This window comes from Homarus americanus, unplaced genomic scaffold (assembly GCF_018991925.1).
Source record: "Homarus americanus isolate GMGI-L3 unplaced genomic scaffold, GMGI_Hamer_2.0 scaffold3500, whole genome shotgun sequence".
Taxonomy (NCBI): Eukaryota; Metazoa; Arthropoda; class Malacostraca; order Decapoda; family Nephropidae; genus Homarus; species Homarus americanus.
The window spans coordinates 1-59,084 of record NW_024749747.1 but is presented as its reverse complement, the minus strand read 5'-3'; the positions used below and the strand labels follow the sequence as shown (position 1 = coordinate 59,084).

Sequence of the window (59,084 nt, the reverse complement as noted above, 5' to 3'; positions counted from 1 at the left end):
TTTATGTAGATGATAAACGCAAGAATTCAACTTCGGATGATAACTGTTCAAACGTTAAAGAATGAGAAAGAGAGAGAGAGAGAGAATGATAGAAGTATATAAAGAAGAAGAGATAAAGAAAAGAATAAATAAGGTAGTAAGAGAGATGAGAGGAAAGAGTAATGGAAGTGAAGATGGAAGGGGAGTTTGTTGCTGTTTCCTGATGATTACCTTTCCTCCCTCCTTCTCGTTAACTCTCTCTACTCTTCCTTGTTTACTCTCCTCCTTCTTGTTTTCCATCTCCTCCTCCTCTTCTTTCTCTTCCTCCCTCTTTTCTTCTTCACTCCCCTCTTCCTGCTTTCTTCCTCTTCAGTTTCTTCCTCCTCCTCCTCCTCTTTACCCTTATCTTCCCCCACCACCATCACCACCTCCTCCTCTTCCTTCTCCACCACCATCTCATCCCCTCCTATTCTTTCTCCACCATCTCCACCACCACCACCCCTCCTCCCCCTCTTCTTCCTCCAACACCACCACCACCCTCCTCCCCCCTCTTCTTCCTCCAACACCACCACCACCCCTCCTCCCCCTCTTCTTCCTCCAACACCACTTCATCCCCTCCTCCCCCCTCTTCTTCCTCCAACACCACCACCACCCCTCCTCCCCCTCTTCTTCCTCCAACACCACCACCACCCCTCCTTTCCCTCTTCTTCCTCCAACACCACCACCCCTCCTCCCCTCTTCTTCCTCGACACCACCCTCCTCCCCTCCAACACCACCACCACCCCTCCTCCTCTTCTTCCTCCAACACCACCACCACCCTCCTCCCCCTCTTCTTCCTCCAACACCACCACCACCCCTCCTCCCCCCTCTTCTTCCTCCACCACCACCCCTCCCTCCCCCTCTTCTTCCTCCAACACCACCACCACCCCTCCTCCCCCTCTTCTTCCTCCAACACCACCACCACCCCTCCTCCCCCCTCTTCTTCCTCCACCACCACCCCTCCTCCCCCTCTTCTTCCTCCAACACCACCACCACCCCTCCTCCCCCTCTTCTTCCTCCAACACCACCACCACCACCACCTCCTCCTTCAGACCACCACTCTGGCCTTTTACCAATAACAGAAAAAGCCCAGACACCCCTCAACACGCCATCTGGCGGGCCTCTCACGACAGCCTACCGATTACGTCACGCTTACGTCATCCTTACGTCACCATGTTGTGCGTCTTTTGTTTATGTCGTTATCTTGTACACGTGAAGATTAGACACACTCCCTTATTTGACCTGATGATTAAACACCCTAACGCTGCCTGGAGGGGTTACGTTAGGTTAGGTTAGGCCACTATGTATACATCACGGTTGAGGTTGAAGTCTCGACATCTCTATTCAGGTTGTTACAGTTTATGCTTCATCATGTCCCGTACGGCTCGTTGTTATTGTAGTTACGACTGAATCGTAAATATTGCTGACGGATAATACGGCTATGCTGTGACGTCATACACATGTCACAGCTGTGCCTCAACTATGAACTATTGACATGACAGTCGTGTGTCTGTGATGACCACCAATAGTATTTAAATGTTTAACTACAACAATTATTCCGGGAGACGGTGCACGACCACCGTCTACTGTCTTTGAAACTGTAGAAATTATATATATAATATATATATATATATATATATATATATATATATATATATATATATATATATATATATACGTTATGAGGTCGGTTTCAACAGTCAGGTCCACGTAGTTCACCCCAAAGTGTGATGCCCCTTCTCTCTACTGCCTCTTCAAACTATCTCTTCCACCCTCGTGCTCACATGTTCCCCTAGCAGTTTAAAGACTTCGACATCTTTTGAACTGCCCTTTCGAGAGTCCCAGCAGCGTTAAATATCATTTCGTCTACCTCCCTTAGAATTAACATTTTAAAGAAAAGAAAAATGTTACTTGACTTTAGACAGAAGAGAATGAATATTACATTCCTTAAAATTGATAAGTTTTGGGTAGTGCTCAAAATGTGTCCAAGTCAGTGGCCAAATCATACAAATGAATGAATGGTTTAGAATTTGCTTTAATTAAATAAGTGTCTAGTTCTAAATCAGCATTATTTTGGCTCAAACTTTATGTCCAAGGAAAACTTAGGGTGCATTTTTCTTCAGAGTAAGATAAGGATTATTATATTTATGATTCAACCAACCCACCGATGAAAACAAGAATCTTAAAAAATCTAATATATATTTACAATAAAACACATAGCCACACTTTGAAGATCATATAATAAAACAGGAAAATTACTTGACAGTTTACAAACTAGAAAGAAATATATCCTGTATCTATAATTAATTGGTTTAAAATTGTTTTAAGCATGACATAAAAGACAAGCATTAAACTCTGTACAGCATGAATTATATTGTCATTGGATTAATGGTATGAGTAGGCCAGATGGCTGCCTTACTAGGTTAGGTTAGGTAAAGTTGAGAGAATTGTTTTTCCATTTCCTTTATGTACTACAGCAAAAAAAAGAAGTGCTTCATGACAAATTAGATCATTTTATTGCTTACTGCTAATTTTTCATCAAGTGAAGATATCCAGTAATATATATATATATATATATATATATATATATATATATATATATATATATATATATATATATATATATATATATATATATATATATATATATATATATATATATATATATATATATATATATATATATATATATATATATATATATATAAGAATATATATATTCCATGTAAATCCACAATGAAAACGTGGATAAGATAAATCTTGATAAAATCACACGGGAAAATGGAAACAACGGAGCACCTTAGCTTTCGTCTTTATTCAAGACATCTTCAGAGGCTCTGAGATGTTTGAACAAAGTATATATATATATATATATATATATATATATATATATATATATATATATATGCTGATAACCACAAGGAAAGAAGAAAACACGAAGTTCCCAAGCGCTTTCGTGTAATTCACATCTTCAGGGATGAGTACAGACTAAGGAAAAGTACAAAACAAGGTGGATATATACAGAGGAGGGTGAGATCAGGTCCATAGTGGTCAGGTATTAGGTAAAAACCCTACTAATCTTTAAATAGCAGAGGGTAAGGTGACCCAACCTTCTCACCTGGTTATAAATTTTCTAAATTACAAATTGTCCAGTTTGTACATGCCATTACTCAAATTCATGTTGAATGCTTCTGTATGTTTAATGAGACTAGATTCTATGATGTTCCTACTGTCAATTGAATTACAAGGTAATATTGAGGAGGCATTATCCCAGTCAATGCAATGCTTGTTATCCCTCAAATGAACAAACAGAGCATTGGAATCCTGTCCTGTCCAAACACTATATTTATGTTGTTTAAGTCTAGTTACAAGATCTTTGCCTGTCTGGCCTAAGTAAAACATATTACATTCCTTGCAAGGAACTTTATAAATGCAACCAATTGTGTTGTTGGTAGGTGTAGATATATGAGACGAATATGCTGTAATATGTAACTGTACTATTTACCATTATTGATTCAGGTCTCTGTATTATATGTTATAATCATACTCCCTTTTGTCACTGAGTGTAGTTCATGTTTTAGGCACATGCGCGCTGTACGCGCATGCGCAGACAGAGATACCCGGAGAGATTCCAAGACAGGACGCTGTTTTCCCTGTCTTAACTCCTTTTGTGTGTTTGTCCCAGAAATAGAACTTACGAACTTGACACCAGTGTGTTTCCTTCACCCCTGATTGGAAGTGTCACCTGGGTCTCCCACATGGCGCAGTGTTTAGCTGGGACATCACATTATTCAGAATTGGAGTGGACACAGAATCTCTCTCTCGGAGCCGCCATCTTGTCAACTCCTCCTGTCGAGTGGATCGGCGCGTACCTCTCAAGATATTCCTGGATTTACAGTGCAGTGTTGTGAAGTGCTTTTTCAGTGTTGTGTGTGCCCTTTAGTGTCTTTAAAGTGTTTCCCGGTGTTCCTGCACTTTTTACAAAAGAGGGAAGCCTATTTAAGACCTATGGGAGAGCTCAAGTTTTGACATCCGCCTTCGTTCGTGTTCCGACCGGCACTGGGCGTCTGAGCCGCGAGGGGAGTTGCTGTAGCCGCCAGCGCGCTCCCGAGCCAGCCCGACCCGAGTACACGCACGAACGAACGCACACACACACACACACTCACAGACGCTCGCAGATATCTTCCATTTAAAGACAATTGCTTTTCTGCTCACTTATTAATTACAGTAATTGTGAGAGAAATAAACCAGGCCATATGGAAGATCAGGAATTTATTGGGTTTTCTTCAGATACCCAACAAGACCAACTTCAGACTGATGTCGGTGCAGTAAGTGGACTCCAAGTGGAGCGGAAAGTGGATCAAGCGGCCCCACCCACCCTTAGCCCCCACTACACACGTCCGCAACCTGCCACAGGTGTCGACTTCCTTCATTTAATTCAGTTTTTGGAAGAAAACCGACGACAAGACGACATCAGGAGGCGACAGGAAGACGATGAACGAAGACGTGAAGAGGATCACAGGCGTCAACAAGAAAATGCCAGATTCAGTGCCATTATCGAGTTGTTGGCACCTGTTACCCTTCAAGCAGCTACTACACCTGCCTCTTCGTCCACAGGTGCGCCTGCAGGGTCCTCTCCAACTTCTTTGCCCCCCCCACAGAAAGCACTCGCTCAGAGTCCACCGCCACTCCAAGCTGATGCCTCGTTCCAGGTATTCCGTGAATGGCGTCGGAGGTGGGACGATTATTCGATGATGGTCGATTTATCGAGGTTGCCTAGGGAGAAACAGCTGATCCAGATGAGGATGTGTCTCACCCTAGAGACGCAACGTATCCTGGAGCACACCCTGCAAATTCCCCACAACACAGACAAGACTGTGAAGGACGTCTTGGATGCTTTACAGACGCATATCAAGGGTTTCCGCAACGAAGCTCTGCGTAGGAGAGAGCTACTCAGTTGTAAGCAGCTGGAGGGTGAGTCATTTGCAGATTTTTACGTACGACTCAGACGCATCGCTGAGGAGGTTGACGTTTGTCCTGGGAACTCGTCGACTTGTGAGGAAACACAGCTGAAGATGATTATCCTCATGGGCGTGCGGGACGAAGAGCTTATTCAGAAGCTTATCTCCCTCGACACTGCCTCCTCTCTACAGGATGTTGTCACCACCTGCCGCTCTTACGAAGCCACCAGAAGTGCGACTTCTGCTATTCGTGCTCCATCTAACCAGCTGTGTGCCATCTCCGCATATAAGAAGAGCAAAGGACGTGACGGGACTTCAGCCTCACATCCGACTTCAGCTTCACATCCGACTTCAGCTTCGCATCACTCTTCAGCATCACTTCAGACTTCGACGCCAGGTCATTCATGCCAATATTGTGCTCGTCGGCATGGTTCTGAATGCCCTGCCGCTGACAGCACCTGCAATAACTGTGGCCTTCGTGGTCATTGGGCTAGGACACTGAAGTGCCCTGCCAACAACGTTCAGTGCCGCTCCTGTAGCCGCATTGGACATTATGACAAATTCTGTCAGTCACGGAAGAAAAATGATACTACTTGCAATTCTCAGGCGGCGAAGAACAAGCGCTGTTGTCGCGTGGGATCCTCTTCTTCTCCTGTCAGCAAGACACCTCAGCCCATCTGTGTTCACCTGTCATACGGCGACATTACTTCCCGTATCCAGATGCTTCCTGACACAGGTGCGGACGTCACAGTCATCGGCACAAGACACCTCGACATTCTGGGGATCCCTAGGAGCAGTTTGCAGCCACCGTCAACTTCTACAACGCTCACCGCAGACGGTTCTACAATGGCACCTGCTCTGGGTACATTTCAGGCTACCCTCACCCTAGGTAAGCAGTCATGTTCTGCCAGGATTCAGGTCCACAAAGGTGTTCAGATGCCCCTACTGTCTTATGGCCACTGTCAAGAGTTGGCCATAATATCTCCAGATTTACCCAAGCCAATTCTGGAAATTAAACATGTCAACAGGTGCAAGGAGCTGCCCCTCCCACCCAATACGTCACCTTCTGCAGCCAGGGAGTTCTTCCTACTGCAATTCAAGGACGTACTGGGTTCCAAGGAGGACCTCAAGACGGCTCCACTCAGCAGTCAGCAGCAGGAACCCCTCATGAACAACGACAACCCTACGAGGCCCTTTGAGTCCGTCTCTGCGGATTTCTTCGTTGTGGCGGGAAAGTCCGTTCTCGTCATCGCCGACCGGCTCTCAGGGTGGCCTGTTGTCGTTCCCTGCGGAGGCAACACTACTGCCTCTCATACAGTACGTATGTTCTGTTGCTACTTCCGGGAAGTTGGTGTCCCTCTCCGCCTGAGGACTGACGGCGGGCCCCAGTTCACCAGCAACGACTTTCGGGACTGCATGGAGCGATGGGGAGTTCATCATGTGGTGTCCTCGCCACATTACCCCCAGTCCAATGGACATGCCGAGGCTGCCGTAAAGTCCGTCAAGCATCTCATCCTCAAGACGGCACCCTCAGGCAACATTGACTGTGAGAAGTTTGACCGGGGCTTATTGGAATTGCGGAATAACCCCAACTTCACAGGTCGCTCCCCAGCACAGATGTTATACGGCCACCCACTACGGTCATGTGTCCCTGCCCATCCTGAGTCCTTCTCGAGGGAGTGGCAGGCCAAGACCGAGGACTGCGATCGTCGTGCAGCCGCCCGTGCTGACCACGTAAAGGCACAGTACGATCAGCACGCCCGACCCCTTCCCAGGTTGAGTATCGGGCAAACAGTTCGGGTTCAAGACCCGACGTCTCACCGCTGGGACAAGGTCGGGGTTGTCATGGGCTGCGGCAAGACCAGGGATTACGAGGTCCGTCTCCCTAGTGGTCGGGTATGGTGGCGGAATCGCCGCTTCCTTCGTTCAGTACCGTCCCCTAGTGGTGAACCCCTCCCCCACATCCCTGTGAACCCTTGCTTGGACGAGAAAAGTAAGTCCTCATTCAGTGACCCCCCAGTCTTCCCAAGTCACTCTCAAAGGCTCCTGGAAAAAGAGTCCGCTCGAGATTGCACTACGAGCGTGAGGTGGAGGGAGGTGTAGATATATGAGACGAATATGCTGTAATATGTAACTGTACTATTTACCATTATTGATTCAGGTCTCTGTATTATATGTTATAATCATACCCCCTTTTGTCACTGAGTGTAGTTCATGTTTTAGGCACATGCGCGCTGTACGCGCATGCGCAGACAGAGATACCCGGAGAGATTCCAAGACAGGACGCTGTTTTCCCTGTCTTAACTCCTTTTGGGTGTTTGTCCCAGAAATAGAACTTACGAACTTGACACCAGTGTGTTTCCTTCACCCCTGATTGGAAGTGTCACCTGGGTCTCCCACAGTAGGTAGTAAGCAGCTACCAAACAGGGAGGTACTACCACCTGGGAAGATATTGGAAGCATAATATGTTGTCTAATGGTAGACCCTGCTGCCATATTGCATGGCAAAAATTGTGACCAATTCACTCTTACTATAAATAGCATTTGTCACTCTTGATCTGTTCTATTCTCTATTCTCCTATGAAATCACTTGATAATAATATTAATGGGGGCCTTCTCGGATGGGTCCCATTAGTCGGAAAGGTTGTGGACCCTATGGCCGACTGACGTCACCGCGGTTGCTAGAGGATCGACATTTTTTCACACTTAATTTTTCTAACATTCGCGGCCTGAGATCCAATTTTCCTTTTGTGGAGCACAATCTATTAACGGTACTCTGAAAAAAATGGCACTGAAAAATTGGCACAATTTTCATACCAGGGATAAAATGGCACAAAACAAATTTCAGTTCGAGCTCACGAACCACAAACGAGCTAATGAACGTTCATAAAGCAACGCTCAAGGATGAATCACGCACTAATAACCTTTGTGAGGGGTGGAACAACCGATGCAGCAGGTTGGTTGGGCATCATAATCATCAGCCATTGTTAGTCCATGCATAATGGTTTATTAAATTTAGAAGATTTTTCCATAACTTAATTGATGGTGTGGTTGTGATCAGGTGTGGAGTATCTTGGCTGGTTGGAGTCGAGTACAGCATTTATTCTATTTGTAATTATTTTTATAAAGAGCTTGTAAACTACAGAGAGCAGTCTTACTGGTCGATGGTTCTTTAGATCTTTGGTGCATTCTTCCAGGCTTTTGGTACAGTATGGGTCTGTAAACAATTTGTATAGAGTGTTACGAGTTTACCTAATAAAATCTCCTGCTTTTTTGATCAGGTCAGTGGTTAAGCCATTTTCCCCTCCTCCTTTGCCCTTACTCATTCCTTTCAAAGGTTGATTTTCTTCCTCTACTAACAGGTTGGTTGGGCACAGCCACCAGTGGATCCAACCCGACCATGCTTATTCCAACTCTACCCCTCCTACTCCTGCTGAACCTACTGTATGTCCTTTCCTATAATCTCCACTCTCATAGGGTTGCTGGTCTGTTATCCAGGTTAGATGTGAGTAAGGCACATGGACCGGACGGAATACCCCCTCGTGTTCTGAGGGAGTGTGCTGAAATTCTAGCCCCTGTGCTTGCTCGCCTTTGACTCAAAACTCAAACTTTTCCTTCTTCTTGGAAGCATGCTTTAGTTCAGTCCATCCCGAAGAAGGGTTACCATTCCAATCCCTCTAACTAACGCCTCATTGCCCTAACTTCATCCCCCTCTAAGATTTTCGAAACTAACCCAAACTCTCATTTTCTCCGTCACCTTAACCGCTTTTCTGTTTTGTCGGATCACCAGTATGGCTTTCGCCAGGCAAGATCTACTGGTGATCTGCTCTCCTATTGCACCCATCTTTGGTCATCCTCTCTTAGGGATTATGGGGAAACTTTTGTCGTGGCCCTCGACATCTCCAAAGCATTTGACAGGGTATGGCACAAGTCTTTGCCATCTAAACTTCCCTCTTTTGGTTTCTCTCCCCCACTTTGTTCTCTCATCTCTAGCTTCCTTGAGAATCGATCCATGGCAGTTGTTGTCGAGGGATCGATTTCTCGCTCTTTCTCTACCAATAGTGGCGTCCCACAGGGTTCTGTTCTTTCACCAACTCTCTTTCTTCTTTTTATCAATGATTTACTTCACACTACAACTAATTCTATCCATTCTTACGCCGATGATTCTACTCTTCACTCTTCCTCACATTTTCCCCTTCCTCCTAACTCTCAAACTAGATCTGTTTCTAGAACTGATATCATTACTTCTATCAACGCGGATCTGTGCAGCATCTCTGAATGGGGAGATACAAAACTCAATATTTACCAATTACACTTTGTAAAGTAGACGATCTCCCACTAATTACATTTCAGGACGCTATCATCCCCCCAAATTCTGAAATAAATATGTTAGGCCTCACCATTTCCTCCAATATGTCCTGGAAATCACACACCCTTAGTATAACTAAAGCTGCCTCCCGAAAGTTGGGAATGCTGTACAGATGCCGCAGCTACTTCACTCCTGAGCAGTTGCTCCAAGTATATAAGGGATTCATTCGTCCTAACTTGGAGTACTGCTCTCATATCTGGGGTGGCTCTTCTTCTGTCCAACTATTAGATAGGGTGGAATCAAAGGCATTTCGTCTTATTAACTCTCCTCCTTTAGTCGACAATCTCTCTCCCTTTTCTCTTCGCCGCAATGTTGCTTCACTCTCTCTCTTTTACAGGTACTTTAACGGGCAATGTTCAGGGGATTTGGCATCTTGTGTACCGCCGGAAAGGCCGTGGGTTCGTAACACACGTCTTGCCCGCGGTGCCCACCATTTCTCTGTGGATATCGATCACACGAGAATAGCCCGTTATAGTACCTCCTTCTTTCCTCACACAGCCAAACTGTGGAATGCTTTGCCTTCTTCTGTGTTTCCATGCTCTTACAATCTGTCTCACTTTAAAAAGCTGGTTTTCCGGCATCTTCGTGGTGTAGATTAATACAGTATAACCTTTTTTTCTATGTTTTCAATTTCTTTCCGTTCTTTTTTTTCGCCCCCCAGGCTCCGTTGTGGGTCGTTTGACCTGTGCCTGCTTACACCCCTGCCGATGGTGCAGTGTGCTGGCGTGGACTATGCCGTATATGTACAACATAAACAGTACAGGACCGAGAATGGAACTCTGGGCGACTCCATACAAGATTGGCGAGGAGTCAGGTTGGTGATTATAATAGCAGACATACTGCATCCTGTTGGATAGAGAGATGAGGTAAACCAATTGTGGGAGAGGCCCCTAACGCCGTAATGTTCAAGCTTTGAAAGTAGGAAGGTATGGTTTGACAATATCGAAGGCTTTAGAGAGGTCCAAGAATATTTCCGACTGTGAACTGAGTGTCATCAAAGGAATTTAAGATGTCATTAGTAAAGGATAGCAGAGCACTTCCTGAAGACCTTCTAGCCTCTAAATCCAAACTGGGAGACTGTAAAGATGTTACTGGCATTGCAGAAGCTGAATTTAGTCTACTAAGCATGTTTACATTTGTCCAGTATCTTACTCAAGGCCATAGACTGATAGGGGGCGGTAATTCTGAAAGATACCTTGGCAACCTATAGGAAGTTTATATGGTGGGTGAACTTTAGCAATTTTCTAGTTTATCCGAAAGACACCACGAGGAAGGAGGAGAGTTACAAATGTGTAGGTGAACAAGGTAGTAATAAGTGGGCTACTTAATGATGCTCATTGGTATATTGTCCTCGCCTGCTGCCGCATCTTTGGACATTCATGACAGCCAGTAATTCATCTGCTGGAGACGGATAAAAATCTCATTTTGCTGTTCGTTTTGCAGGTAGTTCTAAATTCTCATGGTGATCAGGGATTTTGGCAAAGATTTTTGCCAGATATCAAAATATTCATTGACGTGGTTGGCAATGAGAGGGTTCTGTTACAACTGAATCATTTATCATAAAAGCTGAGTGGGGGCCGAAGGCTAAGTGTTCCTGTTCTGAATAGAATTCTGCTATTAGCCCAGGTTTCTAATATCGCCTGATGCCGACTGAGCTATTTTGTATAATAGCTACGTCTGGCATTTCTAATTATTGAGTTACTCTTTTTCTGTTACTTCGTTAAGCATCACCGAAAGTTATGGGTCTTTTGCAAATTTCCTTTTGATTTTGTAAGTAAGCTTTCTTTTTATCATTATCTAATTTCGCTTGTGATATAGGTTTGGAAATGGATACAGTTTTCACTCTCGACTTAGTGTTGAGCGGGAAGCATTTATCAAAGCAAGCATTGAAGATGCAAAGAGAAATTGCAGCTGTTCACGTTAGGATGTCGGAGGCATGTTGTCGGCGCAGTAGTGTCTGTATTGTACTGAGACTCTTACTCAGACCTCCAGCACAGAAGCTGCTTTATACATGGCAAAACTGGGAAGTGATCTGGAGATATTGTTTTAAATAATTCCACGGTAAAGGTTGTTAGGAGTGTTGTTAGTCCAGATATGATCTGGTCACAGTGGCAGAGGTGGCAGTTACTTTAGTGGGTTTGGTTATTGTGTTGAAGAAGAGCTTAGAATGACAGGTAGGAAGAAGGTCTAATACTGAGGTGTCAGTCACTGATTTTAATAGATCAAGGTTGAAATCTCCTGTTATGTAGCAACGTTTCCTCTCTGAACGTATGATAGTGATAAGCTCCGAAAATATATCAAGAAAATTCCTTACATTAGTGTGGGGTCTTCTGTAGATTACTCCTACTAGGATATTTCGTGTGTCGTTACTTAATTGAGTGAAAACACTCTCTATGTGCTCCTCCTGAACCTTTAAATCATCTCTTACAGAAGTGGTGTTATACTTGATATCAACATATAGGGTGACACCTTTCAGCACTGTGTCGTGACGTTGATGCGGTGTTTATTATAATTAGAATTATACAATTGTTCAATATCGTTAGTGAATTTGGTCTCACAAAACCCAAGTACATCAGTTCGTGGGCAACAGAAGATAAAACACTGGATCTAAAAGGTATCTTAGCCGGAAGGGAATACTGCTGATGTTTTGGCTAATCAAGGAGAAAGAATGAGGCAGTAGGAGACTGAACTAAACTCAGGGGAGCCGAAAGTAATAGTTACAGTTGGGGCTATGTAACCCAGTGAGTTTTGTAGAAAGACATCAGATCGATATGAGGAGTATTGTGTCGACACTATGGGTAAAGGGGTGTAACACATACGATCTAGCACATCTAAGGAATGACACTACTATCATCATTGTGGGGACATTGATACTGATTACAAACAGTAAAACCAGTCACTGAGGTGTGAAAAAAGAAGATCTATGAAAATTATAATAGTGGGGGCGGGGGGGTAACGTACTCACACGTGCTACAACCAACAGAATTCGGATGGATCGGTACTGGTTGAGGGTGATTCCCAGATAGAGTGGGAGGTGCCCTGTCACTGGTTTTGAGGGTTGCTGGTTTCCACCACAGGAGGGTAGACGTGTAGTACCCGAGCTGGCCGGCAGGGGGCGGGAAACTCCTCAGGTGATAGTGACAGTGGCTGGTTCCTCTCTGTGGGAGGGGGCTCCTGAGGGCCTGGGGTGGTACAGCGGGTGGGTGAGTGGGTGGGTGTCCACTTGCCTGATCCCTAACAAGGATTTTGTGATAGAACATCACGTGTTTCCTTTTTGTTTCGGCTTCTGTAAACTGGTCCATTTGCTGCAGACGGCTTTTATTGTACTCTGGGTAAAGTATCCCGTTGACGAAGATAGTGATGCTTTCAGCTTACTGCGTTTATAAAACACTTTGTCACTTGGGTCAGAGGGGATGAGAATTTTGTTATGATATCGCGGGACGGAGTGAGTTAGTTTCCCGACGCGTTGAACACGGTCAAACTTACTCTAGGAAGTTTAAAAATGTTCATTTAGCAGGCGTGAAATTTGCGTTGATGACTCCTCCCAGTTCTCGTGATATTCTTAGGATTCCGGCAATCCTGAGGTTGTTTTAGCTAAATTCTATGTCATCCTACACAGGAGGAACGAGAACGACAAGATAAGGCATATGGGGAGAGAGAATTCAGAACGTTGATCAAGGCAGCTTCACTCCTCTGGTGTTCACAACCCTAGTTGGATCGATCAAGTGCAAGATGCTTCCTACGCTAGATTCGCAGAGGTGCTATCCGAACAGAAGCAGCAGCCCAAGCGTTACAGCCCGATGAGATGTCGATCAGTCTTTTAGGTCTACTTTGCTCTGCCTCAGGGGAACGAGAGCATCGGCCCCAAAGCCGACAACAGTTGGGGTGCAGATATTGACTACGAGGTACAGCTACCGAATGCCACATAGATCTGGTGGCTCAACTAACTCAACACAGCTAGGATAACTATTTGCGTATTAGGATATTTAATTTTACTAAAGCCATGCTAGTTGTGCTATTAAGTGGAAGCTGGAGGCCACGTTTCCAAAAAAAAAAAAAGTAGTAGTAGTAGTAATAGCAGTGTGTGTGTGTGTGTGTGTGTGTGTGTGTGTAGTTACCGTCTGTTACTAACGAAGAAATAATAATTACAGGTAAATAAGCTTTTCCTCTTTATTTCTCAAGAATTATAGCCAATTTAAGAATAGTGACTATAACTCAAATCCATACATGTAATTTACTCTGCATTACTATATACAATGCAAAAAAATTTCTTAGCATTACCCAAGTGCCTAACGATATTCTTCCGGTCTGCTGCCTGCTTAAATCGAAGCTAGAAACGTTTCCAGAACGCGAGGACCTAGTTTGGGCGAAGTTCTCCTTCAGCAGAATAAGGCAAGCGATGGAGCAGCCCAGAATCAGTAGGTAGAGAGCACCCTGCAAGTGGTAACCCCAAAGTCATCTCTCTGCTGTCTTCCTGAAGAAATCATAAGATGTTTTACCGATGATTATAATATTCGTTTATACTGTACCTAGTCTCCGTTACTTTATCAGTCATAGATTTCCATATATATTAGATATATCACTCTCTTTTGTTATTATATGATGCCTTCCTATGGGATTTTAGTTGGATACGTTATGATACCATGACAGTACGCGAGACAGAGTAATACGTAATATATTTTGATAGCTCGACATGTGATGTTGTGTGGTATTGGGTGTGTTTTCTTAAATAATTGAGGGTAATTGCAAATCATTTAATAGGAAGTAATATTAGTGTATTATCTCTGTATGTTTCCACGATGTGTGATAACATGTGATACTCCATTCTGCTCATTATGCTATATATGTGATGTTAAAGGGGTATTGTGCCATTATATAGTCTTTTTAATGCTGTAGTGCTATGTGATATATTAAGGTGTTGGTGTGATATAATATGGTGCTTTGTGATGTAATGCTATGGCTATTGTGTTGCCTGACAGAATAGAGTTATACTGAATGAAATAAGACTGCCATATTACCAGTATACTGCATGATATTGAACTTCTGCGCCCATTTATCCAGTGTTATTATATGTGCGGTAAAAGTACTCTGGATAAATTGGATGTACACACAAAACACATATATTTTATAGCGCAGTTTTATCGTAAAAACAGTTCATAAGGAAAAATATTCTAATGGGTATCAGGTGCCGCGCGACATCATAAGTGATAACACCAAGTGGCTCACCAGATCTTAATGTCCATCTGAGTCACAAACTGGTGTCAGGCACAACTTTCAATGTAAAAGTTAACTAAATTCTTCCCACAAACATCAAAACTATTGTTCGATAATATGACTCCTTAACTCTTCACACAGAGGTTTTGTGCTTCGCCTATGACACATGATAATATGGTTTTGTCTGGAATTCCATACATTATCGATATTGATGAATAATAATTTGGCATTTTTACATTCAGCACCATCCTGTGAGTTTAGCGGCAGGCGGTTCGTCGAACTTAACTTTAACCGACGGGCTTTCAACATTTCATTAGAGATTGATTTGTTTCCTTCGGTCGCCAGTACGTTAAAAAGTAAACAGCAAACGATTTAGAATTATATACTGAACAAATTTAGTTCTTACCAGGGCAAATATGCCACTGGACCAGTAGTTCAGTGCACTATGGATGGAGGAGAAGGAGGAGATGCCTGGGCGTCCAGTATTTACCAGGGTTGCTCGAGGTCCAGCAGCAGCTGCCCTGTTCTCCTCACGCGCGCGGATATTACTCACTGGCCCACTGTTGTATAATGCCAGCGTCCTCTAACTGAGATTTGAGTTGAAGGAAACGCGTATATGGCAGGATCCTTTCCTACAACAAACAAGTCGACTAGAATATATATTACCTAAGAAATCATAGAATTATTGTAAATATGAGATATATCTTACACATGAAACAGCATAAATCAGTGTATGCAAAATCAATCGGATTCAACTTTTATCAGTTTTGGTAGCAACAAAACAAGCTTTTCCACCACTCCAAAACCAGGAATGACCCTGGCACCAAATCCTCATCACATCTAATACTACACAACAACCTGGCGGGAAAAGTAACACAATACACATGCCTGAATGACCACCCGAAGCAATCAAAACTATTCCACAAAGCTTCTTACGATGTAGAAGGGTGTTTGGCCGTAACTGTTGGTGTACTTGGAGTCAATGATGACAGTGATGTGGGTATTTAGGACTGAAGAGCGAGTAGCTCCCTCTCCCCTCTCACCTCTTGCAGTGCCTCATCTGCTGTCGTGACCTAGAGTGATAGGATTGAAAAAGATGTTTGTTAATAGCAATTACATCTGAAAGATTGCTTGCGCTTGGTTAACCCCTATTACAAATTTTCGAACTGGATAAAATAAAAAATGAGTTGATACTGAGTTCCTAAGTATACCGTAGTATTTCTCACGGTTGTGTGCTTAGGATGACTCAATACTTGCGTGTTTGTGTATGTATGTAGGAAAGTCAGTGTGAACATAAATACCAAAAGTATGGTGCTGGTCTCTAAACACATAACCACAGAACTCAGATGAGGGATGGGTATATGTGGCACCACTTTTTGGTAATTTTGATATTTCTTTTGGATTGATATACTGTAGGTTGTATGTGTGTTGGTATACACCTGTTGCTCATTTTATTATTGACGAGTTTTATGCTTCCCTCATCAAAGAAATGATGTCATCCTAACAATAATATCTTATTTCACATATTGCTTGGATCAAAATTATTTCATTCGAATCATAACATAATTGTATATCTGTTACAATGAGAAAAATAAACTTGAGAAAGTTTTATGTTACAAATATTTTGTTTACTTACCTCCATTTTTATTTATCTCCTTCACGACATAGGAAGTCAGTATGTTTCTCGAGAAATATTCCTTTGGCATTCCCTTCTCATCATCCAAAGTGTTCTATACCCACTTCCAGTTAAGCTTCTATCCACAACAGATCCTCAAATGTTTCTGGAGACTGGGTCCTCCTTGACTACTGTCAGGTGGATTTATGACGAACGAAACCTGTGATCATGACGACACAGAACACCAGCCACCACCCCACCAGCACCTGCAAACATTAATCTTGTGACCAGGCAGCCAACGTTTATATAACTTCATCCTACCAATACCTACTTTACTTAAATGACCAGATTTTAACCCTCAGTTATTCGAGTGATATCGCTGAGTTTCAACCAAGCACTTTTCGAGCAGAAGTTAGATTTTTCGGGAAACAAAAATCAGATATCATATGTGTTCTTGAAAAACGATTCATTAAACATAAGAATTTTCTATTTAGCAGGCAATATTGCAGGTTGGCCATCTCCTTTTGTATTTTCTAATCCTGTCTAATCACATTTATTTATAAAGTCAAGTGTCTTAGATTTCTGTCATATTCATGCATGTTTTGACGAGATACGTCATACAGCAGAAACAAAGAAGAATTTTGCTATGGGCATATCAAATATACTTTAATTTGGTTCTAGTAACACTACAAACTCCCCTTTGAATACTACTTGTGTCCAAAACAAATGTAATACCGTAAAACTAAAGTTTTTGGCAGCATGAACAACAATAATGATTACCAAAGGTGGTCAGTTTAGATTTTTCACCCTAGCAGAAAGAAGTTGCGAAAAGTTCGTCAACCGTTTTAACCATAGAGCACAAAATATTCCAGTGTCAAAAATCTTCAACTTAATTATTTAGTGGGTCCTTTATTATGCTGGGCTCCAGGAGTGATGCAGGGTGAGAGGACAATGAGACTTTTCTTATGGACGGCTCTAGGTTTTCAAGGATTTTCATACATTGACGAACGATAAGCATGAAGGTGTAGCTTAATATGTTTTTCCAAGTTACTCAAGCAAAGACGTATGTTGTTGTCACAGACGATAGGCAAACACGTTAATAATGGTGTACAACAAGCAGTCAGTATCCTTTTATTTTCTTGATAAAAACAAATAAGCTGCCCTGCCCTAAGGCATCACCAAGGGTTTGTTAAAAATGAGTTTACGTAGAAGCAACAATAAAAGAAGAGTAGAACATGGGAAAAAAACATTTACTTTTACACAGATGAAAGATTTATTTTTCCTTGGAGTCGCTGACGGAGGGGTTGAGGGTGGCTGCCCAGAAGCGCGCCCCAGCTGCATGAGGAATGCGGTGGTGAACTTCACACCACGACCTCCCGCAAACCATCGCCTGCCCTATGTATAAACCACAGGACACACCCCACGCCACTACGCTCACCAACAGCGCCACCCACAGTTCTCCTGCAGGAAAGGAGAAGCAACATTTAATTTTTGCACAGTAGTTTCCTTTAAAGTACCTTGAAGTACCTAGGCATTGACAATCATGAAACAATTTTAGTGACTCACAGATCACCCACCCTTCCATCATGCAGCTTACCTGGCGACAGAATAAGTCATGGAGGACTAGTTATGGGAATGCCAATCTAATATACAGTACAAGCAAAAAAAAAAAATATTACCCACCTCAACCCAACTCCAATCCCTAACTTAATCTAATTTAACCTAACCTAACCTACTCTAACCTAACCTACCTAACCTAACCTACCTAACAAAACCCAAATTAACCCAACCCAACCCAACCCAACCCAACCCAACCCAACCACACAACAAAAACCCAACCAAACCTAACCCAACCACAACAAACCCAACCCAAACCTCAACCCAACCCAACCCAACCCAACCCAACCCAACCCAACCCAACCACAACAAAACCCAACCAAACCTAACCTAACCACAACAAAACCCAACCCAACCCAACCCAATCCAACCCAACCACAACAAAAACCCAACCCAACACAACCCAACCACAACAAAACTCAACCCAACCCAATCCAACCTAACCACAACAAACCTAACCTAACACAACCCAACCACAACAAAACCCAACCCAACCCAACCCAACCCAAACTACAACAAAACCCAACCTAACCTAACCCAACCCAACCACAACAAAACCCAACCCAACCCAACCCAACCCAACCACAACAAACCCAACCCAACCCAACCCAACCACAACAAAACCCAACCCAACCTGTAGCTCAACCAAACCGAACTAAATCCAACCTAACCTGACCTAACTTTATCACACTTCTGACCTCCTGACAGATAACCACCCCCCGCTATCGCTGTGTCGATATCCCAGTCACCTAGACCACGAGAGTTATATCTCTTATAATTTCTAGTGTTGGGATGGAACATTATACTTGCTGACCTAGTTGATGTGCTTAAAGACTTCAGTTGTTGTAGTAAAGAAACAAATATTATAACAACATAAAAATCTCAGTCAGGAAGATTTTGTTTTGTCCGCATCACACGGGGGCTAGTGGTCAATAACAGAATAACAGTTCCATGCGGCAATGTGCCTTGGGACAAATGCAATATGTGTGTACAGTTTCAGGTCTGTGACTGCTTCCACTTTGAGATATGGTTGCCAAAACCACACTGGCCACTATTATATCGAAATTTCGTATTCCCAGTTTTAGATAAAACAGCTAGAACAATCAATAAGGACACTTAGCACATGTGCTTTCCAAAGGTATCTGAAGACAGAATGGGGAAGATGGACGTTGTGCAAAAATATTACGTTGTCACCTATCAGGAAGGTTGATCTTATGTAAATCCTTCATATTTCATTGTAGGTGGCGATCCAAATAGATCAATAATGTACAATATATCACAGTTCAGTTGATAGACGCGCTTCTCAAGCAATTCCAAGAATTATATCAACTACCGTGCCAAAAGGGTCTCATCAGCGATAGTGGTGTCGTAAGTAGGGCGTTGGCTTTATAGACACTATATGCTTAAGACATCGATTTCATAAGCGCTTATGAACTTTCATGATTACGGACTCGTTTGGGGGCTTACGGGCCCACCTATGTCTACCACCTCCTCGCTGGAGTTGACCTAACATCCTGCTGAACTTGCCGTTCTTCAGAACCCCCAGGCACGTTGAGGCTGCTCACGAATATCCAAACTGTTGAATATGTTGATAATTTAGAATTCTACCTTATGGTTCTTCCATTTCAAGGGAAAATTAAGACATTTGTGAAAAGCTTCTAGCTCAGTTTACACTAAGCGATCATCAGTATATATACACACACACACACACACACACACACACATATATATATATATATATATATATATATATATATATATATATATATATATATATATATATATATATATATATATATATATATATATATATATATATATATATATATATATATTCGATAATTTATGTCTATTTTCCTGATATTAATCTATGAGTTTGATACATATTCTGGCCTGAAATTGAGTGTATGTAAGTGAAGACAGAGAGCAGTCTAGCATCAAGACTGTCTCTGAGTGTGACGGTACTGCCTGGACTCATTGCTGTTTAGTGTGAAGGTCATATATGGGAAGAATCGTACAGCTGAGAACTGATCTTGTACAAAGAAGTTATGAAACTGCTCTGTTGAAAAAATCGTGGAACCAATAGACTGTTGTAAAGAAATTCGTCAGGTCGCTATTTTTGAAAAGAGGAATACTTTATTATTAAAAGAAAAAATCAATTGAGTTTTTAAGTAAGATAACATGTAGTGGAAGGGATCCCATGAAGCTTTTCTTATGGACGATATTTCACATATATATCTTTACAAACCAGTATATGTGTGGACTTATTTTCTTCAATAATATTTTTATAATTCACATTGAAAGTATTTTTTAAGAGTAATTAACAATAAAACATAGCATAAATTTTAATTTATTTTAAACCATATCTAAATCATATGTATACAAGGTAGATAAGCTTATATATCTCCAGTCTTGTATGAACATATAGGAAACCCTAAGTAATGGGTGAACATACTCACATTTCGTGTTCAGCTAAAATATGGGTCACATAGTGGGTGAAATTTGACAGGAACTTACCATGAATGAAGAGGTCATCAGTATGCTGGGGAAGGATGAGGTTCCACTTGTGGATAAGCAATGTCCGCCTCCCGTTGTTGCAGTACAGACACTGCCGGTACACCCACACACGCTCACTACCGATGCGCCAAGAGAAGAGGGCTTTTTCTAATCAAATTTATAATAATCACAAATTGTAGCATACAGTAAATTCACATGAAAATTGGAGCACACTTCCATAAGCTCATGTTTGTCCTTTCTGTAGATTTTCTGTATATAGCAAATAATGCATTACTTTGTAATTACAACACGTGAAATACCTAAAGGAACTGCGTGAATTGAAGCACTTGATAGAAAAATTAAACTACTCGGAAGAATGGCTACCCTAGTCTAGTACATTTGCCTCTTTGGAATGTATGGCCATAAACTCACCTCCTTCAATGCATGACTCAGCACGCCGCAAAAAAAGAGTGATACAGAGGAGAGAAATAGTGAAGTGAAAGAGTGAGGATGAGTCATCTTACATACAAAGCTGCAACATTTTAGATTATAAACTATTGTCTTATCTTAACAAATGTATAGGTAAACACACTTATACAATTGTTTACTTTTTAAGTATAGAGTTCGTAAAGCGTCATATTTCCATATATCTCTTTATTTAAGAAAAAATAAACATTTGCCAAATTTGTATATTACTATTTTCACATGGCTATTTTTTACATGGCTATTTTACATGGCTATTTTCACATGGTCATATATGGTCAATTTCAGCATACAATGGGCTCTAATTGAGATCCCTGTTACTGTTCCCTACTACACCGTACTTTTTATGTATTTCACAGGAATTGTTCCGTTAAATTACGATCAGTAACTGCCTCTGGTGACACTCTGATTCCTACCTTCAGAAAAACTATTTCAGATCACCAACAGAGAAAACAGATCGCCCTTAACGTGAGAAGATTCCACACAGCTTATTCAACATTAAGCAAACAATAGCAACGAGAGAGAGAGAGAAAAGTTATATAGAGAACTGAAGGTAGCAAGGAAGGCGTCAAACTCTGAGGATTCTTCCAAAGGTAAATAACTAAAACAAGAGACAAGATTGGACCAATACAGTCAGATACCGGCGAGCTTAATGGATAAACTAATGAGAAATGGGCACAATCTGAAAATATATTTTAACAGTTTTCACCACTGAAAATTTCAACATGATACCCGAGGCACCGACTTTACAGTATACAGAGAGATAGTGAAAAATAGATTAAGTGACCAGTAACGATGTAGTAAAGCAAAATAGACAAGTTAAAAGCCTTAATAAGTCGCCAGTCTGCATAGATATTTGCCGTGGAGTATTAAAGGAATGTAAGGAAGAGCTTTGTATGCCTTTTCGTAAATTTGTTTAACAAGTCATTAAAAAATTGCGTAGTACCAGAATCTGGAGGATAGCGAATGATAATTTACTAAGAAGGAAAGATAGGATCACTATCCGCTAACTACCGTCCAATCAGTCTAACATCAAATTAGAAAATTACTGAAAGCAATCATTTCAAACCCCTTATTCGAATCACCTGAGAAGTACGCTGATCATCGATCTACAACATGGCTTTCACAAGCGGGCGTTCATGTCTAAATAATCTATTAACATTCTCCTTTTTCATCTGTTTTCGAATCAGTGAACGAAGTACTGACTATGTGATGTGGTATATCTCGACTTCAGCAAAGCCTTCGACAGAGTCCCCACGAAAGACTAATAAGAAAAGTTGAGGCCAAGTAGCCAGCGGTGATATTTCAAAAATGATTGGGGCGTGGTTACAGGACAGGAAAACAGCGAGCAGCATTAACGCACCAAATCCTACCGGAGCAACGCCAATAGTGGAGTTCCCAAAGGCTCAGTATTCTCACCCATTATTATTTATTATATACATAAACGATTTAGATAGATTTTATGTGACAGCAACATAAGTAAATTTGGTTGATGACACTAAAATAGGGCGCCAGAATTAAATCTGACGAGGACTCTGAAACCCAAGCAGGAAGATCTTAAAAAAAAATTTTGAAAATGTATTCCGAAAATTTACATGAAATTCAATGTGACAAATGTAAAGTACTCAGTATAGAGATGTAAAACAGGGAAACCATATCAGATGGAATGTAACGATGTTATTGAGAAATCCGACTCATTATAAAGATTTTGAGGGTAATGATAGTTATGAATCTTAAGCCAAGTAAGCAATGTGAATTTTTTGCTCGAAACAAGGCTAACAAAAGTTCTTGCCCATACAAAGGTATGTTGAAGCTACAAGACTAGTAGAGGCCATTCTTAAAACTATATCTTGCGCTGTAGATCTCACCTGATTATGCAGTTCAATTTGGTCACCAGATATAGGAAACGGAGAACTCGTAAAGAATTCTGTATGAATGACAAGTCTAATCCCGGTAATAGGAAACCCTGTTAAGAGACAGGTTAAAACCCTCCTACCAAATTCCTGAGAGATATTTGAGGGGCAGATATGTAGAGTATAAATGAAGTCAGGCTGAATAAAAGATGACATTGACAAGCATATTCAAACTTATCCATCCAGAGCTAACCAGAATAATAGCTTTAAATTAGAGAACGGATTTTGGTACATACAAACATTGCTTTAAAATAGAGTGTAAGGGCAACCAAGATATCATCAACTAGAATAGCTGCTGATAGTTTCCAAACAAGGGTTGGATGGATATGAGCTTTTACAGGTTGGGTGTAAATGGGATTGCCCAGCGTGGTCCGCAATGAAATGCTGCAGTTTCCTCCGTATCTTATGTTCTTTATTCTTATAAGAGAGAGAGAGAGAGGAGAGAGATATGTGTGCAACCCAGCAGATCATTTTTATTTTAAACCTACCACTTTTCTGCACCACCTTCCTGAGGCGTGAGTTAGCAGCAAGTGTAGGTTTGAAGGGGAAGGTCATGGTGTGAGGGGTCATAAAGGCGTGGACAGTGTTACGGAGATCATAGTGAGAAGAACGTCTTTCCACCCTTCACTCCCACCCATCACTAACACCAGCGTCTCAGACAACTTCCACATGCCTGACGACTCTAACAATCTGGAGAGGAATTTAATTTTGAATAATGTGGCCTCTAATGATGAATAGTGCATATATCCACTCTGTACTGGAGGAAATGATCCATGAATTTTCCTACATATGTGCAATTTCATCCCCGGGTATCAATATATATTATCTTTATTTGGCCATCCTCATGCTATAATTTACTACCCAGGATAGAGCAACACAAAATTTACGTTCCCAATCGTTACTACACGTAATTTAACCGGTACCTTAAGTTTCATATGGCAGCGCGAAAATCCCCATTCTAGCACTAATAAATAATCAGTGCCATACAGTAATTCCAACGTGAGAAGCAAAAGCCGTACCCATGGTTTAGAAGATTATAATAATCTTGTTTTCATGTGTAAACCCGGTAGAGGCAAAATTATTTATACCATTGAGTGATGATTTAAGTATTCTCACCTTAGGCAAAGCACTATTTTTATTTGTCTTTGTATGTAATGTCAAAGTGGCAGTTAGCGATATAACCTGAAAATTCTGCCTGTCGGATAATAATATTGTCCTATGACACATGCTTACTTATGACCGCGAATACGCTCATATTGTTGCAGTGTAGCACTAGTGATTATATTTCAGACTTCTTTCTTGGACCTTAGCTGTACTTTTACCTGAAGACGAGATCTCAGTACGTTGCTTGCAGAGGTCATGATGAGTGCCCATATGTAGTTCTGGTGTCTCCCCACAGCCCCTGAGGCCCTAGTCAGCTGGTCCTGGACAACATCCAATCCCGCTCCACAACCACGCCAGCTTCCGCCCCATGTGTCTAGGAGGCACAAATTTCCACGTATATTAGCAACCTCAAAATAAAGCAGCAGTGGTATTGCTTAATGTATTAATTGACATCTCCTCCTGCCGTACGCAATGAACAAAAAATATTAGTCAAAACTATGAAAATTGGGGTCGCCAAAGTAAAAAAATCAAAATTAAGCAGTTTCCCAGTTAAAGGTGTGTCTGATATATCACTCGACCATCAAGGGAAGAGGGAAACAAAAGTTGAAAGAAAACATGAATGCAAAGTTTTGGTCAGCAATGTCTGAATTGACCAAATTTCAACCTATAGTTCAAAGAGTGCGTAAGAGTAAGTAAGAATCCTCCCTCCCTCTCCAGGTAAACACGCACTCAAACAAACAAGCTTACACTACAATTCCTTTTTCGGAACTCATATCCAGGATTACGTGGAGATTGAACGGGGAAGCGTGGGGACCCGTGCAATGATTATAAATGGGACTCTAAGATCTGACCAAAATTGGGGGTAGAAAACATTTCAAAATGTTAAAAGAAAATCGTATGGAAAGTAAGTAATACCATTCTTTACGTAGTACAGGACACCACAGCCTCTGAGCCAGCTAGGATTAGATTGCGAAAGTAATACGAGAAATTTGTGGGCAACTGTCAACATCTGTCAAGATTAAACACCCATTATTTCCCAAATTGTGACGGTAAGGTATGCATCCCCTTTATCACATTACTTTGTACTCGTAATGTTCATAAAGGAGAATTATTAGCATAGTAATTATAAAATATGTGTTCGTTTAGTTAAATGAAAGGCTCATCCATCATATCGGAAAAACTACTTTTAATAAAAAAAATACAAGTGCTATGATGATAAATCATGCATATATACAAAACAAAACAGTAGCAAATGCCAAATTTTTGGCGTCATTAAAGTTGACTTTTCTTAAACAAATATTTTTCACCTGATTATACTTCAGTACTACGTGTGAGTGTTGTGTAGTGGTGATGAGCACCAGTGACAGCTGGTGAGATGGTACTGACTCACCTGACCCACCATCACACCCACCTGCCCACGGGGTCCACACCTACTTCTTGATTCACACATCAACTGCTGCAGTGTCACCAAACGTGGCTGCCATCACTGCTGTAAGATACCCATATGACGCCATGCGTTTCCCTGAGGCAAAATGGCTCTATCTTCATTACTATTGTTGCATTTTATCATACCATATATGTAGAGAAAGTCACCTATGAAAGTCTTGAAGTATACTCCTTTCCCTCTTCCTCAGTCCAGTGCCTGATGTAATTGAACTGGAGTGGCTGCAAATAATAACAAGGGATTTGCATGTCATGCTATGGGCAATACAATATTAAAGGGAAAGGAAAGAGTTTGTTGGGGAAAGTGAGAGTATTTGCTTAAAGGCCCTGAAAGAAACAGGGAAAAGAAAAAAGGTGAGGGTGGTGAAATATTTTGATTAACACAGAAGTGTGTATGAAAAAATTCATAACGGTGGGAGAGACAGAGTTATAGTGGTGGGGAGATAACTGAGAGAGTAACCAGAGGGGAGAGATAGAATTAGAGGATATACTGAGTGAAAACGAATGACCAGAAATGGACAGAGACAGAAATGTGTGCCATGAGAAAGTCCATGGTGGGCAACTGATAGGTAGAAGGCAGCTACCAAACAGGGAGGTACTACCGCCTGGGAAGATATTGGAAGCATAATGTGTTGTCTGATGGTAGACCCTGCTGCCATATGGTGGTCGTACTGCACCAAGTCCTGTGTTGCTGACTGACTTTTCTGTCTCATTGGCATCCATAAATTGCAGGGTCTCAATTGTTTTTCTTTGCCATTGACAAATGACAACATATTGTATATATTGTTTCTGCCTCATCCTTTTTTTTTTTCTTTTGTCTTTATTACTTATTGTTTAAGTACTACATCGCAGTGTTGTTATTATTATTATTATTGTTATCATTATTATTTTATTATTTTTATTTATTTTTATTTTTATTATAAATCTTTACTTATCTGAATTATTATTGTTATTTTAATAATAATACACACACAATATTATTATTATTATTATTATTGGTTACATATTGTAGTAGTAGTAGTAGTAGTAGTAGTAGTAGTAGTAGTATTAAGTATTAGTATTAGTATATTACTTTTGCCTCCTCAGGCTCCTGATATGGCCAGTGACCCGGCAGGCTTTTCCCATAAAAAAAATGTAAAAGATGAGAAAGACGTATAATTACTAAGTTTGTATGACATTGTACCTGTTTGAGAGAAAGGAGGAGGAAGACGAAAAACAAGCTTTAAACAACCTTAATTAAAATGTTATGGGCACTGCTGTAGTGTAACTATTGTAGAAACATTATGATGGAAGAGATCAATATTGAACATGCATTTTTGGATAACAAATATATAACAATTATAAATAACTGAGGTTGAAGCATGGGGCAAAAAATACCCACAGATGCAATCTCTAAATTTACTGTACTGTAGACGCAATATCCAATAAATCCCTGAACTTCTTTTTATTCCCAGCTTATTTATATGATCAAACTGTTTCTGTAATTGTTTCTATATATTTGATCACACACAAAATAGCCAAGATATATTCACATGTATATAAATTTCGTCAAAATATTTTAAGAACTTTAAGAGTTCCTGGATAAGTAATACACTTGTATATATTTTTAGTCTTAGAAAACAAATAAAACTATATGTAATAATTGAGTCGCCTGTAGACCCTTTTATATTTGCTTAAATTAATCTTTGGAGTAAAAATAAAAAGTAATTGGATTATTATTAAATATTTCAGAACTTTTAATATGGTTATAGATTCATTAAAAGTGTCCTCTATCTTATACTAAGAGAGTATACTGGTATTATTTATTTATATTATTCTGGTGTATAGTATTCACATAAAAAATCATCAAATACTCTGCCGATATAGTCTTCCCGGCTGAAAACAAAAACACTGGTTCATTTAAAATTTTCAAAGGTTATTAAAACATGGAGGAAAACGGTCTTTTAACCTTTGTTTTAATATATTCAACTTGCTACTGTATAGCCAGCAAGTAAAACGTCTGTACAGTTTCTCTTAGCCTACTTCCTTTGATATTCTTTCATAATCGCCAAGAAATACCGTCTTTATTAAAGTTCTGTACACATACAATGATTTTTTTCTAGCGTATGCTTTTCATTTCCAGGTGTTCTTTTTTGTTTTATTCTGTGCTCACATTCTCTTGATATTCATTCTGATCGAGGAATTGTAGTTCAATTCCTTCAGACAGAAAAATATTTCAAAATTGGATGAATCAATGATGAAAACAGGCCAATATTTATGGCAAAGATTATACACACAAGTGCTGTTATAGAGGACGATTATTTGAAGTCATTTTGGGTAGAATTTGATTAACCTCCTGTACGTAGTTGAAAAGGTTTATATAACAAAAACGATTTTCTTTTAATCTACTATACAACTTATATACAAAGAAACTGAAGGTGATGTGATAAAGAGATGTCGGAGACGTGAAGAGGACACTGTGTTAACGGACAATAACAACATATTAACGGAAAAGAACAACAACAACAAAAGATCTAGGGTTACGAAATTGTGCGCATACTAAGTTCCATCACAGTTATATAGATAAATAACTATACAAAAATGCTGGAAGTGAGTTACTGCCGTAATACAGGTCAAAGGTATAAAAGGAATGTATATTATTGATGTACTGTATATTTGTTTCAGAATAAATGTCTATCTTATTAGTGCTATTAATGCTATGCGTATTTTTTGGTTATTGAGTAATGATTTATCTTTATTATGTTGAAAATATCAGGCAGTTTTGCAGGGTCGTTTTTTTATTTTTCTAAAACAACTATTAGGATTACCTAATCAAAACAAATATAATACAGTAGTAGGGATATTTATTTGGGTAAATAAACACAGCTTCCTCTTGTGCTGCTTGCGTCGTCTGCCATAGTGGATACAATATATCAAGACAAGTCTCAACTACGCAAAACCAGTTAGAGGCATCATTCTTCGATTGTAACTGATCGTCATTAGTGTGTAATTATTTAAATAATATACGCACCTAAAATGTTAAGTGTCGTATAGTACGCAATAGCACAATGAAACATCAACGCTGCAAATATTTATTTTACATGAGATAATTAACATCCTAAGCACGTATGTTAGGTGAGTAATTAAACTAGTGTTTGTATGTTCTTTATGCATTTTCATAGTTTTAAAGTTTGAGCTCAAATTTGATAGAGAGGTGCTTGTAGCTTAGGGAAACGGTTGTCCACTTATCTTTTTCTCCTCCACTCAGGCGAAACTGAGTAGTTCAGCGTACATTATAATATCAACTCTATAAACTTGTGGCATGAGCAGGTGCGCATTGCTTTTAGGCCCCTACATACTCTGTGGTCTTCAAAATGTTTAGTTTCTTGGCTGTTGGTTACCAAAGGAATTAAACCATGATACGATACAGGCCTATATGTTTTAAACGCATTTTAAAGGATCTGGACCTTTTTGCTTCTCTTGGTGGATATGGAGTTTGTGTCTGAAAATACGAAAGATTTTTAATTACTCTTCCTTGTAAATAATGATCCAATATTTGAGGGGTTTGTAGTGAGTTGTAGACTGCGAGATATATCAATGCCAGTGGTCGCCATTCGCTGCCGGGTAGGAGGCAGTTGTTGCATTATGGTCACGCTGATTACGGCGAGAATATCGTGGCATGATCTCGCCCTGCGCCATCTAGCTTCCACTGCTGGACCCATCGGTAAATGGTGGAAATGCTGGTGTTACTCTCAAGGAAATTTCCTTAGCTGACACTCCACTCAGCCACTGCCACATTCACCTGGTATGGCCTGCTGCTGCTGCCCGTCTCCTGAGTATCATTGTCTTCATGGTCTTTGTTCTGTCAAACAGAAGTTTGGAAGATATGTTATGACACCCAAGCTGTTATGATTTTTTTTGTTTAACTTTTATACTTAATTAAATTGCGTACATGTACAGTCTCCTTCACTAGTGGGATTACAGGGGCTTGTCATATATTTTATGTAATATTGTTTTTACTTTGTTTCAATATGTTTTGCGAGTTTCCTGCTGTCAATGTAACAAACACAGCAGCTGCTTACACTGTGCAAAACCCGACGAGCCGCCCCTGTAATCGCACCAGTGATGGAATTGAATATTCTAGCTGCAGAGATTTTTGCGCTTTACAAAATCTTTAGCTAACTGTCTGCATGATAAGATCTTTTTACAAAAGAAAAGGGCAAAGCAAATATGAACAAGAAAATAAACAAAAGAGTCCATTATATCCTTCAAAAGTATTAAACAAACATGTCCTGGGAGGCCGCCTCCACCCACAATAGCGGTCCCACTCATATGCTAACGCGGCCGGATCGCCTCCACAGTGACTCCTTCGTTAGCCAATGCAGATCAGGTTAAAGCCTTGCTGGCGGTACCAGTGAACAATGACAGTGATAGTGTTAGTGAAGCTTCTTGAAGGAGCTGGTGCCTCCTCTCATAATATGCCAACTTGAGGGTGAGTATTAAAGCAAGACCGATAGTGATGACGAAGAATAAGTGAGGAATATTCCCAGACTGCCAACGTGGTCGCTTTTAATAACCACAGGTCTGAAATCCGTCCACATGACCCTGAACTTCCTCCAATAGTTTCGAGGAGGAAACTCTGTGGACGAATAAGGAACCGTATACCCTACTCAGAATAAGCGCTGTGAGACGCATTATCAAGAACTCCAGGGTGATGAATTTTGAAACGGTTAACTAATTGGTCAGGTTGATCTACAAGCCAATACGACTTTCTATACTCAGTCTGCTGTGAACAACACGAACGCTTAGGTTCATTTCATGGAACTTCCGGAGTGTTAACCGCAGAATCAATGAACTATAATGGGTTGTTAAAGTTTTTAACATGATGAAATTCGGCTTACAAGAACCTTACACGTCCAGCACCTCCAGAAGAAAGCTGCACCCAGGAGCAGCTGGGTTTACAGCAACAATAGTGGAGCAGGAAGTGGCCTGCTCACTTATGGAAAGAATGGTCTGGGATGCAAATGGATCAAACTCATACGATGAAAGTATTCACAATCAACAATTTACAGTGCAAAAGACAACAGCAAACAGTCAATTTTCACCGCATAACATCTATGATCGGTGTAATGGAGCTGCGAGCGGACGTGGTACCAAAGCCATCGTAGGCAACACTACTATGCTGTACAAGATTCTGACCCCCGCCTCACACCTGTCCTCGGTGATGTCCAGTGTAATTTAATGGGAGTGCGGTTCTTGAATTTCTGCATCAATAATCATAATATCACCGTATACGACGCAGACAAAGTGACACATCTGATAGGGGCAGACTTGATTATGTGATAGGGTATGTAACCTAGTATGCAATGTCAAAGGCTAAGGTCATCTCTCAGACCACCCAGTCAGTGATCACTATGCAATACTTACTGAATATACTGTTGCTGATGTCAAGTGTGAACACCATCCTAAGCTCAGAATTACCATCCCAGATAATCTGTAACTGCACTTCAAGGCCTACATCCACAGATGGTATGCTGGATATACACCTGTCAGTGTGGATGAATTTGCTGTGATCTTGTAAATGTCATTGCCACAAATTATACCACCTGGGTTAAGTCATGATGAAAAGGTAGCACTAAACCAATTCCTGTGGACACACATGAACACCATCCTCACACTAAAGAAGGAGAGAAGGTAGAACACCTTCCCAACACTTATAAGCAAATAAAACTAGTGATAACCTCCCTGGCATTCTCAAAGCTTACAGAGCATTTGAGAATTACTGAAGGTCAGGTGAGAACACCTATTGGGAACAATTTACAGGGGATAAATAGAACAACCACTTGAAGCAGAAGTGTGAAACAAAATTAGAGCCATTACCAAGTCACCCACCCCAGCAGTCCAACTTCACTACAGCCCTGTGTGAATATGCTGACATATTATTTGTTCAATAGTCTAGTGACTAGGTGTGTCACAAATCACTTCCTGCGTCCTGACATATGGTAGCAGTATCTTAAAACCGCTTAGACATATTAATAGGGTTTCAATATTGAAATAGCCTGTTCTCACCAGACCTTGGTGACCAAGCTTCCTATAATGCACCACGAACTAACAACAGCACTAATAAAGGTGAATCATCCTCCCCGGTGAGGATGGCATAACATAACACCCCGAGAGTGTTGTAATGAGGTCCCAAAACATCCACTGTATGAAATGAGCCTACTAGGTATTCTTGGCCATTACGGACCTATGGAAACATATACCAATCCCTAAAGCTAACTCTCCAAACTTCAGGCCCATTTCACTCACATCCTGTATGTAAAAGTCCTGGAAAGAGTTGTTCTCAACCATCTCATGTTTCAAGTCAGAGACAAACTGACCAATAATCTGTATGGTTCATGTCCGGGCGCAGCACACAGACATGCTTTTGCAGAATAAATCTTGTTCACTCAAAAGATAAGACACAAACAGCCTTCTCATAGACCTTTAAATCAGCCTTTGATGTAGCTAAAAGTGATATTATACTCTTGAGCAACTAACTAATTTGGGCATCCAAGGTAACCTCCCTGACATGGATAAGGGGTTATCTGTCCAACAGGTATGCCAGTGTTCTGTTTAGGGGAGTCAGGTGATAGAATGAGGAGGATGAGTTGGCAGCACCTCTCCGAGGGAGGTTAAGTCCTATGCTCTTTAATATATTTGATGCACAAGCTTATTGTTGACATTCCAGTTCAGCCAAACGAGACTATGATATGCTATGCCGATGATATTCGTATTATGATACAATACTAAGCTCAGCTCCAGGGACTTGGTGTATGTATTTGCTCGAAGGATCAGAATGTGGTCTCACAAATATCTGGTTGACAGTATAAACTCTAATCCTCGTCTTGCTCACCTCTGCCTCTTGATCTTTATCATTAATAGCATGCTTTTAAACTATGTAGCTCTGGCAAATATCTTGAATTTGTGTGAATGATGCAACCTTTGCCGGCAACCTTGATGCCAAACTAATGTAGTGCATTAATCACCTCAGAACCCTTGTTGGCAAGGGCTATGAAATTAACATCACCTATGCTCGTACTTTCTATCTTCTAATTTTTATTCGTTCTGTAGTTGACTATCATGCTCTCCATCTTGTGACTATCTCCACCTAAACAATTCAACAGCCTTGGAGGTAGTGCAAAATGAAGTTGAGAATCATTCTAGTTGCCCAAATCAAACAGAATTGTAAGCATGAGGAAAGAGCTCGTGCTGCCCTCCTATCTGAGAGGATAGCTCTAATTAATACCATGTTTTGTGTCAAACTTTTGAAGAACAATGGTCTCCAAACTACAGCACAAGCTGAGTTGATGTTCTCCAAGTAATCCCAACTATCTCGCTAACTTTCCACAAAGACTCTCTTTGGAGCGTGGCTTCATAAAAAGTGTTGCAGATCTCTTGAAAAATGAATGTCCCAATAACCCCAGAAGAACCCATAAATGCTCTTTTCTCTTTGGCTGGATATATCACGTCCAATTAATTATACTTGCGCTAGTATTAAGAAAATGCTTAAAACCGATGGTGAGATGTCACACTAGAAACTATTACTGTATCAATACAGAGAAAGTATTAAATTAAGTGAATATCTCTGCTTTTTACTGATGGTTCTTGCGCAGACAAACACAGGTAAACAGGCTGTGCAATTGTAATATATAAAGAAAAGAGATAGATAGGCTAAACAAGCAAAGGCTGAACAATCCGGGCCGCGATGAGAACAACCACGAACCACGACTATGATTATAACAACCACGACCATGATTATAACAACCACGACCATGATTATAACAACAACGACCATGATTATAAGAACCACGACCATGATTATAACAACCAGGACCATGATAATACGGGCATATCATAGTCGTGGTTAGTTATATCATAGTCGTGGTTGTTATAATCATTGATTATAACAACCACGACTATGATTATAACATCCACGAATCTGATCACAACAACCACGACCATGATTATAACAACCACGACCAAGATTATAACAACCACGACCATGATTATAACAACTACGAATATGATTATAACAACTATGACCATGATCATAACAACCACGACCATGATTATAACAACCACGACTATGATTATAACAACTACGACAATGATCATAACAACCACGACCATGATTATAACAACCACGACCATGATTATAACAACCACGACAATGATTATAATAACCATGACCATGATTATGACAACCACGACCTTGATTATAACATCCACGACTATGATTATAACAACTACGACTATGATCATAACAACCACGACAATGATTATAACAACCACGACTATGATTATAACAATTACGACAATGATTATAACAACTACGTCCATGATCATAACAACCACGACCATGATTATAACTACTACGACCATGATTATGACAACTACTTTCATGATTATAACAACCACGACTATGAATATAACAACCACGACTATGAATATAACAACCACGACTATGATCATACCCACCACGGCCATGATTATAACAACCACGACCATGATTAAACAACCACGACCATGATTATAACACCCACGACCATAATTATAACAACTACGACCATGATTATAACAACTAAGACCATGATTATAACAACCACGACAATGATATAACACCTACGACCATGATTATAACAACCACGACCATGATTATAACAACCACGACCATGATTGTAACAACCACGACTCTGATTATAACAACCACGACCATGATTATAACAATACGACTATGATTATAACAACCACAACCATGATTATAACAACCACGACCATGATTATAACAACAACGACCATGATTATAACAACCTATACCATGATTATAACACCCACGACCATTATTATAACAACTACGACTATGATTATAATAACCACAACTATGATTATAACAACCATTACCATGATTATAACACCCACGACCATTATTATAACAACCACGACTATGATTATAACAATCACAACTATGATTACAACAACCACGACCATGATTATACCACCCACGACCATGACTATAACAACTACGATCATGATTATAACAACCACTACCATGATTATAACAACCACGACTATGATTATAATAACCAAAACTATGATCATAACATTCACGGCCATGATCATAACAACCATGGCCATGATTATAACAACCACGACCATGATTATAACACCCACGACCATGATTATAACTACCACGACCATGATTATAGCAACCACGACCATGATTATAAGAACCAGGACTATGATTATAACAACTACGACTATGATCATAACAACCACGACCATGATTATAACAACAACGACCATGATTATAACAACTAAGACCATAATTATAACAACCACGACTATGATATAACACCTACGACCATGATTATAACAACGACGACCATGATTATAACAACCACGACAATGATTATAACAACATCGACTCTGATTATAACACTTACGACTTTGATCATAACAACCACGACCATGATTATAACCACCACGACCATGATTATAACAACCACGACCATGATTATATCAAGTACGACCATCATTTTTACAACCACGACCATGATTATAACAACCACGATCATGATTATAACAACTACGATCAAATTTATAACAACCACGACTATGATTATAACAGCCACGACTTTACTACCGGACTCGCCACCGGGCACGAAGTGCCCTCGATCCCTGTTTCGTCTATATATAGTCAGATAATTTGGTCACATAATTCTCTTGACATAACCTCACCTGGTATACTCCAAAAATTGTATTCTAATTTCTTCAGAAGAATGCCTTCATCAACGAATGCCTTGCATATGTTCATACTTTATCCAACGAAAACCACGATCGCCAACCAGAAGCTGTGCTATATGTAGAAAGGAAGCTCACTGTAAGTATTCTGTTCATCTGTTTTGCGTGCGGGAGCAACTTTGTGTTTGCACGTCTCTAAATGTTAGAATGCACAGTACTTGTCGCAGTTCACTGATTTTTCACACATTTTACAAAATATCACTTCCCGTCTTTAGACAACACATTGTCAACAAACTGTTGAACTAAATTTTCAATCAAAATGTGAACACTACTGCTTTTGAAAAAAATTATTGACTCAAATGCTGAAACCTGTTGGGGCAGAGTAACGCATGACAGAGCTTGACATAATTAATCTTGAAGAACTGCTTCTCGTCAATTCACAAAGCTGAGCATGACAGGAATAAACATGTAATGACTCCAAAAGCCGATTCAATCACATAGTAATCAGAATAGACTTAAGAATTATCTTAGAGCAGAATGATATTAACAAGTAATGACAATTGGTGTACTATAACGAAACTGGTAATATTATATCGAATTGGGAAAATAGGCATGTATGGCAATTTATCTCAACATACGGGCTCCACTGATTAATCTTGAGGGTAATACTCACAGACAACTTCCTGCCGCGGAGGTCACGAGCGAATAATGCGCAATAGTTTCAGTCTGGGGTATTTATAATTGAGGTGGCGGGGAAGTGCTGAAACTGGCCTGAATGACGTAACAAGACATGCTGAATTCCTTTGAATATATATATATATATATATATATATATATATATATATATATATATATATATATATATATATATATAATATATATATATATATATATATATATATATATATATATATATATATATATATATATATGTATAGTATATAGTATTAGGCCTCCAGTAATTTTTCTCATAAAAAGAATTACTGCACGTGAATCCCCACACTCAAATATACATACATATATATATGAATATACTGTTTTTATTGCCCAGCTCTTATTGAATCCCACAAGAAAATAACAATCTATTTTGTTATATATAGGCAGAACCCCACAAAGAGGTAAGTTTATTGTATTATATCTTCGTGTACCTCAGATACTAGATCTAATTTGTGTATTAACTTCCCGTGCCAATGACCTAAAACATGATGAGATTAATAATGTCAGATACTCAGCATCAATTCTAACCATCAGTGAGGTGTATCCCTCCTAAAGGTATTAAAAAATGTCAATTATTTTTGTATTCTTTATTTGTAAAGGGTGTTTTTATCATTGTATTTTCAGGTATGAGTAAACTCAGTAGAAATAAAATTTATGTGTTTTTTCTTTTTGTCCACTGATAATATTATATTTTATTAATCAGTTCAGTCTTACGCCACTTATAAGCAACACACCGGAAGTGGCCCCGAAATTCCTAACTGGCATCTTTACTGAGTCCATTCTTCTACCCACTCCTGAAACATACAAAACCAGGCAATTAATCGATGGTCATCCAAGGTATAAAGTCAAAACTTACCCTTTGAACATGTTAGTGTGGTTAGGTTTTTTAAACAGGAAAAATGCTAATGTGCTCGTAAAAGTGCTGACTTTACACAGGTCATTAATCTGTGCAATGAGACGACCAATATTGAGATTATAAACAAAAATATCATTAAAAATCCAAAACTATATCAGGGAAATTATTTACAAAAATACTAAAATACTAACTTAAGCGACTGTTAGAAGAAAAAATATCAGAATTTCAACTTTATAACCACAGATCCTTTTATCTGCACGCCGAGGAATACTATACCAAGAATTTGAGGAAAATTACCTTTCAAAACATTTAAAACTTATGAAAAAAGATTTATATGAAAAAGAAATACTCCTTCCTCCTATCCCTCAAACGATGTTTTTCCGGTTTCTAGTCCCAGCGAACTGTTTTTTTGATGGATACGATTTTTCAGCAAATAAATCGTAACTGAAATAAATGTTCTTATAAATCAGTCTGGCACAAGGTCTTTTTAGATACGATTTTTTGGCCCCCTACCTTTTGTATGTAAACAAAATTAACAATTAATAAACTAATTAAAAAATTACCGAAAATTTTAATTGTTAAATTGTGATTTTTAAATTGCAAAATTTACTCGTATTCAAAAATCATATCCTATCCCTAAACGCCTGCTTACGGAAACTACTCGTTTTTACCGGAAACTAGGCTCGGCGAACAATCTTTTGAGGGATACGATTTGTTCATACCCAATAAATTATATCCCTCACCAATAATTATTTTGAATAATACCTTCAATTAGAAAACATATTTTTTTACATGTGCAAAAAATTACAAATAAAAAATATTAATAAAAATGTGAAATTTTCAAAACAAAAAATAAGATAATGAAATATACTCGAATTTTGTAGAATATATATTTTTTATTTATTTTTCTAAAATTCAAAAAATAAACCAAATAAAAGGATAAAGATTAAATCCAATCATATCAAACTGGTCGCCAGGCGGGGAAATCCAAGCCCGGCAAACAGTCTTTGAAGGTCTGTTTTTATTTTTTGGGGTGAGGCCACTTTTTGAAATTAATAAAACTCAAACATTTTCAATTTCTGCAAAAACTAAAAGAATGAAAAATTTAAAAAATAATATATTTTTTGTAATTAATTCCATTTTTTAGAAAATTCAGATATTAAAAACACATAGGAAATTTGAAAAGAAACGTTTTATATTTAAACAAGTAATTAAAAAAAAATAAATCAAAAAGAGTATACCAAGAAAAATACAAAAATATTTTCGGTACCAATTAAAAATAATCCAGAGAGTAAATAAAAAGCAAAAAGCGGCCCAGCATGTTGACATTTTGATTTTGTCATTTGTCCCTAATTGTCCTGGAGTAAAAGTTGATAACCACTGTTCAAATTACTTTTTAGGGAGACTTAATAACCAAAAATTTCATCTTTTGGCCTTGGATCTGTAATCTCACTTCGGGGAATACCTAGACTGATTATAAGCATGATTAATTTTTCTGCTCCCCCAAAAGAATAATTGAAAAATCTAAACTCCAGCATAAAGTCAATGCTTACCCCTGCCAATGTTAGCATTATTATATATCTTTAAACTGTATTTTTATTTCTATTTATAAAACCTATCGATACTAACGTTGGACCTACAACTTGGCGGACCACTGATTTACCGCCTGGTTTGTATGCTTCGGGAGCTGGAGAGGGAGGGACGAACCTGGCAACGTTGCCTGTTAGGCCTCCTGAGGCCGCCAGTTTGTGTGGCTTCTAAGTGGTATGGACTGTACATAACGCCCCCTTGCATTATTTTAACACCACCATACTTTCTTTCTGCATGTAAACAGCAAACTATGTAGGCAATGATCGTCAAGAGGTATAGTGGGATTGGTGCTTTTTACACATACCTTAAAGCTTTGATAAAACGTACACATTGAAAGGAAACCATGCATACCCCTAGTTTTATCTTTATTGAAGACATCTTCAGACGCAAACTGAATGGCATGACTGAGAGAGGCTTATGTACAGGGGTGACCTGCCAAAACATGAGAGGATCTCAAAATCATGACATCCACTGTCCACACACCAAATCCACAATAAAAGCAAACATCAGAATATACTATAAGAACAGGCGACATATCTAATCATGCAGTCCGCCCATAAGAGGCCGCACTGATAGATATAAGAATAACCCATCCTATCTATTGTTAAAATAATAAACAGCTCCTGATATAAGTACTGTAAAGCTCGTAAATGTATTGAACGTATACATTATGGCTAAATCAATATACAAGGTGGTATATTTTCAGCCACCGCTGCAACCCTATTAATAAACCTTATTAAATCTAGTATACGTCGGTTTACACTCAAAAATATCTCTATGAGTTTATGTTTTAAAACATTTGTGACTTCTAAAGTATAGTTAATGTTAATTTAGCCATACATATACTAACATATGTAGCCGCACCACATAATGACAAAACAAAATCATTTACTGTTTCAACTGCCTTACTATATCCCTCCCTGGTCTCCTCGCTTAGTTGTGTCCTTCCTGGTGGGAGGAGTGGCTGTAAAGTAAAGTTGTCCCGCAACTGTATGAGGAAAGGATGAAGCAGCCCAGAAACATAGGGTGAGCGCCCTGAAGGTGTTGCAACCCCAAGGTCATTTCCTGCCTTCCCTACATAAAATTAATTAATTACTCAATAAATTAATAATAGTTATATATATATATATATATATATATAGTATATATATATATATATATATATATATATATATATATATATATATACACTTCATTTTTAGTCCATATAACACGCGGGATTCTTTGAATATAAATCAACGACTCACCAGCCAGGATTCTGAACCTCGACCTAATGCTGGACCAGGGAATTAATGACCATGTACCGTTGAAAGTACTGAAAAGGTTGTGCTCTTAACTATGTTATATTTCACACCAAAGCTCGATCATTTGCTTGGATGTTTGAGAACTCATTAAACCGCCCGTTCTCGTATGGTGTCAGTAGCATTTACCGAATCCAGCTGGTATGAAACACGAGGTACCATGTATATCATTTTTAATTCCAACAAATTAAATGCTGATACATATGAACTGACATTTCATCTTTCAGACTCCATCCATTGAACTGAAACACCTACCATATTAAATATAATTAGCTGATGGTTTCGGCATTTATTAATGGCCGGTTTATCCCTGTGATACCCATAGCCCCACGGATAAAATTGGCCGGTAAAGAAACTCGTAATTTAACAAATAAAGTTGACAAACTCTCTTATATTTCATCAGGCAACATATACACATACAGATACTGGATCTAACATATAGTATAGATGGGGAGAGAGAGACGCCTGCACAATATTTACCACAGGATTGTCCGAGTGTCCAGTAAAGTGCAGCTGCCCTGTTCTCCTCACGGCTAATACGCCTTCAATCCAGTAGTGAGCAATGCCGGTATCTTTTAACCTAGACAGGAGCTGTTGGAAACGCTGGTAATATGGTGCTCCCCTTCCTAAGAAATAATGTAAATAGCGAAACTTGGAGGAAATGTAATATGAAGACAGAAAAGCTCGATAGATTTAGTGCAATGCTTCTAATAAATTATGACACCATTATATCTGTATAATTAATTCTTATTGAAAAAATTTCCATAATACTTTTCTGCAATCTGTTGGCAACTCTCTTGTTTTAAAGTAAAGAATACAAGGTGATCTGACTAAACAAATTTCATGAAATGTTATTTGAGATAGTAATTTCAACTTTTTCCAATTCTAAAGTTGGAGAGTAAAACTAAAACTTGTGCCAGGATGCGGGCTGTGTTGTTGTTACGATTTTATGTAGTATATACTATATTTGAGTGTCAGTAATATATTTAGGAAATGATTGCACTTTAGATCTTCGATGTTTTTGGGGTAGGAGGCGATATAATCATAGTTAACTGTGAATAATTGCTTCCAAGTTATTAAAATTCAACTTGCGTAATTAACTGTCTATACTAAGGTATAATAAATGCTGGCTTTACTTAGTTAGGGACGAGGCGAAGAGACTAAGTATTTTACCACTGTATTCACCACCGTCAAGAGTACACTTGGTGTTAAGTCTATACAGTATCCGGTTCACCTGCGCCGGTACCTGCCACCTCACTAGAGTGGAGTTCGAGATTCTTTATCTGGATATCATAATTATGCACCAATAGCTGGAGAACATGTGTTTATATTCTTGAGGTATTACAAAAGTTTTGCTGCACGAATTATGATTATTTTAAACTACAAAAAAATAACTTTTTCATTGCATGAAAATATTCCATATTCTTTATCTCTATTAGTTTCAATAGAAATGCATCTCTTTCCATTTCCTTACACCTCTGAAACACTCGCTCAATCCTGCCGTCTATAGTATTTGCTACATACACCTACCGAGCATGCAACTTAGCATATTACATTACGCCTGAATGACCACCCAAAGGTGCTAGTACTTTTATTCCACGCTGTTTACGGGAAGGGTGTTTGGCCGTAGCTGTTGGTGTACTTGGAGTCACCGATGATGGTGATGTGGCATTTAGCACTGAAGAATGAGTAGCTCCCCTCTTTCACTCTTTTCGCGCCCCTGCCGTTGTTACAGGCTGGGAGAGGTGCCAAAATATATTATTGAGTAGTCATTTTATACAGTTAAACTGCGCCAGTTTGTCCCTTTTTACATTTTTTTTCTGATTTGTACGTTCCGGCAGAGTAAAAACTGAGTCGATGCTTTACATTCTTATATATTACAGCGTGGTTTTGTGTTCAGTTGATGATACTCGGCTTTACGGATTGGGCTTGTATTCTTCTTCAGCAAAGAAATGATGTTATTCCTTTTAACTATATTGACTTGTTTCACATATTACGTCATTGTAAGAAATAGTAATTGGAATTTCATAATATAATCGGAATATCCGCAAAGCAGCGGCTGGCATGAAATTATGCACGGCAAAACATTTGCCCCATTTTTCCATTATTCCGCACACAGGCCTGCAAACATCTCCACCAACCCGCGCCCTACCAAAGTCGTTTTAACCAAATGACCTCAAATGTTTCGCATCCCATCCTCGACCGTGCAGATTTCAACACGAAACCCTGTGATCATGACGACAATAGAACACCAGCCACCAATTCCACCAGCACCTGCAAACACAATCTGCACTGTGCAGCCAAACGATTGTATATAACTTCATCCCCACCTAACATTCGCATTTCTACTTTAAATGACCAGGCCTTTAACCCTCAGTAAATATAATTGACATTTCATGTATTCAAGCGAATTTATGGAGTAACGACAATATTCACTGAACACATTTCTCTGAATTAACAAGCTCAAGAATAACAAGTTTGTTTTAAAGCGATAGACCAACGAGAGTACTGAATCTGTTCGGAACCTAATTAATTTGCCTCAAATCATAATATTATTTTTCAATAGCGTCCTAGTAGAGCTATATCTTTACTATGCTGGTGTTATTGAACCACGAAGGAACAATGAGAGATAATTGTGTGAAATCAGCGAGTATTGGCCTCCTAATTACGATTTTATAAACTTTTGTCTTAGAATAGAATCCTACGTATTTACTTGGAACTATATATATCATGGAATCCGTATTTGTTTTTCAAAGAAAGGAACTTTGATCAATCGCATATTCGTTATTGAAACAATTAATTAATTATAAATAGGTTTCCACTTAGCAGGTAATATCATGGAGTTCCTAAATCTGTCCAACCTTACTCTATGAAGCAAATAGCGTTTAAAATGTCCTGCCAGTATCACATCTCATGAATATATATTGAGAAGTTTGGCTATAATAAAGGCCATAAAACCTATGGAATCTTGTAGCTATTGAATGGATGGAGTAGCAAAGTTATATAACACCTCTTTGAACTATACTTTTATGTAAGGGACACTAATAGTAGGTGTTTTAAGACGGGGAATTTACTGCCTTCAAGTGAAAGACTCAACAACGGTAGACCTCAACGAGGATTAGATATTGATAAATGAAGTAGCCATGAGGATGTAACTAATGTAACTAAATATTTGGTCCAAGAAATGTGGATAAGGTCTTGTCATGTAAACGCTTTATCTGTCCTTTTTACACTTAAAAAGTATAGTTCAAAGAAGTGTTATATCACTTTGTTATAAAATAAAAATTTTCAATAGCTTTACAAGACTCCATAAGGTTTTATGACCACAGTATGGCAAACTTCTCAATATATTCATGAATGTGATACTGGCAGGACATTTTAAACGCTATTTGCTTCATAAGAGTAAGGTTGACAGATTTAGAACTCATGATATTACCTACAAATGGAAACCTATTTATACTCACTCAATTGTTTCAATAACGAATATGCGATTGACTCAAAAGTTCCTTTCTTTGAAAACAAAATACGGATCCACGGATTCCGTGATATATATATACATATATATTTATATATAAAGAGAGAGAGAGAGAGATTAACAACGAGGCGTGTAACTAGTGTAAAGAAGACCTTCTTATATTGGCTACTGCGATGAAAGATTTATTTTTCCTGAGCTGACGGAGGGTTGAGGCTGCCCAGAAGCGCGCCCCAGCCGTACAAGAATGTGTGGTGAACTTCAGCACCACGACCCTCCTGCAAACCATCGCCACGCCCCCATGTATTAAACTGTTATGGGTCACACCCCCACGCCACTACGCTTTCACTAAACAACAGCGCCACCCACAGTTCTCCCAGGAAGGAGGAAGTTACATTCTTTTTTTATCAGTAGCTTTGCCAGAATCTAAAATACCTATATGCTAATAGTGCCATAGGATAACTTCATTCATATCGCCGGCGTAGTACCTCTAATAACACATGGAGTCTTCCCATACACCCTGCGCCACCCAATTATAGCAAGGAGCAGATAACAGGTACAATCATTCAAATTACATCCAAGCATCAAACCCCTGGTGTGACCTCAATATGAGTTACTGAAACAAATTCATCCCATTGGATATCTGCCAGCCCAAGATGGCGGCCACTTTCCGTTAGGGCTTGGCCGCCAAATTTGCCTAACAGAAACATTATTTTAGGTGGACTTATTATTGGCTAATATGTTTTGTAAAGCATGACGGAACACATTATTATTGTTTTGAACCTTTAGTTTTGAGTCTTATGCCTAAAGTAAATTGGTTCTGTACATACTTTACTTTCATAAGTACAAGTGTAAGCGCATCTTTAGTTAAAATGAGAAACAATTATATCTTGCCTCATATCCTTGGAGATACTGTATTTTGTGTGTGTTATTTTTCCTATATACAGCTGCTGGCTTGCATCCACACAGAGCTGCACAAGTGAGACCAGAGCGGATACATTTACATTGCTGTCCACAGTCTTTTCTTGCAAGAACATCTTGGTGAGTTCTTGGTAGCTTGCCAAGCATGGTGGAAGGTCAGTCCAGTGTATTTTGCTACATATCTCATTTCTTTTACTGTGCCCCAGTTAGCAGGACTTGGAATGTCTGGTTAGGCTACTGTTGCCTGACCCCAAATCATTCCAATTCCTTGATAGGCTAAAATAATTTGACATGTTCCTTAGAGCAGACCGTGTTGTAAGAATGTGTACATATGATCTCTGTTTGCGAGCAAATAAATCAAGTCTTGAAACCATTGACTCAGTAAAGAATTCCGTCATACATCACCACCACAAACTTCTTCTTTTCAAAGACCTCGGAGATCTTCTTCACTAACTGATGTAGGACACTTCGACGGACACAACATCACAAACCACTGAATACATGAAAATGTGATTCCAGTGGCCTTTTCAGGCCCCATGGCTACAACTACATGAACAGGAATCCATTTTCTATAAACCCCTGACCATAAGAAACCACATTTTCACACCACTTCTTCCCATGATGTGAACACAGATATAGCAGTGACAATGATATTCAGTCACTGGCTTTTATGAGAAGTCTTTTATTGCCTTCCAATACAGCTTCTGTCTTGCATGAAGTGGGCTCAATGCTTCTCACCAAGATTTTCAAAGCTTGGGTACTGGTAAACAGAGATACTGGTACCATGGCAGGTGGTATCAGTTGCAGGAGGGTCAATGTTGTCTATTGCAGGGTGTTGTAAAAGATGCTTTCAGTTTGCAGGCAATAATAACTCCATCTTCTACATTCGGGAAACAAATAGCATCACCAGTTGGGCAGATATTTCTAAAAACCCTATCATAAACAAAATACCATGCTGATTGAGAATGTCAATAAGCAATCTTTTCCTGCCTTAAAACACGAACATGGCAATATTCTCCACAGCAAATGGGTCTTGCTAGCCTTAGAATGTCTGTGGACTGTGTTCTTCCTTGGGTACGCAGCAAAACAGTTGTACTGCAACAGCTTTCCTATCTTGATTGTTCCATGCCGATTTTTATTTAATGTCTGCTCCATGGTCAACCATACATATGAATTGGAGAACTGATGATGGCAACCCAGCCTTCTTCGGCCATTTCTATCGTCGGGCATCGTTTTGAATTTTTACTTGTGTTTGAGCATATCCTGTCGTATTATTGTTGCAGTAAAAGGTCAAACGAACAGTTTCATTGTATTTGTCAACCTCAGTCAGATGGAGCCTTCATCCTCTTTGGAATGCTAGTAAAACATCACTTCCTTCTTATTGTGAGCTTCCAAAGTTGAGGAACAAGTGAAATCTATTGGTCTTTAAGTGTAGTAGAATGAACTTCAAGTAATTCGACACCAATTTGTTTTTAGGCTACTAAGAATTGTTCTTAATAGAACCTTCACGTGTAGTTTTTGTCTCATTGATGTCTGTCACCACCCAGAGACACCTAGTGCATATGCATCTTTTGTCAAGGTTCTTTTGTGTTTCATATTCCTTCGCACTAAGATGCTTTTTCTATATTGCAATGTGCAGCTAAGCAAGCAGGTTGATATTTCATCAATTTTTGTGCCACCACAATATCTCTTTGCAATTAAGTTTAGCATGAGTCTTTTGTCAATGAGTGCCTTTTGCACACACTGATTCCGTCATTGAGTTTCATTATCATTGCTTGTCGGAGAGCACTCTCAGCCACATGCCATAAAAAAACTTTGTTGTGGTTCCTGTGTTCTTTGGCTGTGGCAATTCCTTCCTTCTGCAACTTTCATCACTATCAACTACAGATAGCTACTTTTGGGGCTCTCTTTGTAACATTTGTTAAACCCCAAGCCTCTGCCTCACATAATTTGTATTGTTTTCCCTCAGTGTCTCTGCAATACCATCTCCACCATCCCTGTCTTTCCATATCAAACCTATTGGAAGGTCATTGATTGAGCTGAAAAAGAGAATAAGTCTGCTAATTTGCTGTAGCCATCTTCCTCACTTCCAGTCTTTGGAGATTTAAGTTCTTCCTTCGTTGGTCTCTTGACAAAGTGTTAATTTGGCCCAGTTTGTTTTCTCCTCTCCTCAGGATTACTTTAGGACCAATATTCATCGCCATTGTGGTACAGAGCCGAGGGTTTATCCTTTTACTACCTCTCGTATCATAGTGCTCGTATGGGATACAACTAAGTTCAAGCAATTGTTTGTCTCTACACCTAGCCCGCTGATCGTTCATCCAGTATCATTTAAGTCCCGTGCGATCTGTGCCACCATCCAGATAACTTAACTCATTATCCGTGGCTCGGCTCTCTCGCGCTGGCACATCCTGTCAATTCAGGTGCGGCTACCTAACCTTATTTGGGGCTAATATGATAGTGACGGAACACTAAGTACTCAATAATCTTTTACTGTGATTTTTGTACTTAGCTGATACTGAACCCCGTGCTCACTTTCACAGCAGTGTTGTCACCAGTGTGTCTCTGGTAATACATTGACATTCACTCTTTATAAGCATGTTTCGTTTGAATGTTATCCATTTCAGAGTTTTCAACACAAAATTCAGATTCTACATACTCAAAAACATGGAAATCAACAATGAAATCACCTGAATGCTGAGCACAATAAATTTTATGTCAAAAAGGAAATTTGACATCTACATTTGGCGGCCATCTTGGAAAATGGCCGCCATCTGGGAATTTTGAATGTCCAATCGGATCGATTTGATTATTAACCCATATTGAATCTCCATGCCAATTTTCATACTCGTATCGCCATATGCAAAATTCCCTCAAAAATTGATATTTAGCTGCTCTGCAATCGGAGAATTCAACCTGCCGCTCAGAACCCCCACCCTCTTCTCCCCTGCACATCGCGTGATCGTCGTGGCGGGATGATTCGACCAAATCATCTATTAGGAAAAAAAAGTGACGTCAAGCACAAGCCATGCCCGTACCTACGAGTATTCCATGTGTCCAACCTACATATAGGCTGATCTGTAAACCTAAATAAAAAAAAAATATATCGCGCAGGGGGAGTCTGCTGACTTCCGTAATGATCCATACATCACCTGATGTGCCGGAAGGGTTGGTATGCGTGTATGTAGGGCAAACGTTTCCACCTACCTAGGGTAGGGCAACAGATATATGAGGACACCCTCAGGCAAGGACAGCAGGACTACCACCATAATACAGGACCAACACACATATTTCACCTCGTCCGTGGTGTCATATTGTTCCGCACATAATCCGTGCGGTACTTTTTTAACTGTGTGTACCAGCCTTTGTTATACTAGTGTGAAATAAGTGATTTCTAAGAGCTCCCTAAATTTGCTGTAAAACGCCAAACAACCAGTGACGAGATAAAAGAACCTTACATACTTCCGTTTACTTCTTTATTCATACGAATGTCGCCAACACAAGTGAGTCTTACCATAAATGAAGTAATTATCTTACGTATACAATTCTTGGTGCCAATATTCATTATGCAGAGAACCACCTTCCATCATTCTTACAAGTGTTTACTAAGCCTTAAAAGCTTATTTGTGTTAACTCCTTATGATTATTTGAATGTAAAAATTTTTTCAAGTATAATAATAAAACTGTCACTTTTCGTTTTACCTACCTACTACCATACTAAATTGATAACTATCTAATTGAATACTGTTACCTTGAGTACACATTGTCTTGTCTATAAGACTTCTGCTTTACAATCTTCCCTAATTATTAATTATAAAGTGATCATTGGAAGTGCCTACAGGAGATTGAATGGACAATAGATGTGCCTGTCAGAGAGGGAGATGAATCTGAAAACACTTCTAGTTCAAAACAAACTTTTATTTTTGGGCCTCTTTATTTTTCTTAACTTAGCTTAATTTTGAACTTCATTATAAATTGCTAAGAGTAGACGGGTAATTAAAACAGTGCAGTCGACAAGTAGTAACTAAAGCTTGAATAAGACGTGAATTATTCTTCGTGCTAAATACTAGTCATAACACCATAGTGTCATGACTCAGTCTACATCATTTTCGTAATGCATAGCTAAACTACGCATCATAGTTCTAGTACGAATTCCAGTGACAATTACAGAAGGAATTATTTCATTTATTTACTAACTTGATCTTAAATCATTCAAAATGGATGGTCCTCTTGCTCAACAACGCCAAGATTTTGTGTTACTAAAGTTTGATAATAGAGTGCCAATTTAAAATAAGACGGGAAATACTTGAGCACGAAATTAAATTAAAAGAACAAGAAAGTGAGCGAGAATTCAAGTTAAAGCACAAGAGAGAGCGACAATTAAAATTAAAACAACAAGAAAGAGAAGCGAAACTGCCAAGATTGGGACAATTAGCACAGCGTCAAAGGAACTCCTCACTCATGTACCTGATAATACAGTAAACCTGATTTTTTTTTATCTTGGTAACAATGTTCATCTGGTGGAGAACATTTGATGAAAATGATCCTGATACATTTATTGTTCTCATGGAGAAATTTGCTTCAAACCTTAAATGGGAAAAACAACATTGGTAGGAAAGGTTGACCACGTTAATAGTAGTGTATTACAAGTATACGTGTTGGTGCCAAAAACTTATCGTACACGATTCAGGAATCACCAGAAGACACCTTACTCTACTTATTCGGAGTTAGGTGAAACGTTAAATCGATATTTTGAGAAGTGGATAACAGCTAGTAATACCTCCACCTTTGACGAACTTTAGTACATGACGATATAAAAACAATTTAAGTATTGACTTCCTCCAGAAATTCGTCCGTACCTTGATGAAAAAGAAGTACGTGAAGTGTACAGAGCGTCGAAGTTCAGTGTCCAGGTGGAAATTAAAGGAATTACTCTTTATCAATGGTTTCCATAAGAGATTTATAGATACTCATATAGGCAAAACCCTTAATAGGATTTTTGGTCCCACACAGCCTCAAATCCGCACGGTTCCTAATGTGTTATCTATTTCACCATCTCGTACACAGCCCCACTCAGTTTCACCCTTAGAAACAAACTTATTACTCCTACCTGTAAAGGGTCTTATAAGCGACAGGTGTTGTGGTAGTAACGGGGGCTTCAGTGACACTATGCTCAAGACATCAATCTGATAAGCACTGATAAACTTCATGACACTCATTCGCTCTGCTTGTGGACTAACGGGAACACCGATGTCTGCCTCCTCTCGCTAGAGTAGACCCAACATTCCGCTGAACTTGCCGTTCTTTTGCGATCCCCAGATACGTTGAGGCGGCTCACTAACCTCAATACTGTTAGGTAATATTTATAAATTTGTTTTACTAAAGTGTCTCTTGCATTTCAAGGGAAAATTAACGAACATTTAAAAAAATAAAAAATTGCTGTGATTTTATTGTTCGTTCATGACTTATACAGTATATAGCAATAGCATGGACAGTGTTGGACACGCACAAATGACAGCCATGTTGTTCTGATAACCTGAATTGTCTTATTCAAAATTAAATTAGCTGTCTGATGCTACATACTCATTTAATCCACTATATTCAATAATTTTCCTGGCATAAATTCCCAAGAATGTTATACAAATTCTACCTGAAATTGAGTTTACGTGATAGGACAGAGAGCAGTCTAGTATCAAGACAGTCTCTGAGTGTGACGGTACTGTCTGGCTCCTTGCTGCCTGGTGTGTAATCCGTATATGGGAAGTAACGTATAATTGAGAACTGGATCTTGAGGCCCATGAAGTTAAGAAACTGTTCTGTTGACAAATTATGAACCATTAGATTCGTTGTAGAAGAATCCTCGTCAAGTCACTGTTCTACAGGAAAGCATTGCGTGTAGATGTAGGGATTTCATTCAATTTTGAAGCCATTTTGTTGAGGATGTCATTATTATGTCAGGAAAGTGGCTGTTAGATTCAATAGTATTACAACAGAATATGATTACAACAAAAGCGCATTGGTGTGGAAATGACCTGTACATGCTGACATAATTGTGTTCCAGATAACTCAGGGTTGTATTCTTGAGAAAAAAATAAGGCAAAATACCACATACACATAGATCAAGAAAGCAGTAGGCTTCCAACTACAGTACGTGTGAGATCTAATGGAACTGTGAGTTGGACAAAGGAAGAAATTTTTAACACTAACATCATAAATACTCGGGCAGGTAGACTCCTCACGCAATAAAAGCAAAAAGTAGAACACATCAGTAACAAGATGCAGTCAAGGTGTGGACTGGCGTTGTTGATAATTTTATCGGCCCATATCTGCTGCCGCAGAGACTGACTGGTGATTCGAAGAGGCATTTCCTCGCCAGACTTTACCACGCTGTTCTAAAACGAGCCTATCAGAACTCGACGACTAATGCGTGATGGTGCACCAGCTCATTCCTTTCGTTTAACGAAGGAATATTTTGATGTTTTGTATCTTATGACACCTCGTCGTAAGATACAAAACATGAAAATATTCCCTCGTTAAACGAAAGGAATGATCTGTACACTATGATGCATAAGTCGTCAAGTTCTATTCCATGGCCACCTACGTCACCAAATTTAATTTATCTTTATTATTATTCATGAGATTATTTAAAAAGCACAGTTTATTACATAGAAGTCCGAGCACTTGATGATTTTGTGACAACGAGCTTGAGACAATTACGAAACGACCCGCAATACTCAGAAAATTGTTGAGTGTGACGGATAATCACTGGTGCAACCGAGCTGATTTATGCATTCAAGCATAAAGAATTTCAAAAATTTTCTTTGCTGAATCAAATGAATTATGCTAAATATTTACATAAAATGTCACGTAATTTATATTAAAGTTCCAATGGATCTTACACGTGCTATAGCTGGAAACCTTCAGATTTTTCAATCCAAGTTTATATGGTGACTTGTTTTGTTTATATTTTGGTCTCAAGAATGCACCCTGAGAGTAACGAAATATATTTACCCTGTAGATGTGGTGCTTGTTGACTGAATTCACATTGTTTTTTTTTCAAGAATATAAGAAAAAATTAACTTAGAATGAATTTTGAAATATAAAAAAGTTTACACAAGTTAGGTGTTTTACCCTTTTCAATCGTGTAGAAATATAAACGACCTGAAAATGAGTGAATATTATGTTTTGTCTTTAGGAAGAATATCGGTATTACAATAGTAAGGTTGGAAAGCAAAACTCACCCTGAAAGAAGAGGTCAGCAGTATGATAGGGAAGGGAGGTGAGGTTCCACTTGTGGATAAGTTGGACGTCCGCCTCCCCATTGTTGCAGTACAGACACCGCCGGTACACCCACACACGCTCACTCACTGATGCTGCCAAGGGAGAGAGGCTTTTCCATAATTAAGTATGCATCAAACAATAAATTATATTCAGTAATATCACAAGGTGCACACAGAGATGCTTGTGTTTTTATATTTGATCATAGTGCGTCACTTCTGTAATTTATTTTCGGGAGACATATCACTTTCTCTTCGTTAGTGTTGCCGTGTATCGCTGGAGCGGATATTGGTTACAAATTCATGAGATGAATTATGGAAAACTTTAGAGGAATAAATAATGCTTACAAATATCAAAATAATATTTTTTTTGCCACAAGATATTGAATTACGAGAGACAGTTATAGATGGGGGTGAGCAGATGAGTGTAGAATTATGAAATATGAGCTACTTAAACTTTGCAGGCCCATAACATGTGGACAAATTTAAAAACTTCTTTGAATACCAATGGCTTCATAAATCACAGGCTCAATTATCCATATACTATGTCTCTCTCTCTTTATATATATATATATATATATATATATATATATATATATATATATATATATATATATATATATATATATATATAAATATATACATTTATTCAACGACCTCACCAGCCAGGACTCGAACCCTAGACCTAAAGTGTGTGTGACCAGGGAACGCTACCGACCATGCCACAAGGACACAAAAATCATTCTTCGACTATGTTATATTTCACATAAAGCCTGTTCATCGAGCTGATGGCGCAGTGAACCTCCCATTGGGGATTGCCCGTGCCACTTATGTGGTGGGAGTAGCTGGAATGGACTAAAATGAAGTATATATGGCACTGCAAGCCACACCAGCTGATTCTGCAAAATGTTACCCCACCACATAAGTGGCAAGGGCGATTCTCATGGCGCCATTTGCTCCGAAACTGGTTAGTGAGGTCGCGAGGTTCGTTCACGCGGTTATATGGACTAAATGAAGTGTCTATATTTCATTAGCCCAATAAAGCACGTGGACTTCTACATATAATCAACACCTCTACCCTACCAGGATTCGAACCCACGATCTTATAATTGTGACCGGGGACGCTACTCTGGGCCACCAGGACACGAAAAGCAGCCTACAATTCTGTTATATAGCTTTCACACAAAGCCCGTTCAACGAGCTTATGGTGTTTCGCAACCACAAGGAAACATGAAGTTCCTAAGCTCTTCATGTAATTCACACCTTCAAGGGGGAGACTATATACCTTGACAAGGCTAATATATAGAGTAGAGGAGAGGAGATCAAGTCCCTAGAATCAGAGGGTGTCCACAATGGTCCGGCATTACAAGGCAGTGACCCTACTAATCTCATGCTATAGTAGTTGTATTCGTGTCAGGCCATAGGGTGGCCATGCACACCCAACCTTCTCACCCGGTTACAAAATTATCCAGTTTATACACTGGCACCAAAAAAGTATCGTGGTAGGTGTAATATGTATTAGGATATATCGGTAGCGGCGGTATGCATCTTCAACTTCCTCCTCCACTAGGTGTTGCCATAAAGGGTTGATAACTAGTGTTTGTTTCCTCTCTTTTCGGATTGTTGCTTGTGTCGACTGAAATTGATGAGTGTGAGGGTTCGTCTCGCGAACGGGGTATAAAACAGAGGCAATATGAAGCAGTAGAGATCTACATGCTAGACGACATGGAAAGTTATTATTGCCCTCATACCCAGCGGGTTCGGCGTCAGAGATACCTCGGCGGCGATACCTCAAACTGGTGCTACAGACGACAGGTCTCGGAGAGAAGTCTACGCTGCACCTCTAGGATGACCAGGTTGAGTGCGGTTTATTTGGCAGCATAAATTAGCGTAGTAAGATTCTACAAGTATCACAAATAATTTTATTATTAACAGGGAGCTCTCTGGCTTCATACTGCCTATTTATCACTCCCACCTGATGAGTATGAATGTGTTTGTTTCACTTGACCAGGCCAGGTAGCTACCAGCAGGATTACAGGGCTGTCAACAACATACGGCTGAATCGTAACTCGCCTTTCCCAATACCTATTTCGCTACTGGTCTCAAAATTGTTCACAATTACAGTATGCACCGATATTTTTATTGCAAGTGTACATGACATTACTCAAATTCATGTTGACGGATTCGATATGTTTAATGAGATTAGATTCTATAATGTTCCTACTGACAATTGAATTACAATTTTATATTGACGAGGCATTATCCCAGTCAATGCAAGGCTTATTATCTCTCCTCATATGAACGAACAGAGCAGTCCTACCATTACAACAAAATCTGCTCCCTAAGAGCCCTCAAGACTCCATAGATATAAGAATAGCACTATCCCATCTATTATTAAATAATAAACAATTCCTGATTGGATGTACTCTGTACAGCCTTGTAAATGTATTCAATGCATGTTTAAGTATCATTACAAGTTCGAATCAAATGTAAGTCTGTATATTTTCACCCAATCGGCCGCAACTCTATTAATAAACCGTATATTATTATTAGTTATTATTATTATTATTATTATTATTATTATTATTAGCATTGGATTCCTGGCCTTCCCAATACTACAAGTCTATGCTGTTTAAGCCTAGTTCCAAGATCTTTACCTGTCTGGCCTAAGTAGAACATAGCATACATTCCTTGCAAGGGACCTTGCAAAATGCAAAACATTGCTTGGGGAGTTCTTGGATTTAACATCTGTTTCTACAGTGCATGAGTTTTTTAAATGCCACATTAACGTTCCAAAATGGTAATACTAAAATTCATATATATATATATATATATATATATATATATATATATATATATATATATATATATATATATATATATATATATATATATATATATATATTATCTGTAAATCTCTTAATTTTTAAATATCCAGGTTCTAGGCGTAAACAAACAAAAAGTGAAGTAAATTAAAGAGAATAAAAATAAATAAAGTAAACCTTTAAAATTTAATTCATTAAATATTAACACAATAAGAGCCTCGTAGGCTGTCACAACAAATTGATTCACCATCGAAACTTTTAAGACACAAGTGATACAAAACATCAAAAGAATAAAAATAAAGCATTGGATTACGTTAACACTGTATAAACATATAAAACTATCACTGAAATTAACTAACGTGAAACAACACTGAATTACTTGAATACAACTAAGCAAATACTGATGGACACAAACAGAGACATACATAGGTACTCACATAGAATATACCACATTGGTGGCGACAGGAACAACACAAATAAATTAAGTAACAAGGTCGGCTCGCGACACGCTACCCGCCGGTGGGTCGTTTAACGATGCAGATGGTCGTTAGCGAACAAAGAATGCTGGTTACAATACAAAATAAAAAAGAAATAAGATGGGCTTGAACAAATAATGACAGTTAAAACCTTAACAGCACAGGGTAAGGTGACTAGAATATATAATAGTAAATTTAACATCATTACAGGAATAATATGGAACAACATGGGGCATGTTATATATAGAAAAAATTGACCACAAGGAAAGAAGAAAACACGAAGTTCCCAAGCGCTTTCGTGTAAAATTACAAAAGCGCTTGGGAATTCGTGTTTTCTTTCTTTCTACCTAGATCACATCTACAGTGGTTTACGCACTTATATATATATATATATATATATATATATATATATATATATATATATATATATATATATATATATATATATATATATATATATCATGTAAATTCACAATGAAAACGTGGATAAGATAAATCTTGATAAAATCACACGGGAAAATGGAAACAACGGAGTACCTTAGCTTTCGTCTTTATTCAAGACATCTTCAGAGGCAACTGGATTACATGGACAGAGAGAGGCTTAAATATACAGGGTGACCTAAAAACATGAGGTCAGGTCATAATGATGACATCCACTAATCCCCACACCAACACAACCGTAGAGGAGCTTAAGAGAAGGGTGGTGACGTGACTAGACAGGTCAGGTCAGAAAAAAGGGACCCACAAAATAACTATCATACATCAAGATCAAAGGTTTTCAAAGCATTTTTAACCTTGGGCCACTGACAAATAAATTTATGTAACATTATCAGTTTTGAACTGACCATCACTAAGGTTTATTGATTTAATTCCTTAATCAAACTAGCTTCAACCAGAAGTCTTTCTGTGACACAAGATGATTTGAATACTTCTAAGCTTTTTTCCCAAGCAATGGGGTGATTATTATTCCTAACATGAACGAACAAGGCACTGCTTTCAGATGCAGTTCTGATATTATACTTATGTTGTTTGATTCTGAGCTGCAGTGTTTTTCCTGTCTGACCTACATAATTACAATTACATTTGCTACATGGAATACAATAAACACTTCCATTTACATTCAAACTTGGGCTATTCCTTATTAACATATTGGTAATGGTTGAGTCATACTTGAAAACAACATTAATATTTAGAAGCTTGAGGGACCGAACTAACGGGACAAATTCATCACGATAGGGCAGAGTCAAAATATTCTTAAGTGTAGGAACTTGTCTGGTTAGAGAGGAATGAAAGGATTTTTTAGCCCTTTTAAAGCAACGATCAACAAACACAGAAGGGTACCCAAGTTTCTGTGCAATAGAACGAATGTGTTTAAATTCATCGTCAATAAATTCAGAGTCACAAATACGCAGACATCTTAGGAACATAGCAGAAAAAACTGACATTTTGGTAGACTCAAGGTGATTGGATAAAAAGTGAATGAAACTGTCTACCTGTGTGGGCTTTCTATATACCTTAAATTTATAGTTTTGGCCATTTCTCATGATAAGCATATCAAGAAATGGAAGGGATTCATTTATTTCTCTTTCAATTTTGAATGTGATACTAGGGACAATATTATTAAGCTTGTCTAAAAATTCCAATGGGTCACTGTTTTTAGGCCAAAGACAAAGAACATCATCTACATATCTATACCAAGGAGGAATAAAGTCCACTATATTGGGTAGTAATCTAGACTCAAAAAACTCCATATAAATACAGGCTAGAGGAGCAGAAAGACAATTACCCATGCTCATGCCAAATACTTGCTTGTAGCGCAATAGATATATATATATATATATATATATATATATATATATATATATATATATATATATATATATATATATATATATATATATATATATATATATATATATATATATATATATATATATGTGTGCTACAGTAAAGGATAATTGCCGATTAACGATAACTCCTATGTATTTATCCTTTTAGAAACTTCTGACTGGTAATAAGAGATTATGTAGATTATAAAATACATGTATATTAGAAGCTTGAAATAAAACAAAACCTAACCTAACTTAATCTAACCAACCTAACTTTTTATTAAATATATAACGTAAATTCATATTTGGTCAACATTTACTAACTTTCCTGGGAGAATTATCCTGAGGCGTGAGTTACCGAGGAAAGGTAAGGTGACTGGTAAGATTTTGGAGGGCCAGGTAAAAGGCGTGGACGATGTTGCGGAGATGACGATGGAACAAAATCTTTCCACCCCTTCATTCTCACCCAACACGAACACTCAGTCTCAGACAACTGCCACAAACCTGACGACTCTAACAATCTAGAGTAATAATGAATGGAGAGGACTTCGGTAAAGGCTAAATGTTAGCCATTATATGTGATGTCAAAGTGCAGTTAATGATATAATTCCTATAAATTTTTTTAGTATGTTGGAATATGGTGTTAAGCTTTTAAATGATTTGTCCGGCAAGTTAAAAACAAGGATAATAATATTATCCTTTGACATGCTGAGGACTATATTGTGTGTAACACTAGTGATTACATCTCAGACTTTCTTGACCTTCTAGCTGTAATATTACCTGAAGACGAGGAACACTGTTGTTGGCAGTGAGATCGGATGAGTCCCCAGGTAGTTTTGGTGTCTCCACAGCTCCTGCAGGAGGTGGTCCTGGGTCAGCTGGTCCTGGGACAACACCCACCCTGCCTCCACAACCGACAGCCGCCACACCCAAGTGTCTGAGAAGGCACACGTTTGCAATTTTATAATAACCTTGAACAAACAAGAAAGAAACAAAGAAAAATAACAAACTGACTCAATGGCTTTGCCAAAGCACTTGTTCACTATTATGTCTAATTTTCAGTATCTTATTAAAAAAATCAACAACAATAAGATAACGCCTGGACAAGAAGAAAGCCAAGAAAACCAGCAAATAAACTGAGTAATTTGTACCCTTTTCGGATCTTCCGGGCCGACTTAGCACCGTCCCTATAACTTAAAGTGCGGAGAATCACTAGAATATTATACGGAATTGCAAGAAGCGAAGAACGTCTACTTTATCTACTTTGTACACAACACCTCTTCTGATCCAACGGCTGGAGTACGCGAGCAATGAGTTATGCTGAGCAACTATAAACGTTATTAAAAGATAAATGTCTCATAATGAGAGGTGAGGTAAGTATCCTCTATCACCACATAGTGACATACAATGATAGAATTGGGGTGATAGGATAGTGAATGAATAATTATCCAAGATGTGTAATGGGGATTTTGTTTTAGACATAAGAATTTGTTTAATAGATAAGTTTAATCGGTTATTGGTTAGAACTAAAGTCATCCATCACATTGAAAAGTCTTAAAAGTCCACTAGATCCTGCATAAACTCGACACATATACATAATAACATACATCAATATTTTGTTTCTGTTATTTTACTGATAAAAATATTAATTTTTCACCTGACTATATTGAATATAGTGTTTTGTGGTGGTGATGAGCGCCAGGTGACAGCCGGTGAGATGGTGCTCCACCACCTGACCCAACGCCCACCTGCTCGACGGGTCCTCCCACTTCTTGACTAACAGCGGTTGCAGTGTTCACCATCGTCGCTGCCAGCATCACTAGAAAATACCCGAGTGACGCCATCTTCCTTGGGTGAGAAATAATATTTCCTGTTACTGCTGCTGTAATTGCTATTATATAATACCCATATACACAAATCCTCTCTCCCGAGTCTGGGCTTGATGCAATGGAATTGAGCGGCTGGAAACAAGAAGATATGAAAGATTTCCTAGAATCGTGGCCAAAAATTTGTTTATGTTGCACCAAATATTAAAGGGAAAAGGGAAAAGTGTGCTACAGAAAGTGAGGGAAGTGAATTCATGGCTGTCTGAAAGAATAAAATCGAGAAGGTATGGCAGAGGTGCAGGGTGATAAATTGTGCAGTTAATAGATGGCTTTGTTATTCAGGCCAAAGTTGACGCACGTCATAGCCAAGATCATCTCTTTCGCTATATAAATAACTGGAATCTTCTATCTTTCACTCGCCAGCTGTAGTTCATCGTAAATGCTGGAAAACTGGAATTATGTTTTGTATCATCAGTTCTTCCACTAGATGTATGTTAAAACCTCTTGTATAATGGCTTAATAGATTCAAAGCAACAATATATATAATTAGTATTCCACTTTATTGGACCAATTCCTGCGACACAATATCCTATATCAGACTAACTAACAATTGTTTTCTATCTTAAAAAAATAGGTTTTCAAGCAAGGATGAAACAAGTTCTGTAGCCTCTTTACTCTTAATACCTTCTAATTGTTAAGTAGAATCAAACAGTAACAATTAAAAACTAACGTGTTTGTGCCTATAACCTCATTATGTTCTGTTTAAATTAAAATGAAAACTTTCTTTGATGTACTGTACTATAATAACCGTCTAGAAAGATTTTCATTTAAATTCTATTCATATCATTTACAATTGTATTTTTCTAACCATATAAGTTAGTTTTTCAATTCCTAGCAGCAGTTCTATATTGTTATGTAACTTTGATGGGGTTTTCTGTTGGTTTATGTTATGTTAACTACCTAACTCCTGTAATGTTTTAATTCCAACTGTTATATATGT

The 59,084-nt window shown here is 38.8% G+C and overlaps 1 long non-coding RNA gene across 1 annotated transcript; it reads right to left on the bottom strand.

Moving 5' to 3' along the window:
• Window positions 1-17,568: 17,568 nt before the first annotated feature.
• On the bottom strand, window positions 17,569-51,589 carry LOC121853735. The gene is made up of 4 exons (XR_006086399.1): window positions 51,093-51,589; window positions 49,502-49,667; window positions 48,962-49,200; window positions 17,569-17,637 (listed from the first exon to the last, which is right to left on the bottom strand). It is a non-coding gene; the product is annotated as an uncharacterized LOC121853735 (long non-coding RNA).
• Between the last annotated feature and the right edge of the window lie 7,495 nt (window positions 51,590-59,084).